This window comes from Mesocricetus auratus, unplaced genomic scaffold (assembly GCF_017639785.1).
Source record: "Mesocricetus auratus isolate SY011 unplaced genomic scaffold, BCM_Maur_2.0 Super-Scaffold_100021, whole genome shotgun sequence".
NCBI classification, from domain to species: Eukaryota; Metazoa; Chordata; class Mammalia; order Rodentia; family Cricetidae; genus Mesocricetus; species Mesocricetus auratus.
Genome location: NW_024429202.1, coordinates 35,050,500 through 35,102,574, shown reverse-complemented (window position 1 = coordinate 35,102,574; position 52,075 = coordinate 35,050,500). Strand labels below are relative to the sequence as shown.

At 45.5% G+C, this 52,075-nt stretch overlaps 1 protein-coding gene across 2 annotated transcripts; it reads left to right on the top strand.

Annotated features, from left to right (window-relative positions):
* Window positions 1–5,807: 5,807 nt before the first annotated feature.
* On the top strand, window positions 5,808–51,271 carry Tgfbrap1 (transforming growth factor beta receptor associated protein 1). 2 transcript variants are annotated; one of them, XM_005075358.4, is made up of 12 exons: window positions 5,808–5,911; window positions 21,004–21,706; window positions 27,619–27,813; window positions 30,002–30,156; window positions 34,626–34,708; window positions 37,250–37,591; window positions 39,082–39,139; window positions 41,576–41,719; window positions 43,987–44,133; window positions 44,913–45,072; window positions 46,494–46,927; window positions 48,716–51,271. In XM_005075358.4, exons 2-12 carry the CDS (start codon window positions 21,019–21,021, stop codon window positions 48,890–48,892), a joined length of 2,583 nt encoding a protein of 860 aa, XP_005075415.1. In that variant the 5' UTR covers window positions 5,808–5,911; window positions 21,004–21,018; the 3' UTR covers window positions 48,893–51,271. The 2 variants fall into 2 exon arrangements, with proteins under 2 accessions (XP_005075415.1, XP_040585086.1); XM_040729152.1 differs by lacking the exon at window positions 5,808–5,911 and adding an exon at window positions 20,905–20,922.
* The last annotated feature ends 804 nt before the right edge of the window (window positions 51,272–52,075 follow it).

The window sequence follows — 52,075 nt, the reverse complement described above, 5'->3', positions numbered from 1 at the left end:
TCTTTACGATGTCCCAGTTGCCTAATCTCCCTTCTTCATAAAGTAAGCCCAGTATGGCCAGGCCATAGAATTAATTCCCTGTAACTCCCGCTCCTCGGACATAATAAGCATCAAGTATTGTTCCCTGTAACAATACTCTAAACCAACCAGCTCACATGTGAAGAATAGCAACCTGCACAGAAAAGTGGTAGCAACACAGTTATTCCTCAGAACAGCCTGATGTCGTACTAGAATGCCTGTTTCTCGGCTGAGGAAAACGAGGCACGGAAAGGATAATTGGAGATCACAGACTGACAGTAGCCAAGAGTCAAGTAATTTGCCTCTGCGCTTACTAATAATTACAATGAAGCAACAGTTTTTACTTTAAACAAGATACTGTAGGCTTCAACTATGGTCTAATAGCTGTGAGAGAAATGTGTTCTCTTTCATCATTCATGGGAAAGAGTTTTGCACATTTAAATGTCACACTTCATACGTGTTTTGAGTGCATATTTTATGTTCTATAATATATCATTTTATTGGAAACCTTTGCATTGTCTCTGAAAAATATGAACAACTGGGAGGCTACCAAAAATTAAAAGAGTACTGTGGAAGAAAGTGAGATGTTAAATTAGGAATGAGATACAGCTGAGAGACATCTTGCAAATATTTCTGTTTGTTTCTGTGATACTTTGGGGGTAGAAACAATTTCAGAGCTGGGAGGAAAAGTTAAAGTTGGCTCCTAAAGCAATATCCAATCCAGTGCTTTTGTTTTTGTGTCTGGGAAGCAGATCTAAAAGAGGTCTAGTGACCTACCCTGAAACTGAGCAGTCCTAAAGCTGGTCTGAATGTTGGAATTAAGTATCTTAGTTTTGGAATATTACTGAGCTACTCTATATTCAAATTAACTTTTCTTTTGTCATATAATGATGAAACCAGCATGGGTGGCATTTCCTTCATCGTAGTGGCTAAAGTAGCTGCTTTGCGGAGAACCTATACTTGAAACCAAACCCAGTTTTCCCTGCTGCACAGTCACTGGGTGATTTGGTCTCTTAGCTCAGTTCCTTCTTCAGAAAACAGGGATAATACATGAGGCATATGTGCTTGCCAGGCACTGGGTGATATCAGAAAGTTACTGGTCATAGACTGCAAACAAGAGGGAAGGGGACCGGTTTGGGGGTGGGCCAGCCATGGAATATAATCCCATTGCCACTTTCACTGAGGACACACATATGTCCTCTCTCTTATAGCTTCTTATCCCCGAGATAAAATTGTAATTGCCTCACAAGGTTGTAAGGATTACACCTAAAGTATGTCAAACGCCTCTCCAGTTTCTCCCACCTGCTGTACCTGTTTGATTGACATCTTGGGAGAGATGTAGCAAGAAGGTGGTGTATGAAGCAGCACGCTTAATAGTCTGGAAATGTGGTCCCAAGCGCTTGCTCTGCGCCTTATCCTTGTGGCTCTCTGGACCCATCACCCAAGCTGAAGCTTCAGACTTTTCATCTGCAAAAAAAAATTGTGACAGGTAAGATCTGTCTTTTCTTTTTAACCCCTCCCAGTACCCAAAGCACTTCCTGGCTTAAAATAAATCCACTAGAACTATTGGTCCAATTAAAGCAGAAACCGCACGGTGGAAGAAGCTATAGTTTGTGACAAAAGAAAAAGATTAAAAGAGAAAGAACTGTAGTGAGTTTCATTACCCATCCTTTTCTACCCCCAAGGGAAAGAGGTTCTTGTTGACAATGTCTGCATATTCCTTCCTAGGCAGAGCCTCTATGGAGTGGAGCTCTGGGGGAATCTACACTTTACCAACTGTGTTTCATCAGAGTTTATCTTAGGTTAGTGAAAAAGCCCCAGAATGGGAATTTTTCAGGGGGGAGGATTTAAAAAATTCTTTGGGAGCATACTTCAGATATTTCCAGGCAGAGGGCTGCTTCAAGAAGATTTCAACACACTACATGACTACCTCAGGCTGTGAGGATGTAATGCCTCTGGCGTCTCCTCTTGACATGTATGATCTTTCCAATCTAGACACAGACAAAAGGAAAATCTACCACGCTGGTGAGAATATTGTCGCTATAACATGGTGGGGGCTTCAAACAGAAATAAGGCTTATTCATTAACATTCCGATTTGATAATTCTAGAGAACAGAGACAAAGCCAAGGGGAACCAGCTAACAGTGGGTCTCACGTTACCTCACTAGACGGTGAATATAGCAAGTTCCCTGTTCCATTCACTACCTCACCAGGTTCACTAGTGTGTATCATGTTGTAATTAGTTGGTGCTCAGTAGGTTTTGGTGGCCAGGATGATGACACATGCCTTTAATCCTAGCACTTGGGATGCTAAGATTGAGGCAAGTGTGGGTTACACAGTGAAACATTGTCTCAAAACAAAAATAATAAATAAAAACGTTTGTGGATGATTTACTCAGGAGAAAAATATCTCTAAGAACTTTGGGTATTGCTTCTGTTTGTAGATAAAGTAATACTTAAGATACTGTGCTATAAACAGTAAAAATTTATTTATGTATTTATTTACTTAGTCTATGGGATTTTTTTGCCTGCATTTATGTTCGTGTACTTTATTTGTACCTGGTGCCCATGGAGGTCAGAAAGGGCACTGGATTTCCTGAAACTGGAATTATTGATGGTTGTAAGCTGCCATGTGGATTATGGGAATGGAGCCTGAATCCTCTGCAAGAATGGCTAGCCTTTTTTAACTGCTGAGTTGTCTTTCTAGCCCATACCAATATGTGCTATTTGTCAAAAATATATCTGAGCTTAAGGCAAGGAGCTTAAAAATGAAGGTAACAGTTAATGAAGTACTTAACATTCTGGACTTGTGGTTTTAGCTCTTAGTGTTTATAACACTATTAATGGTAATATTACTGTTTCTCATTCCTGAGTGTCTCAGTGTGTTCAGACGCATTGATGAGGACTAGGTGGCTTCCAGACACCAGAGACATGTTTCTCACAGCTCTGGAGTGGGGATGATCTAAGGTTCTGGAGAATTTGGCATCTAGTGGGATCATGACGTCTCCCATGGTAGAGGGGTGAAGGGTTCCACTTCTTTGATAATCCCACTCATGGGCTTTATCCTAAAGGCTTTGCCTCTTAATGCTGTTATGCTGCAGGTATTTGGGGGCACATGTACATTTCAGTCAAGGCACTTTTCTCACAGGTTACTTCCTTTTATCTTCAGCCCCCAGCACAGTGCCTGCCCCACAGCAAGAACGAGTAAGTTTGTGCTGGATGGTACCTGAGCGCCATTGTCACCAAGCACATTACTTTTTACTTTATGACTTGACTAGGGACGTTTTTCCTGCACATTATCTCCCCAGTTTAGTGGTTTTCAAAACAGTAAGCTCCCGGAGACAGAGTCTGACTTAGCCTCTGGCCTACCACTTGGCATGAAGGAGCTGCCTAGGAAGTAGTTGATTGAGGAATAACTAAAAATTTTATTTTGCTAGAGCTAAAGTACAAGTATATGGATATGTATAGATATCATTAAATGAGCTAATATTATATAAATAAAAGCTCTCAAAACATAGCATGTTGTAAGTTATGTTTACTTTTAAAATCATAAATGTAACTTTACTTAATATGGTCTTTAAAAGTGATGTCCAAATATGTCAAATGTTAGCTAATCGTCAGCCATGTTAGACACATTCTTAAGAATGAATACAAGTTAGGATAAGAGAATATTAGCATTAAAACCCTCTGGGGTTAGTAATATTGCTGTGGTAAAGAGCATCTTCAACATGAACAGGTCCCCACTTTCATTCAGCATCACTAGTGCCTTTTAAAGATATTTTAGTGCATTAATGATGAGCATTAAATAATCCACTTTTAAAAACCTGACTGAGAAGCCGGGCGGTGGTGGCTCACGCCTTTAATCCCAGGCAGAGGTAGGTGGATCTCTGTGAGTTCAAGGCCAGCCTGGTCTACAGAGTGAGTTCCATGAAAGCCTCCAAAGCTCCAGAGAAACCCTGTCTTGAAAAACCAAACCAAACAAACAAAAAACAAAACTGACTGAGTGCTTTCTATTTCAAGAAGATAGAACAGAGAGCTTGATAGAATTGGGTTACATAGCACAAGATAGAGGATACTAAGTTTTGGAAGTGTTGGCCAACTGTTGAATTGCCCAGTTGTATTTATGAAATGCATCATTTTCCTTAGTCTTCTGTCAGAACACTTCTTTTCACATCCTATAAAATGTCATTATAGTGTTTGACATGGATCCAGGGGTTTCATTTGAGGGGACAGAGATGACTCAGCAGTTAAAAGTGCTTGCTGCTCCTAGAGAGGACCTGAGTTGGGTTCCCAACATCCACCTGGCTCAGCCATCTATAACTCCAGTTCCAGATCTGATGCCTTCTCCTGGCCTCCGTGTGCTCCTGTACTCATGTGATACACATACATGCAAGCAAAACACTCATACATATCAGTGATCTTTAAAACAGTCATTTGAAAGCCATGGCACTAAATTTGCTTTTAAATGGACCCAACAGAAACAACGAGAAGACTTTAATTAGCTTATGAAGATATTGTTTCATAGTCCAGGCATTACCTAAAGGTAGCTGTCATTCGTGATGTAGATGGATCAGTGTGTCCCAAGAACAGATGTGCCAACAATAGAGCTTGCCATAAAAACAAAACAAAACCTGCGGTAAGCCTTCTTGTAAAGAAAATATTTAGTTCTGATTTACTTCTTTGATATATGCATCTTCATTCCTGGATCATCTAGAGTGGAATTAAAGGTTGTTACACGAACTAATCAGTAGAACTTAATTTTTATTTCAGACACACCTTGTTCTCGAAGTCTGAGTTCTTGCTCTGACCCTTACTAGCATGAGATTCAGGACAAGTCATTTACCTCTCTTTGCCTCGGTAAAATGGGGAAATGGACAGCACTCAACTGAGGGTCTATAATCAGTCAGTAGAGGTCCCCTCAGAAGCTAGTCTTTCTAGGCCCTCACCCCTAAGGCTCTTTCTCCTTTGAAACAAGACTACAGAATAGTATGTTATCCACTCTTGGGGTTTGGGATGGTATCTTTCCTACAAAATCTGGGGACAGCGTCGTCGGGGAGGGAGCCCCTAGGCCACCTCAATATCTAGTTCTCAAGTCAGGGGAAATAACTGGAGAAACCCGTCTGGTTTTTGTTTGTTTGTTTGTTTGGTGTTTATAGCACAGATGACTCTGGAGGAGCGTTTTAACCTTTCATAAGGAAACTGGGTTTCGATTCTATGCGGAAGAAGGATTCTAGGATTCCTCACAAGGGCTTGACACAAATGAGTGGCCTTTGATGGACTGCCCTAAAAGAAGTGGGTGGAATCGCCCCGGGACTCCCAGCTAGGAAGGGGTAGCCCGAAAGACGCTCCTCCCCTCCGGGACTTGCATTCCCTTCTGCCTGGACTAGCAGTGGGCCTGGGAACAGACAGACCGTGCCCCCAGTTGGCACACTGCGGTTCAGGAGGCATCCCCACTCTCAAGTCGGGCCCCGGCTCTAAGTCCGTCCACCCGTCTGTCCAGGAGGCATTCCTCCGCGCCTCCACCTGACCGGCGCCGTGTAGCAGGCAGCCATGGGGTGGAAAGCGGAGAAGACGAGGCTGCTCTACCTCCGCGCTTCCCAGGCGGCCGGCCCAGACTCTGCCCTCCCGGGGACGGCGGTCGGGGTCGGCGCCGCCGGCACATTCGCCCGAGCGCGCTCGCCCTCCGTCCGGAGCACTTGGCCCTGACGCGGAGCCCCCCAGCGGGCGCACGGCGGCCTGGGCACCGGCGAGCGCCCGCCCTCCCTCCGCCGGCGCCGGGCGGCGACCCACGTGACGGGAAGCGGCGACGGCGGGGCGGGCAGCCCAGGAGCCGCGGCCGGAGCGGGCGGCGGGGCCCCAGGCCTCGGGCGGCGCGGGACGGCTGCGCTGCGCTGGTAAGGGGCGAGGGGCAGCTTGAGGGAGCCGCGGGTGCGCGAGCGGCCCTGGCGAGCGCCCGCGCAGGTGCACCGGGGCGGGAGCGGGCGGGCGCCTGCATGACTGGGCCAGGTGTGCCGCCGGGGGACGGCGTGCAGGCTGAGGGAACCCGGGGTGTTCACCCGCGCGGGGTCACTGTGTATGCTGTGATCTGGGGGTGTGTCAGTGTAAGGCAGAGGCAAATCCGACGGACCTAGCCCTTGAACTTGCGTTTCTGGGGGTAGAGAGAGAGATGAGGATCCGTCAGGACTGTGCCGTTGCGTCTCCACCCTTGGGGTGGAACGGTTGGGGTGAGTGCTGGAATTGAAGTTTCCCGAGCTCTGTGGATTAGGGATTGAAATTGAGGTCAGGTCTGAACTGGGCGACTGAGAGACTAGGCAGGGGAGTGTTGAGAGGAAAGAGGAGGCCTGTGTTTGATCCCTGGTCCCAGTCTTTACCGCGGGTGCACCAGGTCAGGGAGTTGCACCTCAGTGGGACTTCTCATCGCCTTCTGCCTGACTTCCTGTGCTTTGTGAAGCTGTCCTGTTGCCTCCTGGTGTTGCTTCTGTCAAAGGGTTGCTGGTTGAGTGTCAGAAGCTCCTGCTCTGGGGCTCATACAACTGGGTGCTGAAGTGGAGTTCACCCTGGCTTCTTAGCTGGGGGCTGAAGGCTTGAGCAGAGTCAGGAGGGCAGGCAGGTAACATTGGTGGCTAGGGAAGACACCGAGAAGGGGTGCCCTGTGAGCTGATCTGCCTGCGTGCTGCCGACTGGAGACTATGGCCAGAGACTGGCTGGTGTGATGCCTGCTGCACTCTCCTGCTGGGGGTCATGATTCTTTCTTGGTCAGCAAAGCTGAGGGCTCACAGCTCCAGTGTCAGAAAGGAAGAGACACATGGACAGCTGCTTCCTTTTCTTTTTCCTTTCATTTCTGCTAACCAAGCAACTGCCACCTCGGTGTAAAATAAAAAGCAGTGCCTGATCAGAATCCCCAAGAACCTGGTTCCTCACACTCCATGGCCATGATGAGGGTGAGGCTGTGGGTTTAAATCCCACTTCTGTCACTTTTAACAGCGGCCATTGGATGCTATTTTCCTGATCAAAACGGGATTAATTGTTGGGTGTGGTGGTACCTGCATTCAGGAGATAGAGGCAGAAAGACAGGGAGTTCAAGACCATCATCAGCCATCCATGACTATGTATCATGTTTGAGATCCGCCTAGGTGACACGAGGCCTTGTCCTATCTCCCCTGCTCAACAAGTAGGGCTAATTTTACAAAGGGTGTGTGGATTCTCATACAATTTTCATGGGAGGCATCTATCACAAGACTTGACACTTAACAGAAATACAGTAAATGATTTTTCACCAATGGAAATGAGAGTGTAAGGCCATGCTTCCACTCCGAAAACCCATGATTCTGTGTTCTGAGCAATTGTTGATCCCATGGAGGCGTAACTGTGGAGTTAGACTGTGGGACCCAGGGTTCAGTTCACTGTACATGCCAAGGTGTGCGTCTTTAGCTCATTGGTAAGACTTGGTAGGACTCCTGAACCCACTTTCCTCTGTCATTCTTCCTCCACTCGTATTTGAGCCACAGTCCTTTGGCCCTAGAGGTGGGGACAGAGCTGTTCACTGCTGCAGGCTTGTAGGACTGATTCAGCCTTGGCCTAAACTCTCTAGAGACGAAGGTTGGTTACTGCCCTGTGCTTCACAGAAGCTTCTAGTTATAAATCTGACAAAGCTTAGAGCTTGATGCTTGAAAAGCACCACCTGGGATCTGGAGATGGAGCTCAAGAGTAGACTGGTGTGAAGGAAGGCTTGGGTTCCATCTCTAACCCACATAAAGCCAGGGGTAGTGACACAAGGCTGTACTTCCTCCATGTGGGAGGGAAGCAGAAGGATCGGAGTTCAAGGTCTTCAGCAAGTTAGAAGGGAGCCTGGGCTGCAGAAGTGCTGGGTTTTTGTTTTGTGTGTGTGTGTGTTTTGTTTGTTTGTTTTTTAAATCCTGCCCAAGTGACTAGGGACCTGGCACAAATGCAAAAGAAAGGTTTTGGAAATGAACAAAAAACAATACTTGCATTTTTCTAGACCTGACTTGCAGTTAGCATTTCTGGTTGTTGTTGTTTTTACAGCTATTAATGGCCTTTTATGTTAAGGTTAAAATTTTGATCCTTTATGAAAACCAGCCAATTTCCATGAATGGGTTAAGCATCTCTTCTTGGTCAGGATCCAGTCCTTGTCAGAAAGACATTAAAGTCATCATTTGTGGCAGACAGGTGTTTGGGTTCTGCAGAATAATGTGGCTCAGATCTTACAACTCATCTCCTTTGAGGCAAACCCAACCTGTTTTTAGTATATTAAAAAAGTACATGACTACTAAATGAATGCAGAACTTAACAACTCAGTCTGGGGCCACCCCAAATAAGGTTGAGTGTTTCTTGCAAAATACCCTTAGATGTCTTCCTGAAGACTTGAGACCAAGATGTTTCTTCATAGTCAAGTAGCTGCTGTAGAATAAATTAAAATCGGGACCTCTGGTAGTAGACCAATATTTATCCCTGGCATATGAATAGACTTTGGGAGCCCATTGTACATGGAGGGATGCTCTCTTAGCCTGGACACTTTGGGGAGGGCCTAAGCCCTGCCCTGGATGATATGACAGACTCTGGAGATCCCCCATAGAGGGCCTCACCCTCCCTGGGGAGTGGAGTGGGGATTGGGTTGGGGGTTGGGGAGATAGGTAGGTAGTGAGGGAGAAGGGGAGGGAGAGGGAGCTGGAATTGACATGTAAAACAAGCTTGTTTCTAATTTAAATAAAGAGAATACATTAAAATCCAACAAAAGTAATGTGTATAAGTAAGATAACTGCCTGACGTCTCATAGGCATGGGATAATTTTTTGTTGGTGTCTGAAGATTCTGTGCTGAGGATGGTATTATGTGGTAAATGCCTGAGAGACCCCTTATTACCATCCCTTTCCTTTCCACTTCCCCTGACCCCTCACTTCTTCAGTTGTAACCATTAATGTAACTCATTTAGGATGTAGATGATATATTCATGCCTAGATACACATTAGTCATACATGTGTACATACTCCTACAACAGTCATGCCACTATTACATCAACCAAAATACATTATATTCATGTATGGAAATGTCATAATGAGGACTGAAGAGATGGCTCAGTGGGTCAAAGCACTTGCTACACAAATGTGAGGATCTGAGTTCAAGTCTGCAGAATCCACTGAAGTGAGGCATGGTAGCATATGTCTGTAATGCAGTATACCTATGACAACATGGAAACTATAGAAAGGAGAATTCCTAGGAGTTCATAGGTTAGCTAGCTTAAGAAGTGCCTTCAAGGTGGAAGGTACAGATCAACATCTGAGGTTGTCCTCTCATATCTACATGCATGTCTTGGCACGAACATACCTGTACTCATACATGAGCATGCATATGTGAGTTACACACACATCCCCACAGATGCACACAAAGATTAAAAAAAAACTGTGGTAATGAAACCTATTATATACATAATTAATATAAACCAAAAAAAATCTTAAAAATGTAATGTTTATTAGTAACATGGAGAAAAATACTTATAATCTGTAAAGATACAGCAAATGACGGCAGCAACATTCAGTTTAGGAAACTAAACAGTTTTGAGGTCTTAAAAATCTCTCATCTGGCCGGGCGGTGGTGGCGCACGCCTTTAATCCCAGAACTCGGGAGGCAGAGGCAGGTGGATCTCTGTGAGTTGGAGACCAGCCTGGTCTACCAAGCGAGTTCTAGGACAGGCTCCAAAAACAATACAGAGAAACCCTGCCTCAAAAAACAAAAACAAAAACAAAAACAACAAAAAAATCTGTCATCTGCGCATTCCCAGGCTCATCACCTATGAATTTATTTCTTCTCATGAGATTCCTCATGAGTGGATTCAACCTTGTGTGTAGCTGTAGGTCATTGCATTATGCAATCCTCTATCCTGTGGAGGAACACTGGGGTGTTTCTAGTTTTCCCATCTCAGACCCAATCAGTGATCCTTGCTTGTTCTTGTTTTGTGAACATAAAATAAATTCCATGGGGGGGGGGGAATCATTGGCTTATTCAGAAAATGCTAGAACTCTTCCACAGGCAGTGTAGTTTTCATTGTGTAGTGTTCTTACACGCACATGCAGTTTCCATGTGTTTTGTTAAATTCATGAACATAACCTGAATTTATCTCCTGCAGTGATAATTTGAAGCTTTGTGCTTATTATAGCATTAAACCTTTTGGGGAAAATCTGTGCCAATACTTTGCCTGGGCTGGTGTTTTACTAGTTTCCCATGACATCCAGATACCTTTGGTCAAATATATGAGCCCCTTATTGTTGTTTCAGGCAGGCAGTTTCCCTGTGTGTGTATGTATGTATGTATTTGTTTATTTATTAAGATTACAGGTGTGCCTAGGGGAATGCACATGCCATACAGGTTAATAAATTTTGACAAGTGTGATAGCTTGAATGAGAATGGCCTCTGTAGACTCCTATTTGAATGTTTGGTCCCTAGTTGGTAGAACTATTTGGGATGATTAAGAGGGCTATAACTGGAGTGAACTTTGGGATTTTAAAAGCCCATGCTACTGGGTGATGGTGGTGCAGTAGGGAGGGGATGGTATACTCCTTTAATCCCAGCACTCAGGAGGCAGAGGCAGGCGGATCTCTGTGAGTTCAAGGACAGCCTGGTCTACAGAGCAAGTTCCAGGACAGGCTCCAAAGCTACACAGAGAAACCCTGTTTTGAAAAAACAACAACAACATGCCATTTCCAGTTTGTGCCCTTGTTCTCTCCCTCCATCTTTCTCTCTCTCTCCCCCTCCCTCCTTCCCTCTTCCCATCCCTCCCTTTCTCATGCTTTGCTCCTCACCTTAATGGTCATGGACTCCAACTCTCTAAAACTATAAGCCTTAAATAAACTCTTCAGTAAGTTGCCTTGGTCATGGTGTTTGGTTACAGCAATAGAAAAGTAACTAAGCTGGGTGGTGGTGGCATATGACTTTAAAACTCAGCACTTGGGAGGCAGAGGCAAGCAGATCCCCAAGTTCAAGGCCAGCCTGGTCTACAGGGAGGTCCAGGACAGCCAGCCTACACAGAGAAACCCTGACTTTGGGGAAAAAAAAAGAAAAAGAAAACAGAAGAAAAGGGAAAAGAAAAAGAATGGCCAAGCAAGGTGGTTCATGTCAGTAATTCTAGTTACATATTGAAATTGAGGCCCTGTCCTGAAAAAAAAATCAGTGGGGTACCAGATAATGTTTTAGCTTTGGTAAAAAGAAAAATCACCAAATAGAATCTTCAAATGGACTATACCACCTAAAACTTTATCAGCAAAGCCTAAGATTTCCATTTGATCTGTTTCCATTAACACATGGCATCTATCTTTACTTTCTTGTTTGTTTTCTTTTGTTTAGATAGTGTTAGAATTCAGGCATCTGTTCTGGTCTGTCCTTGGGATTCTGACAGGATACGCCCTCAGCTGCAGCCACTAAGAGCACCACCTGTGCACATTCACTATGTTCCCTTTTAAAAGGGCTCTGCCCACCTCCCATCCCCCGTCTCTTTCTCTTTCTCTCCCTCTCTTGTGTTCCTCTCTCCCTCTTGCTCTTCTGCTGCTCCTGTCCTCGGAGGCTGGTCTCCCTCTTCTCTTTCCCCCTCTTTACGATCCCTTTCCCCTCTGTTTGAACCCTGTTGCATGGCATCCTTCTCTCGAGAACTGCTTTTCTTAAATTACAACAGATAGGCTGGGCGTTGGTGGCCCACGCCTTTAATCCCAGCACTCGGGAGGCAGAGGCTGGCGGATCTCTGTAAGTTCCAGACCAGCCTGGACTACCAAGCTAGTTCCAGGACAGCCTCCAAAGCCACAGAGAAACCCTATCTCGAAAAAACAAAAAAACAAAACAAAAGAAAATTACAACAGATAGTACTAGATTCTGATCCCAGGGCTTTATAAGTCAAGCTCTTTTTTAAAAGACAGACTCTCAATATGCAGCCTTGCTGGTTGTTTTTACCCTTTGCTCTTTGGCTCTTTTGAGGTTGTCCAGCTCCCAAATAATCACTTTTTCTTACTTATAAATCCCTGGCGTTAGCTTGGCTTGTTTCTGGCCAGCTTTTCTTAACTTAAATTATCCCATCTACCTTATGCCTCTGGGCTTTTTACTTTTTTCTATTTCTGTATACTTTCTTTACTTCTTACTCTGTGGCTGGCTGTGTAGCTGGGAGGCTGGCCCCTGGAGTCCTCCTTTCCTCCTTTCTTCCATGCCTCGATCTCTTCCCAGACTTCTATTTATTCTCTCTGCCTGCCAGCCCTACCTATCTTTTCTCCTGCCTTGCTACTGGCTGTTCAGCTCTTTATTAGACCAATCAGGTGTTTTAGACAGGGAAAGTAACACAGCTTCACAGAGTTAAACAAATGCAACATAAAAGAATACAACACATCTTTGCATCATTAAACAAATGTTCCACAGCATAAACAAGCGTGACACTCCTTGAAATACTATTCCACAACAGGAGCTTGCTCTGTATACCATTCTGGAGTCGAACTCATAGATCCACCTGCCTCTGCTTTCCGAGTGTTGGAGTTGGAGGCAAATGCCACTAAGCTCTGCTTGGTGTCAGCCATCTTACTGGATGCTATTCTCATAGGTATGAAGTCAGCTTATGCAGCTTAACCTAAATTTTTCTGCTATCTAATAATGGTGACAGTCTTTTCATGTTCTTTTTAGTCATTGATGTACCTTGTTTTGTGAAGTGTCCTCTTGAATTTTTTCCTCATGTGGAAAATAAGTGTTTCTTGTTTTGACTATTGGCTTGTGGGAGTTTGATATCTTCTCTTGTGATTTGGCAGGTGTATGAACTGCAGTTTTTCCTCCCAGTATGGGGCTTGACATGCTTGTTTATATAAACCCTTATGTGCTTTTTCTCTCCCTCCCTCCTCCCCTCCCTCCCTTTCTTTTCCTTACTGTTTTGAGATAACTATGTTGCCCAGCTAGCCTCTAGCTCTTAGATACAAGTGATCCTTTTGCCTTAGCCTGGCCAAGTAGATGGGACTACATTCAGGCACTGCAGTACTGGGCTAGCCTTATGTCTTAGTTGCATACTGTTGTTTGATAGCAGTTTCTGAACTCTATTAGTCTAGGTCCTGTCATTTCATGCTTCAGTTTCAAGATTGTTTGGACAATTCAAGGTCCTTGGATTTCCGTGTAAAATTTAAAACTAGTATGTCAGTTTCGGCAAGAAAAAAAACCAAACTGCTAAGTTTATAATTTAGGTCTTCCTTAATGTATAGAAATAAGATTTTATTCAAAGATTCTTTTTTTTCCAAGGCAGAGTTTCTCTATGTAGGCTTGACTGTTCTGGATCTCACTCTGTAGACCAGGCTGGTCTCAGACTCACAGAGATTTGCCCGCCTTTGCCTTCCAAGTGCTGGGATTAAAGGCATGTGCCATCACCTCTCAGTTTACAACTTTGTTAGATGATTCTTTTATACGTTAAGATTAAAGTTTATCGTTGTTACGTATGTGTAAACATGCAGATTACTTTGATATAAATATTTTAACTACTTTTAAACTTTTACTAGTTCTAAGAGAATTTTGTAGACCTCCATGTAGACATTTGAGTATTAGTACTTTTATGTCTTTGATTTCAATTCTTTATAACTTCTTGTGTACTATTTGTTGATTTGGGTTTCTCCTTTCATACTGACAAACTCCCAGTACATCTTAGAATAGACACAATGTATCAGTGTGCAAGGACTGCTGTAACAAAGTGGGTGCCTTAAGCAGTAGAAATTTACTGTCTCATATCTCTGGAAGGCCAGAATCTGGAGTCAAGGGTGGGCAGGCCAGTTCCTCTTAGAGCTGGAGAATCCATGGAATTCCTCTTCTGGTACTATCCAGCATTGGTTGGATTATAGCTCCTGATCCTGATCTTCCCCTCCCTTATTAATATCTCCCCCCCTCTGTGCGTGCGTGCGTGTGTCTGCAGCCTGTTTTCTCTAATATGGAACATAGTCATGTTGGTTAGGGCTTGACCTAAAGATTTCATGTCAGTCCAGTCATCTGTAAGATCTTGTGTTACAGAAGGTGGTGCTCACAGGGTTAGGGTTAGGCCTTTAGTGTTTTGAGTAGGACTCCATTCATCCCACTACATATGGTACTAACAGACATCTTTGTCTTCTTTTGAAGGAAGTAGTTGTACATTTTAGCTGTTGAGGCCTAGAGAGATGGCTCAGTGGTTAAGAGAGTATACTGTTCTTACAGAGGGCCTAAGTTTTGTTCCTAGCACCTTTGTCTATAAACACAGCTCAAAAGGGGATCCTGGCATCTGTGAGTACTTGCATGCACACACACACACACACACACACACACACACACACACACACACACACACATTAACAAATAAAGTACATCTTTTAAAATTTTGCTGTTGGGGATTTGTTTGTTTTAGGTAATAGGATAATATGTTTAATTGAGATTTTTTGCATCTATGAAAATAATGACATTTTTCTTTCTTAGTTTGTAAATGTGGAAAACTAAACCAACAGATTTTATCTTTGTGAACTTTCCTGTAAACATACTACCAATATAGTATTCCAGCTTAGCCACGTCTTTCTTAGTATATGTTGATTGATTGACACAGCTGCTAAGGCATGTATGTGTATTTGTAAGAATGACCTAATTTTCCCTTTTGAGAAAAACACTATTGAGCTTTACTATCAGATGTGCTTTATATATTGGTTTCATAAAGGGGGGATATGAACCCTCTATTTTTTAATTCTCAGGGGAGTTTAGTATACAGAACTTGTATTGTGTGATTCTCAGATGTTTAATAGAATGTACATAGAAAACCCTGGGCTTGCTTTGGGGAACACAGTGTCCATGAAATCAGGACATAACTGGTGCTCTGCACAGCTCATAAACTCCCTCATATCTGAGCTGCTGACCTTGGCTGTGTGAGCAAGGCCCTGGAAGCCTGCCTGACTATTGTCTCCAAGTCAAGAGAACAGGCATCTTTAGAAATGCCAAGTGTCAAATTCCCTGGTACCTAACCCATGGAGAGCCTTAAAGAATGAATTCACCATTTGGAAACCTAAAAGTCTAAGGGAAGACACCCAAAGTAGCCAATTCTTATAGCAGCACCTATAGATACTGACTAAACAATACTGCTTTTGTATGAATATTTTTACATTAGAATGTTCTTTTAAGTTTTTTATTTTATTTTGTGCACAGTATGCATGTCGAGATCAGAGGACAGCTTGTGGGAGCTGATTTTTCTCCTTCCACCATGTCAGTTCTGGGGATCCAACTGCCGTCCTCAGGCTTGATAACAAGCATCTTTACCCAGGAGTCATCACTCTGGTCCTACATTGGCATTTTCAAAGGCACATTTAGGTCATTAGTGGCAATATCTTTCAAAGGACAGAGTGTATATCAAGTTGGTAGAGAACAATGATTAAGATTGTTACTTTGTGCCGGGCGTGGTGGCGCACGCCTTTAATGCCAGCACTCTGGGAGGCAGAGGCAGCCGGATCTCTGTGAGTTTGAGACCAGCCTAGTCTACAAGAGCTAGTTAGGACAGCCTCCAAAGCCACAAAGAAACCCTGTATGGAAAAACCAAAAAAAAAAAAAAAGATTGTTACTTTGCATAGTACCTTCCAGCACTATGAAAGCAGCCAGTAGGAATAAAGTTTCCAGGTCAATATCAACATGATATCTTCATATTTTGTGACTCAAGTATGTGTTCTCAGTAATAGGGCCTTACTGTTGAGGTCTGTAGGGTAACCGAGAGCCTTGGCAATAGCCTATAATGTTTGGAATCTGTGAGATCTCACCAGTCAACAACGCTAAAAGTAGAAAACCATTCCTGGCACTGAGCTTGTTTATTTATTTGATATGTTAGCCTGTGATGTCTAGTAGCAGTATTGTTGCCTCCTGATAGGGTCGTTCCAGTGTGTATGTGTGTATAGAAGTTTCTACAGTGGTAGGTACTACACAGTCTGCTGGAAAGCCACACAGCCAAGAATCTGGGACGAGCAAATTGGACTTGATGGTCAAAATAAATAAACAAACAAATAAATACACAAAGTTAAGTGGGTAGAGAGCACATTCTATGAAATTCTTGAAGGACTAGTAAAAAAGTTATGTAAAGAGCAAAATATAACACTGTTATTTTGACTTTTAGGCAGTATTCATCTATTACCCTTGTATTTCTTTCTTTTTTTTTTTTTTTTTTTTTTTTTTTTGGTTTTTCGAGGCAGGGTTTCTCCGTATTGTTTTGGAGGCTTTCCGGGAACTCGCTTTGTAGACCAGGATGGCCTCGAACTCACAGAGATCCGCCTGCCTCTGCCTCCCGAGTGCTGGGATTAAAGGCGTGCGCCACCAACGCCCGGCTTCCCCTTGTATTTCTTAGTCTTAGTTCCATCATGAGGTTGTAAGGCCCTTGGGAAGTGAGTCACCATCTTAGAACTTTTTATTTTATTTACACACGAAGAGGAACTTGCTGCAAGTTGGACTTAATGATAACACAAATATGTGGCCTAATGTTTACCTCTTTAGAAGTCTTATTTCAGCTACATAAATATATCCTTTAACTAGATTATGGAGAGAATGCTGCAACTGCTTGTAAGAATAAGTCATTTTAAGTTATGTGTTCATCTTTCACTTGCCTCCATCCAACTTTGCTTTTTTATATAAACTTATTGTTTGACTACAAGAGCAGGCTCTTATGGTGATATATTATTTATGATTTAGTAGAGCTTGCCTAAGGATTCACAAAGCAAAGTCATCCTCAAGCTATAGGTATAGGCAGTGGTAGTACATACTTTTAACCCCAGGATTTAAGATTAAGAGGTAGACGGGTCTCTGTTAGTTCAAGGCCACCATGGCCTATACAAGAGTGAAGAGTAACAGAGCTCATGCCTTTGATCCCAGCACCTGGGATGACACGCCTTTAATCCCAGCATTAGGAAGGTATATAAGACAGGAGCAGGGTCTCAGAGCTGGCAGTCATTCTCCAGCCACACCGAGGATAGGAAGACATGCAGTCTCAGGATTCTCCAGCCATGCTGAGGAGAGGCAGCAGTCTGAGGTTGGTGGAGCCAGGGCCACCTTTCAGTCTGAGGTAGAGTACAAGCTACTGCCTGGCTGCTTTGCTTTTCTTATCTTCAGCTTGAAGTTTGAACCCTAATATCAGCTTCTGGGTCTTTTATTTTTTGTGTACAGATTCTTAATAGGTGTGGGGAAACATACCTAACAATCGCAGCACTTAGGAGTGGAAGGAGGAGACGGGGGATTCCAGAATAACTTGGTTACAATACACCCTGTCTTACACAGCAACATGGAGAGAAAAGAGTCGACTTTTAATTAAAAAAATACTAGTATTCCTTTGTATATGAGTATTTTGCCTGCATGTGATGCCTAGTGCCCAGGAAGACCAGAAGAGGGCACTGGATTTCCCTGACAATGGAGCTGTAGATAATTATAAGCCATCATTAGGTGCTGGGAATTGAACCTGGGTCCTCTAGAAGAACAGCCAATCGTCTTAACCACTGAGCCATCTCTCCAGTTGTTTTTTTGTTTGTTTGTTTGTTTTTCATTTAAAGACCTCTACTAGGAAATTTGCTGGCAGATGATGAAACAGTACTGCATTTGTTTTTAAGTGCCATAGAATTATAGCTTTTTCATAAGACACATGATCGCCTTCCAGTTCCCCCTCCTTCCCCTCTTCTGCTCACCCCTTCATTAAACTAAACAGGAGGTATTTGGCTCTACATGATATTCTTCACTGCAAGTATGTGTAGTTTATCTCTGTGTTGAGGGAAGACGGAACTAGAATTATGTACAACCTGCTTTCTGAAGTTAAATAAGAGGAGTGTGATTGTAGATGCCCAAAGCTTGTTTCCTTATTCTTTGCCAAAAGCAGGAGGTACAATTCATATTTTAAGTGGCAGGATCGCTTTATCCTGCCATTTTAAAAGACAGCCCTGATTGATCAACCAATGAAGGAAGACATATTTTGTATTATTTCAGCTTTTACTGGCTTAGATGTCTCCAAGCCTACATTTCAATATTTGTGGTTTACTCATTAGCATTTAAATGGAAAAGTTGTCAAGGTGGGTTCTGGTAATTCTATTTGGTCTTGACAAATAGATGGTGCTTGTTTAAGAAAGAGAAAAAGTTTTATGTTCCTGATATTACTTGCAGAGGTCTATATGGGCTCTTCTTCCAGCTGTCTCCTCTGAGAAGTCTGGTCACTTAGGAGGTCTTCCCTCCTTCGCCCCCCTAGGAGCTGCCATTCAGGCTCACATCTCACATGGGGCCAGGAGTAAGAGGTTCTCTCCCCCACCCATTCTCCTCTCCTGCTCCTGCTCTTTGTTTTGTTGTGAGACAGGGTCCTACTGTGTAGCCCTGGCTGGCCTTGAACTTGTGGTAGTTCACCTCTGCCCTGCTGGATGTGTTGGACAGAGGTGTGCACCAGCATCCCCTGTGCCGGCTCTTGTTTGTTTCCCCTGGTCCTTGGTAAAGGTCAGTGAGATAGTCATACCTGAGAACAGAGCATGGTAGTCTTTCTTTCTCGGAGCCCAGATTGGGAGATAAAGCAGATGGGGGGCGGGGCCTGAGAGCAGTGGAGCCCATCAAGAAGGGGGGAGAGTTAGTCTCTGTGCTGGAATAAACAGCTTCGGAGTGCTGTGTGCCAGAGAGTGAACACTACCTAAGCAGATTTATTCTACCTCAGGCTTGTGAAGTAGAGGCTGCTGCTTTTACACTCATTTCACAGATGTGGACCAGACTGGAAAGCTAAGTGCCTTTGTCCTGCTACAGCGTAGTGGCCTGGGTGACCTGTAAGTGATGATACTTTATCGCTCACACCTGTGGAGAATGTGAAGCGCAAAGGACCATCCATCAGTCAGTGTCTGGTTAGGCTCTCTGTTCATAGAGGCACATTGTGCTATGTAATCACACATAGGAGGGACACACAGCTCTCTACCCTCCTTGTGAAGGGCACTAAGCCCATACCTAGGGTCCTCACGCTCAAGCCTTAATTGCAAGTCCATTTCTCCTCCCATTACTACTACAAAGGAGGTGAAGTTTGAACTCATGACCTAGGAAGAGACATTCCAACTTCATTTCAAGTGATGGAGAGCTTAGGTATTTCCGCAGACAGTCCTCCCTCTTGGGCATGTGGGCTCAGGGAAGGGAGTCATAGTCTGATGCAAAATACCTGCTGTTGCCTCATCGGGCAAGGAGTGCCCAAAACTGTGACACTCTAGAGCAGTGCTTCTCAGAAGGTGGGTTGTGACCCCATGACAACCCTCTATCTCCAAAAAAAATGCTTTATGATTCATAACAGTAGCAAAATTATAGTTATGAAGTAGCAACAAAAATAACTTTATGGTTGGGGATCACTACAGCGTGAGGAACTGTATTAAAGGGTCTCAGCATTAGGAAGGTTGAGAACCACACTACTCTAGAACGTTTGAGTGGAAAGGCATTGACACTATGGGGCTCCTCCCTCCCCTGAAGTAGCTCATTTCTGAGTTCTTCTAACCTTCATTGGAATTGTCAAAGAATTGGAATTAATTTCTCAGAAAGTGATCCTATTCCATCCGAGAAGGTTGATGTGACAGAGGCCATTTTCTTTTTTCTTTCTTTCTTTTTTCTTTCTTTCTTTCTTTGCTATAGTAGTTTTTCTTTTTCTTTTAAATCTTTTTTTTAATTTAAATTAGAAACGAGCATACTTCACATGTCAATCCCAGCTTCCTCCCCCTTCCCTCCTCCCCCACCTCCCACCAAACCCCCAGCCCTCCAATCCCCACACTGTTCCCTAGGGAGGGTGAGGCCCTCCATGGGGGATCTTCAGAGTCTGTCATTTCATCCAGGGCAGGGTCTAGGCCCTTCCCCATGTGTCCAGGCTGAGAGAGCATCCCTCCATGTGGAATGGACTCCCAAAGTCTATTTGTGTGCCAGGGATAAATACTGATCTACTACCCAAGGCCCCATAGATTGCAGAGGCCTCCTCACTGACACCCACGTTCAGGGGGTCTGGATCTGTCCCATGCTGGCCTCCTAGCCATTAGTCTGGTGTCCATGAACTTCCCCTTGTTCAGGTCAGCTGTTTCTGTGGGTTTCACCAGCCCAGTCTTGACCCCTTTGCTCATCACTCTTCCCTCTCTGCACCTGGGTTCCAGGAGTTCAGTTCAGTGTTTAACTGTGGGTGTCTGAGAGGCCGCTTTCTTATGTTGGCCTGATGATGGCCTCTGTCACTTCTCTCAGCCTCGTAGTCCCTCTAAATCTGTGGGTCCCCTGCCTCACAGGAGTTAGGGTTTGTCCTTGGGAGCTGCCTTTCTACCACTGAGAAACCAAGGAAGGCTGTTTTGCAGCTTCTGACTTTGTGAAGTGTAAAACCAGAAGCTGTGTTGGAGACCTTTGGAAGCCCAGAGTGCTTTTCTTCCAAGAAGGCTATCCCATGATGGCCATACCAGTAACCCGCTCAGACCTACTGAGGCAGCTCATCTCACCGCCTGCAAGATGGGAAACTGGAGGCTTATCTTTGCTACTCAGTGGGAGCGTGTTTACTCCTAGAGACTAGTGTGGAGCTGAAGCTGACAAGCTTGCCCCGTGGAGAGCACAAAGGGATTCAGAACATAGCTCCCACTGCTCTGTTAGACACACATGCAAGTACCTATAGACATCAGAGGAGCTTGATGAGGTCTCTTACAGCTTTTTTCAGAAGTGTATCTCTCATGTTGTCTGTGGGTGTGTGAATAGGTGTTCTATCTGCACTGTGTCTCCCAGGAACTGTGGAGAAAATTCTGTGGAGCTTTCAGCTCTGTTGGGAATGAGCGGAAGGGGAAGTCATCCTAAGCACATGTATGTGTATTCTTTCCCAGGTTCCCCAGCCTCCGAGGGAGGCAAGCCATGGGAACGCTTTTCTTTCTGTCTTCTTTCTGCTGAAACGGTGAATGGTGAGTCGGTGCATCTTTATTGGAGCGTGGTGTTCCTGCGTCTTCCTCCAAGATTGATATTTTCCATCCATCTTCCCACAGGATCACCCAGTAGACATGATGAACATCAAGGCCTTCACCTTGGTCTCTGCAGTGGAGCGGGAGCTGCTGACAGGTGACAAGGAGCACATCAGCATCGAGTGTGTGGAGTGCTGTGGCAGGAATCTCTACGTCGGTACCAATGACTGCTTCATTTACCACTTCCTGTTGGAGGAGAAGGCCATGCCTACCGGGACGACCTCGTTCACTGCCACCAAGCAGCTGCACAGACACCTGGGCTTCAAGAAGCCAGTGAACGAGTTGTGTGCGGCCTCAGCTCTCAATAGGCTTCTGGTGCTCTGCGACAACTCCATAACCCTGGTTAACATGCTGAACCTGGAGCCAGTCCCCTCGGGAGCCCGCATCAAGGGGGCTACAACATTTGCAGTGAACGAGAACCCTGTGAATGGGGACCCTTTCTGCGTGGAAGTGTGCATCATCTCTGTGAAGCGCCGGACCGTCCAAATGTTTCTGGTGTATGAGGACCGAGTACAGATTGTCAAGGAAGTATCTACTCCAGAGCAGCCTCTTGCTGTGGCTGTGGATGGCTACTTCTTGTGCCTGGCCCTGACCACCCAGTACATCATCCTGAACTACAGCACAGGCCTTTCCCAGGACCTGTTTCCCTACTGCAGTGAGGAGAAGCCACCCATTGTCAAGAGGATAGGCAGACAGGAGTTCCTGCTGGCTGGCCCCGGAGGCCTGGGTGAGGAGGGGCTGCAGTGTTACTGTTCGGGGCACCGACATCCTGCCTGCTGTCGCAGGGTTTCTGGATATACCTTGCAGTGGGAGAATAATGAGGGTTCCACAGTGAAATGTGTCACTCGATGACATGGTTCTAAGAAACATATTAGGTGATTGTGTCATTGTACAAAATCTGTTGGTCATTAAGATGGCTACAGTGTCACTAGGTGGCATAGTGATCACATGCAGTGCACTGTGGAGCAGATGGCATGTGGTACATGACTGTACTCACAAGTGCTTGGCCGCACCGGAAATGCGTGACCAGGTCACAGCAGATCTGCACGACTGACGAGTGCTGGAAGTCCATCAGATTGTGAAAGGGGAGTGGTGTGACCATTTTCCACCAGAGTGTATTTTAGGTGTAGCCAGTGAGCATGATTAACACCTCATTGATAAACAGAGTTCAAATTCACAGTAGGGTTCATGCTTGTTGGTGTACACTTGACAGGTTTGCACAAATGAATGGGGACTACTCCTGTGGAATCATACAGCATGCTTTCACTGCCTTAAAAATCCCCAGGCTTGACCTAGTCCTCCTGAACCCCTACCCCTCCTCCTGGCAACTACTAACCTTGCACTGCCTTCACTGTTGGCATGGATATATAGTTAGAATCATATGACATGTGGCCTTTGAAAGTAGCTTTTACTTGACTGTGTATTCAAGATTCTTCCATGTCTGTTCATGGCTTGATAGAAGAAGAAAATACTTGGGCCCAATATCCTTTGCTCTAGAAAACATGAATTTTTATTATAGAAAGTATATATATATATCTATATATACTTAATTATATATTTATATTATGTTAATTATATATTCATGTACTATAGTATAATATAATAAATATTATAAATTATATATCTACACATAATTTACATATAATATAAATTATTAAATTATATATGTGTATTTATATTATAAACCAAATGTATTAAAAAAATTTTTTTACATTCCAATTCCAGTTCATCCTCCCGCTACTCCCTCTACTCCCCTCTCCTCCCATCCGCTCCACAGAGAGGGTAAGGCCTCCCACAGGAAGTCTACTAAATCTGTCCCATTATCTAGTTGAGGCAGGACCAAGGCACCCATATATGTTTTTAATTTATATACTATGTAAATTATTATATATCATTTATAATTAAATATATAATTATCTTTATATAATATATAATTATATATTATATGTAATTATGTGTGTTTATATATAATTATATATTATATATTAAAATATTGTTGAATAAAATAATTAAAAGTAGATGATAAACATAATTATATATGTAGTTACTCTATAAGTATATATTATATAACACTCATACACAGATATATGCATGTGAGCATGACTTAAAGAGACCAGTGTGTCTTTTCTCTGTCCCTTTGTATACACGTCCTCTCCCTTTTTGTTATTTTGAAGTAGCTCTAGACAACATAGCACCTCATCTGTAATTATTTAATATGGCTCAAAGTTATAGACACGTGTATGCCAATGAAAAACTGCAATGATCTTAAAATACTATCAAATACATGTAGACACGCTATATTCCTCCTATTTTATCATATGTCTTAGACACACACAAAAATGTAATGTGTGCTTATGTTTAAATACCTATGTAGTTTTCTTTTTTGTTTTTGTTGTGTTTTCAGTTTTCTTGTCTCAGTACCATCCAAGACTCATACATTGTAATTGACTGATAGACTTGTTAAATTGTATTTTTATTTTTTTCTTTTCTCCCTTGTTGAAGAAGTTGGATGGTTTCCTAAACTTTGGGATTTTGATAGTTTTAACCCCACAGAGTAGTTTAACATGCCACTCTGACCCCTCAGAACTCTGTTCATTGCAATTAGATAATTAGGAGATTTAAGGTCTTTTGTGCTTGCAAGAAACATAGTGTGGGTACCTCTATGGGGAATTTGCATGGCTTTCTGCCCTCTTGTGGTGATAATGGCAGTTGCTGACCACTGCTGGGTCCATGCCATCTTTAGGCCTGACAATAGGCAGCTTTGTGTTTCTGTCTATCCTTCCCTTCATGTATCACTGGGAATGCCTCTGTGGAGCAAACTTCCCCATCCTTACCCACTTGGCATCTCCCAGGCACTATGTATGAAGTTGGGGTGAGACTCTATCAGGTCCCTTCTATCAACTAGGGATATGTTTCAATGATCCTGATTGTAAACTCATGGATCCTGTTAGAAATCTGTGGTTCGTGAACCACTTTTCTATGTCTCTAGAGATCCGAGAGCTTCACGTTTCATATGTTCTTGCTCCTCACCTGGTGTCAAGTCACTCCTCCCCAGAGCCCTGCTGCTTACAGACCATGGTCTGGGCGCAGGAGCTCTTGTTCAATGGACAGTGCTGGGAATTCTACCCTGTTAGAATAACTGCATCATAAGGTTATGTGAGGATCCATCCTTCTGTACCTTAGTGTCACCTTTCCACTACACCAAGGTTTCCTTTCCATCGTCCTGCAAGTACTCCTGTGATGTAGATCCCCACAAAGGGTCTAGCCTGTATCCTGCCCACATCTAGCCTCCCCACTTAGGTAATCTATTTATTTGTTTATCATTATTACTGTTACTATTAGTTTTGTTTCCTGTTTCAGCAGATTTACACTGAGTGAGAGCGTGAATATATGTGAACTGAGCTGGGTGTTGCCATGTCTCCTTTGGTAAGGGTTCTTTTATATTCTCCCTGGTGACATGGCAGTGCTTTTCTACCAAGCGTGGCCAACAGAGAATACTGCCAAGCTTTTGTGTCTTTGGGAGCATAGCACATTTCTCTGTGAGCAACGCTGAATTTCTTATGTTTAGGAGTCTATTATGCTTCTTTAGGTTAATAGGGATTACCTATTTTGTCATCTATTTTTAATTGTGTGTGTGTGTGTGTGTGCGCGCGCGCGCACGCACGTGCACTCGAGACTAAACTCAGGGCCTCATTCATGCCAAGCCCATGTCCTACCATTTATTGAATCCCGCCCCAAACCCTTTATTATCACTAACATTTGAAATACCAACATGTCTGCCACTTAGTTTTTAGGTATTTGTTTCTAATTTTTGCCTTGCACAAATCTCTTTTTACAAAGTTCTGTATAATCCAGTGTATCGTCTTTTTAAGTTATTACTTTATGATTTTGAATTGTAATTAGGAGTCTTCTCTGTCTTCCACTTTATAGACAAAGTCGTCTGTGTTTTCTGATATTACCTATATGGTCTCATGTCTTACCTTGTAAAGAAGCAATTCAATTGCTTTGTTTTTAAATGACTGTCCACTATGCCCATACGCTGTTGGCAGAGCCCTTTTCTTTGTTGATTTCAGTGGCCGCCTTTAGTAGACCCTAACTTCCTCATACCTTGGGTCTGTATCTGGAATTCCCATTTCACCGCACCTGTCCTCTAGCGTAGCCCTGTCTGCTCTGGTTCTGAAGGCTTCACAGGGACCTGTTAGGGTCCTATGCTCGCTCCTTTCTTGGTGATAGTGTTAGATTAAAGGAAAGGAGAATCATCTTTTGGGTGCATCTCCCCCCCCCGTGCTTTCTATGCCTCATCTACATGGGCATCATGCTAAATGAACCAAGTTACTCAATTGCCATTCTGCTTGTAGTGAATATAGTTATAAGCACATAGAAAGATTATTTGTAAGGTTTCTTACACATACCTTCTGTAACTATAGTTTCTACAAATAGCCTCATTACTAAGAATCCAAACAAATTACTGTCAAGATTGTACATGCACCTTTCAGCATGCCACCTATATTTATTTTTTCTTCTGCCTTTCTCCCCAAGTGTAATTTACAACCATTCTTGTCATAAGAGATTATGCTTGCCCTTTTGTAAGGCAAGTTTATCAGACTTTTTATAGTACTGTAACTACACTCCTTGATGGCACTTCTAGACAGGGAAATAATCCAGTTGCTCTTCATATTATGTGAGCTCTTCTCCAGCTTGGCCTTAGATCACAGGTGGGCTTGAACCTAGAAGGGGCATAGCCAAAAAGAGTGGTTTTAAAAGTTGGTGTGCCCTTTCCAGATCTCTCACATTGCATTCCGGCAACACTTGGGCTCCTATAGTAGTATAAAAGCCACAGACTTCATCGCCTGCTTGGCCAGAAGAGAGCTAGCTGGGGCACTTTAGTAATAGTCTGGTTAGTATTGTCTTGCTTAGGGGGTACTTTTCTGGCTTGACTGGCTCTTCTCATTCGCCAGTAAGGGCTCTGATCCTTCACTCCAGTGAGACCGCAGAAGCCGTAGCTCTTGGCATCTGACTTCTGCCCTCTTTCTGTCAGAAACACTAGCCAGGGCCTCGTGTGATTTTCTTAAGAGAGTAAGTATAGTGACCCTGACTGGCAGTGTTGAGAGCCTCTGTGTTATACTCAGAGTATGACTTTTTCATCCAGAATTTAGCAGAAACTCTGGGACATTCATGGCCATCCCTTTGTCCGTTTGTATTTACCTCATGTCTTGGTGAAGGTGGCATCATATTACCAGCCATGCTGTTCATTTCTTCTTCTCCTTTTTGGCCTCTTAGGCTGACTTCCAATCATAGCACCAACATCCCCATCTTAGTCTCCATTCATCTCCGTGCTTCATTCCCTCAGTGTTTTCTGAAGCTGTTTTTGTACACTTGGGCATTACTGTTTGCTATGGTCAGGATGTGTGCCCCCCCTGAGGATCCCTGTGTTAGAGTCTTGGTCTCTATGGTAACAATGGAAAATGGTGGGTCCTCTCGGACAGTGGTTCTCAACTTTCCTAATGCTGTGACCCTTTAGTACAGTTCTTCAAAATGTGATGACCCCCAACCATACAGTTATTTTGTTGCTACTTCATAGCTGTAATTTTGTTACTGTTATGAATCGTAATGTAAATGTCTGTTTTCTGAAGGTCTTAGGCAACCCCTGTGAAAGGGTCATTCATCCAGACTCCAAGGGGTCACACATGACTGGTTAAGAACCACTTTCTAGGAGGTGGAATCTTAGGGTGGGTCTTGAGAAGGACTGGAGGAGGGCCTGGGTTCTTCCCTTCCCACTTTTCTGGGTTTGCTCCCTGGCTCATGAGGTCCTGCTAGCATGTGCAGCCTCAGCAGAAACCCAAAGCAATGGCCTTCGGCCCCTCCTCTTATACCTGCTTCGTCTCCAAGCCCCTGTTGTAGCAATAGCTGCTTGATTGCTTCAGTGGTGTCTAATCATTTGGAAGCAACTCTGTGATGCTTTTGAAAGTTAAAGTGGATTGACACCTCTTGGTCAAAATATTCACCTCAGTGATGCCTTATGTACAGTATAGATAAACTGTCACAAGTTTACTATGGGCAAAGGCTTTACAGCAGTCTACCTTGAATAGAATAAAACAGGTTTTATTTGTGTTATAGCATATGTGTTCTTATAGCATATATACATTCTCAGTGATAAAGGGGTAAAACCAATTAATTACCTGCTCAGACCTCAACTCCAAGCACAGCCAGCTTCTGAAAGGACTCTTAGAGTGCCTGGCACATAGTAGGTGCTTAGTAAATATGTTGACCCAATGCGTGACAAGGAGCTAGAAGCATAGAGGCAAGCTAGGTGGGGGAGTGGAAGAAAGCTTGCCACGCTTCCTGAGCACTTTCTCTCCCGTGTGGGGAACATGCCATTTATAAATGGGCACGTGAGTTCAAAGAAATATTTTAAAATCTCATTTGTAATTACAAGCAGACATGATATGCATTCTGAATAAGTTCTCTTCATGGTGATGAAGTCATACACAGTTCTTCGCACACGAGTATATTCTATTATTGTTTTTGAAATGCAAGGCTGTGGAAGAATTGAGTGAGTGAGTTACTTTTCACCCCGCCATTTCTATGACAAAGAATGCCTCATAGCTATTTGAAGACACCTCCTTTCTATTTTCCTAGGCATGTTTGCCACTGTGGCCGGGATTTCCCAGCGTGCTCCTGTGCACTGGTCAGAGAATGTGATTGGGGCAGCTGTTTGCTTCCCCTATGTCATAGCACTGGATGACGAATTCATCACGGTTCACAGCATGCTGGATCAGCAGCAGAAACAGACCCTGCCCTTTAAGGAAGGTCACATCCTGCAGGACTTTGAAGGTACCTGTTGTAGTAATCTCAACAGCATTTTTATTCCACACTTTCTGTAGTCTTTCTACCGTAAATGATACCCGGGACACACTAGGAGCTGAGCCTTATGCTGAGAGAAGATACACAAACAGCTGGAGAAATGGCTGTGGGTAAGCACACCCGCTGCTTCTCAGTACCGTGTCAGACTGCTCACAGTTGTATGTGTGCACCTGTGTGTGTGTCACGACACACACACATACACACAAAGAAATAAAACTTTAAAAAGAAAAGAAGGCAGTCACTGTAATGCAGTTGCTGTGTTTGAGGGACAACAAGGTTAAGGGTGTGGCAGGCATGTCAGTTTTGGCTGGAGATGGAGTAGGTTCCCTGGGGAGTGCAAAGGGAGAGCTGGTTCCTGGAGCAGTCAGAGAGGGCTTCCCACGGGTGATGTTTAAGGATGAATAGGAGTCAGCCAAGCAGGTGTATGCAGAAGCTTCTATCAGAGAAAAGGGTGTGTCTGAACAAGAGGGCCCTCAAGTGAGTCCTCAGTGAGTCCGCTGGGCACAGTTGACAAGTGGCCTAAGTGCCATGGACATCAGTTTCACTTTCCCTCTGTTCCATTCTGAACGTTTTCAAACGTTCAGAGAAACAGAATGAGAGACAGGGTGAACCACCATAGTCTCTTTACCTCGACCCGAAGCTTGTTTGTGTTTCTCAGCTTTGTTCATAAGTAAATGGAAGACACTGACGAGCCTCTGCACAAGCCTCCTAAGAACACTGGCCACCGACAATGTCGACTTTGGTTCTATAGTACCATCTACTAGCCCGCCCATATTCATATCAGCTCTGAGCATTTTTAATCTAGATTCATACCTTGTACTTGCCATTTGAAGATCTTTTTGCTTTTTAAACATCACCTTCCTGGTGTCTGAGATGTTGGGATATAACCTTAGTGAGAAGTATACCCCCACCACAAAGGGGGTCAGGTCCAAGTAAACACTGACACATGAATTGGAGTAACATGTACTGTCATCTCTCGGGACTCACGTAGACAGGTTGCACGAATAGTGAAACACATGGATGTTTGGTCCTTTCCATGACACGACTTAGCATTAGCCTAGAACCTACCCACACACTCTTGTTGACTTTGAATCATCTCTAGATGACTCTCCTACTTGAAGTCATGCAAATGCTATTTAAACAGTTGTTAACTTACTTATTGTTTGGGGGCAAAGGACAAAATATCTACTCATGTTCGGCTACAGACACAATCATTGTTTCCCAATTATTTTCAACTCTTGGTGGGTTGAACCTACAGTCTCAGAAGCTGTGGATGTGTAATATGCAGACACAGGGGGCTGACTATTTATTCAGGTTGTGGGACTTTGTATATTGAGTGGTGCTGACCTGCATGGGGTTTATTGACATAGAGGAGGGCAGGGCAGCCTACCTTATATGGGAGCAAAGAGGCTCCTGGGAAGAGTGGTTTCAAGCAGACGGCCAGGAAACAAGGAAAAGCACTTTGATAGGGGTACAGGAGACAGAAGAAATCAGTTAACTACTTCCAGTGAACAGGGACTTCTGAGTTAGGAGAAGAATGGGAGTTCACTTTGAAAATCCAGTGGAAGGAACTAGCCTGGACTACAGTCCTGATCTTCCACAGCCTTCCTGTAGAGCATTTTGGGTCCAAGGGTTACAGTGATGGGCAAGGAGAGCTGGCAGGATGGTAGGGAAATCACCAAGTGAATAGAAAGACTTGGTGGTGTATGGATGGACGGGAAGCATGAAATAGTATCCCATAGTTGAAAATATTACATTAAAATCTTAGGTTATGTAAACCAACTTTGGAAGGAAGAGGTTTTTGGTGAGTTTTTGGTGGTGTTCCATGATGGAACTCTACAGCTCTGTTGGACTCTGTATCATGTGTTTCCTCACGGGCTTCTAAATCAATGGGCACTTTCATGTAGAAAAGGGATAAAGAACACATTTTATTCTTTAGCACTGTGACACTAAAGTAGGCCTTTCCCAACAGTTGTCAGTGTGGGTGGGAGAAAAGGGAGGCATCATACCATAATTTCGTTTGGAGTGGTATTGGAAAAGCTGGTGGGAGTGATTAGCAGATCAGATAAAGGCCGAGTTTGAGGAAGGCAGTAATGCATTGCGGGAGGCAATCCTTTTCCCTTTCCACAGCGTTAATGTTTTTCTTCTCTTCCCTCAGGAAGAGTGATTGTTGCCACAAGTAAAGGAGTTTACATCTTGGTTCCATTACCTCTGGAAAAACAAATACAGGATCTGTTAGCAAGCCGGAGAGTGGAGGAGGCTTTGGTTTTAGCAAAAGGAGCCCGGAGGAACATTCCAAAAGAGAAATTTCAGGTTGGTGATTAACTGGTCACAAGAAAGCGTGCCTGCAAGCCACAAGTTAGATTTAACCACATGCATCGGGCTCACTCTACATAAGACCATGTGCGGGGGTTTTGTGCCTGTCATGTAGTAGTTTCTACAACACATCTCGCCTGCCATAGGTAAGGAAGTAGGTTGCAGAGCACCGAACAGTTCTCCTGCGACTGCACAGCTAAGCACGGGATGGTCAGCTTGTCAGTTTCTCCCTTGATAGACTAGACTACATTTGAAATCAGCACCCTCCTTCAGTCGCCTCCTGAGAACAGTTAGGATCTGACAGAGTGAGGTCAGGCCACTGGTCTCTGATTCTAGAGTTTGTATCTGTTGGGGGCTTCAATTAATTGTGTGTCCTCCCTGTGGACTATGTGTGTCGGGGGGGGACACATGCATCCAGGAAACATCAATCCAATGCATTAGTAGACCACACATTATCATGTCACAATGTGAAAAGATTGGCCCCCCTGAGCAGTCTGTCTTTTATCATCTGTAGGCAATTGCTTTGTCCACTCTGTGGTTAAAGTGCTCCCCATTACAGCCGGGTGGTGGTGGCGCACACCTTTAATCCCAGCACTCGGGAGGCAGAGGCAGACGGATCTCTGTGAGTTTGGACTGATAGCCTCCAAACCAATACAGAGAAACCCTATCTCGTAAAAACAAACAAACAAACAAAAAGTGCTCCCCATTACAGGAACCCAGCCTTTTCCTTAGAAAAAATCTCAGTCTTCCCAGTACAAGAATTACAGGCACACACCACTATATGTGGCCAGGAGAAAACAGGCAGTGCACTGAAGAAATGTTAACTTTAAATGTTACTGGTATAAATACAACCAGTATCAAACCCACTCCTTCAAATCCCTACCTGACCAAATGTGTCATTCGAGGCACTCTACATATTTGAGAGTGCTAAAACATGGGAGCTGAACCTGGAGGCATAGACCTGGAAAGCCAGCTATTTGGAAGCCTAAGGTAAGGGGCCCTCAAGTTCAAGGCTTGTCTGAGGTACAAAGTAAGTTCAAGGCCAGCCTGGGAATTTAGGGAAATCCTGTCTCAAAGTAAAAAGTGACATCACATTCCTAGCATGGGTGAGACTTTAGGTTCAATCCCTACTGCAAAAAGAGCAACAACAAAACTACAAACACCAAAACCATGGTGCTGTATAAACATCTGCTATTATCAGCCGAATCCATCACTAACAGTTCTTAGAAACTAAAGCCAGTGACATTTTACCCATGATTGATTGCTGTGGCAGGAAAGATGTGTTTGGATGTAAGTTACCTCACAGAGCAAAGGTGGCTTCTGCCAATGAATGGGAAAAGCATGTGTCACACAGAAGGTTGAGACATTCTCGTCCCTGCTCCTGACTTGCCGAAGTGGCACTCACATACTGGCGTTCAGCAGGGGGCAGCAAACGCAAAGGCACCAGGCTCTGACTGCTGCTACTTCCATTACCACGCCTGTCCACACAGTATAGGCAGGCAGGGGTGCGGCAGAGTGAAGAGGAGCTGCAGGGGCAGTGTGCAGCCGTGGCATTGTGTCACAGTTGCTGTTGAAGGGGTGTCCCATCCTTGTTCAAACACCTTGTGTACTGTGCTCAAATTATGTAGCATCTTCTTATGGAAGTTTTCAATATTCTGTGTCTGAATTTTGCTTTACCCCCCCCCCCCCCCGCCGCCCTTTTTGACAAGAGCAAAGTGTGTACCAATACCTGGTGAAATCACATGAGTTCTCTTGCTCTCCAGCCTGCTATGTGGAGGGTTCTGTGTTTTTGCATCTGATCCCTGCCTTCTCCCTGTAATCCTGCAAATTCAACTCTCTTGTTATGTGGGTATTATTTTCCCTGAGCTGTGCAAACAGCCGTGTGTGTGTGTGTGTGTGTGTGTGTGTGTGTGTGTGTGTGTGTGTGTATGTAGGGAGACTGGATGTGACTAGGATTTTCCTCATTCCTGATAGGTCCTTTTAACCTTTTTTGCTACAAGGATGGCTCATATTATCTCTAGTTCCAGAACCAGAACTGGATAGTGGGCAGCAGGACTCTTTTCTACGTATTGCTGTTATAAGGTAGCATAGTAAATCCAGTTGTTAGGTCAGAAATGGCTGTTTTCGGAGAAGAAAGATAAAGGCAGATGGAGAGTGCTGTGTAAGCTGTTAAGCCTGTCGGCACTTTAAACAGTGTGCTGATCTCAGTGCCTGAAGGAACTGTTGCTATGCTTGCGGAGCTCTTTAAAACCATAGTGAGCTGGGGTGTTCTCAGCAGCAGAACCCATGACCAACACACACAAGAACTTCAGTTTGACCCCTAGTAATCTAAAAGAATTCACAGTTCTCTCTCTCTCTCTCTCTCTCTCTCTCTCTCTCTCTCTCTCTCTCTCTCTCTCTCTCTCTGTCTCTCTCTCTGTCTCTCTCTCTGTCTCTCTCTCTGTCTCTGTCTCTGTCTCTGTCTCTCTCTCTCTCTCACACACACACACCCCACTAAAAAACCTTTTAAAGTTGATTTGAGAGAACAAGATTGTTCTAAAAAACATTAGAATGTGTTGATGAGTTCTGGCTTTAGATCATGTCTCAATTATTTATCACTTTAGCCACTTTGAAGCTACTTATCTTTAAACAGAATTTCTCATATTTAAAATGAGGGGAGGGCAATGAGTGATAATGATTTGTTCAATGAAAATGGGCCAGGGAATCCTTCAGAGCAATAATTCCCAATTGGGAGACAATTGATAAGCTGGTGATGAGGTAAGTAGTGGGCATAGCTGACATTCAGGGATCTCTTGGCATTCCAGGTTAGAAGAAGATTTGGTGCCAAAGAGAACGATGAAAACCATCCTCAGTTGGGAGACAGAGTGCTAGGATGATGCTGGCATACTTGAGAGCAAGCAACCAGATGTGTCCAGAAGCCATTTCAGACAAGCCTTAGTAGAGTTCAGACATGGGCAGTGAGAGAAGAGAGGAAGGAACTGACTCTCCTGGAGTATGCTCATGTGATGTGTTTGTTTGCTTTTTGAGACAGGCTTTCTCTGTGTAGCCCCGGCTGCCCTGGAACTCACTCTGTAGACCAGCCTGGCCTCAAACCCAGAGATCCTCCTTCTTTGCCTCCCGAGTGCTGGGATTAAAGGTGTGTGTCACCACTGCCCAGCTTTTAATTAGTTAATCATTTTTAATGATTTCTTTTATTTTTTTATCTTATGTACATTGGTGTTCTGCCTGAGTGTATGTCTTATGAAGGTGTCAGATCCCCCTGGAACAGGAGTTATGGACAGTTGGGAGCTGTCATGTGAGTGCTGGGAATCGAACCTGGGTCCTCTGGAAGAACAGTTAGTGCTCTTAACCACTGAGCCATCTCTCTAGACCAGGGTGTGTGTGTGTGTGTGTGTGTGTGTGTGTGTGTGTGTGTGTGTGTGTGCGTGCGTGCGTGCGTGCGTGCGTGCGCATGCGTGTGTGTGTGTGTGTGTGTGTCTGTCTATCTGTCTGTCTGTGTGTTAATTGTTAATTGTTGATGTTATAAGGATAGATGAGTCTTACAGATGAGTTAAATTGGGTTGCATGGTCCATGTCCAGGTGAGCTGGGAGTTCCACTGCAGGAACTTTATGCAGTCTGTTAGTAATGTGATTGGAGTACCTTCAAGACATGGTGCACATGCACTTCCTCAGCTTTACCTAAGAGGCCCGTGTCTGTGTAGTACTTAAGTCGGCCCCCCTTGTGTCGTGGGATGCCATGAGAAATACTTCTGCAAAGTCACTTTCAGAAGAGTAGAAGAACATGCCAGAACCCCTGAGGTTGTTGATTTCCACGTGAGCAACCAGAGGCTGAAACAGTGACAGAAGCCTAGTGGATTGAGGAGAAGGGTGAAGCAGTACCTTGGGGGTTCATGGAATCAACTCTATGAAGATGTGTGTGTGTGTGTGTGTGTGTGTGTGTGTGTGTGTGTGTGTGTGTGCGTGCGTGCGTGCGTGCATGTGTGTGTTTGTTTGTGTGTTCGGCTCCTCAGCTCAGTAGAGTACTATTTCCCTGTATGCATGAGAATTTGGGCTCCACCATCAAGCATCACAAGTAGAAGATTTGCATTTGTACTGAAGATGTACAGCCTGTTTTCTTGGACATTATAAGAACTGATTGTATTGGTCTTACAACTTGCTAGGTATTACAGATAATCTAGACATGACTTAAAGCATATAGGACAGTGTACATATATTCTATGGGGTGCAATGCTGCTCTGTCTAAGGGACTTGAACATATGTTGGTATCTCTGGGGCCCTGGGGAACCCAGCGCCTTCTCCCTACTGTGGCATAAATACACATATTCAAGTACATTTTTTCTGTAACTAGTAGCTTGTTACCACTGTGGAGTAAGGTAAATTGGGTTGTGGATAGTGAATGCAGCCTTCCCCTGTGGTGATGGTTTTAAGGCATCTTCAGGAGATAACTGATCCGTGCTTCTTTACAGGTAATGTACAGGCGGATTCTGCAGCAGGCAGGCTTTATACAGTTTGCACAACTCCAGTTCCTGGAAGCCAAAGAGCTCTTCAGGTAATTTGAAGTGTTGGTAGCAGAACTGTCACTCAGTGTTCCCTGTGCTGGGAGCCTCCATCATCTGTGTGATTTCAAGGGGTGACTGTGGCATGGCCAGATGGAGATGCAGGTAGGAATGGTAAGGGCTTTTCAAGGTGGTTCCTGGGCTTAGTATGTCCACTGTCCCGTTTCCTGAGTTGGCAGGCTGAGGAGAGTCCACAAAGGTAGCAGGTTTCCTGAGCCAGGACAGCAGGGTTCTGGAGTGAGATTGCTACTGTGTCGATTCTGAGGTGCATTTATTCTTGCCTCCTTTTTTTAGAGATTTCACTGGAAACTGAGTTTAAAGAAAGCAAGGGCTTCTGGGAAAAACTATGAAAACTTTTTTTGTTGTTGTTTTTTGAGACAGGGCTTCTCTGTATAACAGTCCCGGCCGTCTTGGAACTTGCTCTGTAGGCCAGCCTGGCCTCGAACTCACTGTCTCTACCTCCTGTGTGCTGGGATTAAAGGTGTGTGCTGCTACTGCCCAGCTTGTAAAAACTTTCTAATCATCTTGTAGACTTTCAAGATGGCTTATGCCCGGTCAGGAAGTGAGCTTGTCTTTAGGAGGACAACCATTGGTCCTTATGAGTGGTCCTGTCCCTGGGGGACTTCCCTGTGGGTCCTCACGGGCATTCGTTTTCTCTCTTTTGTCTTCTCCCGTTTCTCTTGCTGGTTTGCTTCTCACAGTCTCTGTTGCTCTTCCTCTGCCTTACCCATGCGTGTGCAGGAAGATCAGCTTTGTCGCCCTTTGTCCTGCCCTTTGTCTGTCCTGTGCCCTCACTGGTGTGTTCCCGAGACCATGGCTACTCACGGACCTGCTCAGCACCCTCCAGGGAAATGCAGTGGCACCTGCTATGATTTTAGTCTCTAAGCATCCTAAAGAGCAGTGCTTCACGGGAACATTCTGTGGTCTAGAGTTTCCTAGCAAACAGCATATGTAAGAAACTGTGTAGACCCTGTACATCCCAGGGGACTTAGCAGGCCCCTCTCTGGTAGGCTTCCTCTGCCCTTCCTCAAGGGTGATTGCTCATGCCCGAGCGTGCACTCATGTGCACAGCACGTTGATGTCGTCCTCTGTCAAAGAGTGGCAGGCTTCTGAGGGAAGGTGTCGCTTCTTGAGGAGTGGCTCCCACAGGAGCACTTTCATCTCTGCCGGTCCAGACGCTGCCGCCACCTGCTCCTATGGAGACTGGCGGTTTCAGTTTAACCTGACCCCTTCCTCATTTGCACCTCAGCTCCCATATTGTAGTGCCCTGGCAGTGCCAGCGCCCTTGACTTTCTCATCGTAGGTACATCCCCATACCTCGTCTCGTGGGTCAGCCTAAGATACCAGGTGAACAGACGTGAGCACATGTCTGGAAAAGTCCCCTGCTTTGGTGAGAGAGCAGAAGCTGGGCCTGTCTGCCTTTAGGACCAGGCTCTTATGCCTCTGTCTCAGTCTCTCTGCAGCACGGCATCAGGCTGGTGGCTGCTCACCTTGTCAGTGTCACTGAGAAGTGACATTTGGGTAAGAAGCTTCTCAGACAGAAGGCATTGTTATTGTCCTTCTTGTGCTCGGAAGGAGTTCCTCGCTATACCAGGCCTTGTCCTCAGACTCTACCCCAGAGCTGTGCCCAAGACCATACTGGAAGTTCATCCAGGTTGGCCCTTTGAGAAAACCCACATGGTGTTCATGCAGGGGGCCCATACTGTATGTCTTCCTCTGGAGGTACTTAGCCTGCCTCCATATCCTTTAGCAAACTTGGCCTAAGTGTTAGAATGGAGAACACAAGGGCATGAGAGAGCCCGTGCTTTTGAAGAGCCATCGAGGTTGGAAAGAGACCTCTCCCATCTAGTGTGGGATCTAGCCTGGCCAGTAAGTACTGCCTGATTCATGTTCGCCAGGAGGGGAATCTTCCTTCACCAGTTCACCCTGGATCTGAAGCAGTGGGCAGACGTTTCCTGTATCAGGAACCCTCCTGTAGGCCTCAGTGTGACAGTGCTGGTTCTTAGGCCTGACGGTTCTTCATTGTGGGTGTGTTGGGCAGGGCTGTCTGGTAAAATGTGGGGGTGCTCAGCCCTGGATTCTAGCTACTAGATAATTGTAGTAGCACAGAACAGATTAGGATAAAGTCCCTTATGTAAGTACCACTGAGCAACCTGTTTGGGATTTAGTATCAGGAAAATGCTGGCTTCGGAAGGGCCATGGCCCAGTCTTGGCTCAGATTGATGCCGCATTGTTTTTAGATGGATCTTTCTTACTCAAGGAATCCCGGGGCTCATTGGGTTTTCCTCAAAGCTCAGATCTTGATGTTGCACTCCCCAGTCATCTGTGTATGTCCCTCACCCTTGTTTCCTCTGCTGTTTTTGGAACCATGTTTGGTACTGTTTCATTGGCGCTAGCAAGTTAGGATGATCACTTGGACACACTTACCCCCGTTAATGTGTGCCTGCAGGCACTGCCCTCCAGTGTTGTTTGTGTGCCTACGTGGACTCTCTCTCTCTCTCTCTGCTTCATTTAGTTTGACCCTGTAATTGCAGAAGCAGCCAGCTGGATGTCCGGGAGCTGATCTCTCTCTACCCCTTCCTGTTGCCCACCTCCTCCTCCTTCACCCGGTGCCACCCTCCTCTTCACGAGTATGCAGACCTGAACCAACTGACCCAAGGCGATCAGGAGAAGATGGCCAAGTGCAAGCGCTTCCTCATGAGCTACCTGAATGAAGTCCGCAGCACAGAGGTAGCAAATGGCTACAAGGAAGACATCGACACGGCCCTGCTCAAGCTGTATGCAGAGGCTGACCACGACAGCCTACTGGACCTCTTGGTCACTGAGAACTTCTGCCTGCTGACCGACAGTGCTGCCTGGCTGGAGAAGCACAAAAAGTGAGTGTTCTCAGCCCGTGTGGTGCGGCTTCCTGTCCAGCCCTCTTGCATTCCATGAGGTCCCTCAAGGGGACGCTATGAGACTGACACAGCCAGCATTGTGTTTGACTTTCAAGGGTCTAGGCATCAACCACCAAGAAGTCATTGTGACAACAGGCATGAAAAGTCCTCAGATGACAATGCTCTCCAGGTCTAGGGACCTTGGAGGAATTCACTCTTGTGCTTGTTCATGTTGGAGTGTACAGTGTGAATTACCATGGGCTTTGTTAGTAAATGCAGCCGTTCAAACCATCCTGTTTCAGACTAGGACTCACTCCTAGGAGATGCTGCGTACTTGGTAGTCATAGTGCAGCTGAGTCACTAGCAACCAAATTGGTTAGATAGGCATCTAAATAGATAGCTGAGCCTTCTTGATCTTACTGACCATGGTTTGATCTGCCTTCATTATGTGTAGCAGTCCATGGGCAGTAAAAACACAGTAACCAGCTTGCTTAGGACTGGCAACTCCTTGGGTCCTCTGCTTAAAAGCCTAGCCATCTCCCCAGCCCTCATGTGATTGTTGTTTAGAATTGGAGATGAAAAGGAACTCAGGTAGTACGCCTAAGGTAGTATGGGATTCCTTGGCAGTTGTTAGCTCTTTCCATAGCTTGCAGTGAGCACATTATGGAATGCTGGTGTAAGTTGCATATCTCTTAATCAAAATGCCTGGATAGGAGAATTTCCTAATCTGGAACTCTAAAATCTGATATGCTTTAAGACCTGAAACAGGCTCAGGGAAGGGCTCAGTGCCTCTACAAGCATGAGGACTGGACCTTAGACTCCAGAACCCACAGGAAAGCTGGGCACACGTGGCAGCCCTCATGGGGCCTGCTGCCTCCTAGACTACACAACCAATGGACTCCAGGCTCAGTGAGAGACCCGGCTTCACTCAACAGAGTGGAGAGTGATGGAGGAAGATGGCTGAAGGCCAGTGTTGGCCTCCACAGGAACATGCCCCAAACACATGCAGACTACACTGGGGACTACACATGCGCGCGCGCACACACACACACACACACACACACACACATACACACACACACACACACACAGAGAGAGAGAGAGAGAGAGAGAGAGAGAGAGAGAGAGAGAGAGAGAGAGAGAGAGAGAGAGAGACCCTAAGTTTTTTGATCATCTAGTTTGTCCTTGAAGTTTCATGTTTTGACATGTTTCAGATTTCAGGTTTTATATTAGTCTACTCAGCCTGTTGGTTTCAGATCCAGAATGCACACTGACACCTGGTGATAGTGACTCAGGATGTTGTATCTACAGAAAGTCATATAATGGCCCCAGAGATTTAAAAGAGAAGGTTCCAGCTGACACTTGAGATGTGGCCCTGACCTCTCTGGGGGTCACCTGCTGAGTGGGAAGAAGACCATGGGCAGAGCATGAGCTATGCCTGTCCCAGACAGTGTGCTGTGTCTGCTTATCCTTTTCCTCCTTTTCCCTAGGTATTTTGCACTAGGACTGCTCTATCATTACAATAAACAAGATGCCTCTGCAGTTCAGGTGAGTTCGAAAAGCTTTTAGTGGGCTAGCAAGGTGACTTGGCAGGTAAGAGCACCTGCTATGCACTGCTCAACACCCCGAGTCTGAGCCTCACAACCCATGGTGACAGAAAAACCAACTTTTGAAAGTTGTTCTCAGACCTCCACATGCGTACTGAGGCACACAGGCTTCCACATTTATACATACACCACACACCCACACACACCCCTCTCCCCCGAAACACACGAGTATGCGTGTACACACACACAGAATTTTTAAGAAAGCATTTTAGTATTGTTAAAAGACCATGACCTTTAATTTTGTGTTACTCCCATCAATCAATAGAAAGTGCTTTTGTCTGATCTGGCCTTCTCTACAGAGAGCAAGCCTAACACTGCTCAAAAGTGGGAAAGTGGGAAGTGTTGGCTTCAAGTCTCTTCCTGATAAAAAGGCCAGGAGGTGATGAAGTGATGTCTTTAAATTTCTTTAAAGAACATTATGAAGCTTGAGTTTGGGAAAATTGAAGAAATGAAAAAAGGCTGATTTCCTTTTTAAAAATGAAAAGGGGTCTGGAGCGATGGCTCAGTGGCTAAGAGGCCATACCAGCACCTGAGTTGATGGCTCACAACCTTATAACTCCAGATCCTAGTGATTGGCCCCCTCTTCTGGCCTCTGTGGACACTGCACACATAGACACATACATACATACATACACATCAATATGTATTTAGAAATTTGTCACATAGTAATGTACACATTTCTTGGATTCAGTGTACCACTTGACACGAGCTTACAGTGGAAGGTGGTGTAGTCATGGTCACTGGTGTCCCCACCTTCTTAACTGCTCACCCTCTCTCTGCACTGGGAAACTTGGAGCTCCTCTGTTTTAGTTCTTTTATTTACCCCGGTGAGCGCAGAACACTAAGGATTATTTCTCTAACTGTATTTGGTAACTCATATCTAACTTTCCCCTGCCCATCCCCTCCCTGCCCTTCCTAACTGCTAATATCCACTGCTTTTCATGACTTCTGTGACATTAGCTTAAAAATGTACTCTTTTTGCTGAGCCAGCAGGCATATGACATCACCTTTAAAAAATTAGGGCAGCAGGTAACAGTTGCATTGATAATTTCCCGTTAGTAACAGCAGCCATTGCCAGTGAGCTAGGCAGTTGCTTCCCTTACAGCACCAATGCAGAACCACAGTGATGAAGTTCATGCCCTGCTCTGTGGAGGAGCTGTGATGTAAAGGCCAGCAGGGATGCTGGGCCTGAATTCAATGGCATCGATTTGTTAGCCTTGTCTCTTGGCTTGCACCTTACACTTTCCATTGATCTTTACAGAGCATCTTCTCACGCCCTGGGGAGAGGCACTCCTGTCTGCCCTGTTACAGCAGCGCAGATCGCATTGGGTGCTAGTTCCCTCGAGAGCCTTTTGTGTAACATCGGCTCCCTGGCTTTGCTCATGCGTTCGTGAGTTTAGTCTGCAGCTACTTTGCTAAAGCATCACAATGACATAATTGCGGAGCGAAGAGAACAGGAAAATGAGTTCCTGCCTCAAGGCCAAGAGCAGATTTGGATATTACAGACAGAAAGTGTATTTTTAAGACATGGTAGCAGCATCTTTAGAATTACTGCACGTGTGCTATGATGATGTTAGCCCAGCTATAGAGAAAGATTTGCATACTTGGATAATATGGAGTAAATATTCCTAAGTGCCAAAGTTTCATTTAAAAAAATCAATACTTTTTAGTGGACCTTTGATTCAGTTATTTAATAACTGAATCAGGACTGAATTCAGGACTAAAAAATTCATATGCATTAAGCATCGTAAACACTTTTAATTGAGGGGATCACCACCATTTTAAATTGCAACTTATTTTAGATTTTGTAGTATTTGCGTGAACAAAATGAAATGTCTTGGACATAAGACCTGAGCCTAAACTAAATTTCACTCATGTCTTACACAAATAGCATGAAAGTAATTTATACAATACTTTTTATAAGTCTGTGCTCAAAAGACTTATGGTGTGGAATTTTCCACTTTTAGCATCATCTCACATTGTAAAGAAAATTTAGCACCTTTGGATTTTCAGATTTGTTTCTCAAAACAAAACAAAACAAAACTGGTCTAGGAATTTACAGCATTCTGTAGAGCACCTTTTGTTCAAAATTCTGGGGACCAGAATTGTTTAAAATGTCAAGAGTTTTTCAGATTTTGAAGTGATTCATGGGCAGTGAGAGCCACCCCAGCCAGCCATCCAGTCTGCAACCCTGAAATCCAGGCTGCACCGTCAACATGTTTGCCAGTGTTCGGATTCTAGATTCACATGTGAGGGATGCTTCATCCCTGTGTTTTTAGAAGTCTTAAGAGAGTTAGAAAACAAGGGCTTTGTAAGATAATTCTACAGACATACAACATTCTGGATTTAAAGTTTCTTGGTTTTCATTTCTTTTCAGTTGTGGGTGAACATTGTGAATGGGGACATCCAGGACTCCACACGCTCAGACCTGTATGAATACATCGTTGATTTTCTTACCTACTGCTTAGACCAAGAGCTGGTGTGGGCCCATGCTGACTGGCTGTTGCAGAAAAGTGAGGAGGTTTGTGTTTCATAATGCATTCTCTTCAGAATGGCTGGTAAAAGACACCAAAGCACGCTCAACTGTAGGTGGAAGGGGAAAAAAGCTGCACTCATTCTCCCCATTTTCTTTGCACTGTTTTGAATCCCTTCCTTTGAGCAAATGCCACAGTGTGCTGCTGCTGAGGTCCTGCAGAGCCCCCCTGCAGAGCCTCTCTAGAAATACAGACAGTCTAGTGTGCGCATGCTCCCGCTGTTCTGCAAACACACTACAGTTCCCTCTGCACTTGCCGGGGGACACAAGTCTGCATTTTGTTTTCTGGGATGGGAACAGGTTGTTACCCTGCACAGCCTGGTCCTTTGGAAGAAGGACCACTGGGACACATCAGGAAGGCCACCATCCTTCCTCTTCTGTTTCTGCCTCTCCTACTTAGAGGCCATGGACATGGAGGTGTGAAGTTGCCTGACCATGACCAGGCTCCTCTTGGAGGCTGAAACAGTACAATAGTGAAAAAACAACCGTTGACTCTTGGCTGTAGAGCCGTGGTTCTCAACCTTCCTAATGTCGAGACCCTTTAATAGAGTTCTTCATATTGTGGTGCCTCCCCAACCATAAAATTCATAACTGTAATTTTGCTGTTACGAATCGTAATGTGAATATCTGACATGTGACCCCACAGGTTGAGAGCCAGTGCTCTAGAGCCAGGCAGCATGCTTAGGATAGAAAGACGCAGACTCTAGTGAGACCCCACAGGCCACCCTCACAAGCATAAGGGACCCATTTCCTTGCCCCCCCCACCTTGGAGAGACAAGATCAGACAAGCTCAAGGCAGGACAGGGCAGGGCAGACTCCCCTGCTGTGCATTGTACTTCCTGAGCCAGATCAGAGCCCTTATGCTTTCCATATTGAAACATTTTCAAATTACATTTATTTATTTGTGTGTATTTGTGCACATACATGTACATACATGTACCATACTGTATGTGTGATTATCAGAGGGCAGCTGAGGTTCTCACCTTCCTCCAAGCACTTCCCAGGGATTGAACTCAAATATCCAAGCTTGGCAGCAAGAACTCTACCTGCTGAGCCAGCTCAGGGGCCTCACCTTGTATATTTTATTTGTATATTAAAATATATTTATTCCATCCTCCTTTACCCCTACACGTGTCTACAGGACACACCAGCACATGTTCCTGTGGTGTGGATAGAGTCATTGAAAGGGTTAGGTCCTTTCCGCTCACTGGGCAATCATAGGCAAACACACAGATTCTGTGTGCACATTGTGGCCACCCGTTGACCTTTGTTGTCTCTTGAAGGGCATGGTTCACAGATGGGGTTAACAGTCCTTTCATCCCAACACTCAGAACGCAGAGGCATGTGTATTTCTGTGAGTTCAAGGCCAGCCTGGTCTACAGAGTGAGTTCCAGGACAACCATGGCTAAACAGAGAAAGCCTGTCTTGGAAAACTAACCACCACCAACAACAACAACAAAACTAAAAAAAAAAAAAAAAAAAAAAGACTGAAAACAAAAGGAAAAAACAAACAAATAGCAGAGCTTTTCAAGGTCATGTAGGCAGGCAGAGCTGAGACACAAATCCATACCTGGAGCTGGGTCATGTCTCTGGTGTTTGGGGTTCAGAGGATATGTGGAATGTGTACATGCAAAGCTGTGGGCACGCAATATTACTTGCACATGTACGTGTACGGTGAACCCAGCAAGGTGTAATGGCCTTCTTAGGATTTTCTCAGAAGGCAGAATTGGTCTAGAGTGCTCCTCATGGCTGACATGGGAAGGCAGCCTGGAAGCTGTTCAGGGACCACAGGCTCAGATGGTGGACTAGCCAAACACAGGAAATAATCTGCTAGCCAGACATTGTATTCAGACAGCCAAGAGCACACTGCCTTTTCATTCTTTCTAAATTTTTCTCGCTTAAACTTTGCAAGGCACAGTCTCTATTTAGGATAATCTTAATAGCACTAGTGTTTGTTGCATGGCTGTCAAAGCCTATTACCATTGACTGCTCCATTCATCGGTTGCCAACCATTCTAGGAGAAACCCCAGCAGCATGTGGGGATTGTTTCGAAACGCCAGCCTTGTTCCTGTCTGCACCATGCCCTTTGTTTGGTCTTTCTCCCGCATTCTTACTAGATGTTTTCTTCCATATTTTTGAGATAAGTGTGGCATCTGCTTAATACATCAGCATAGTCTGCATGGTGTTAGCCAAACGGTAAACATTAAGTGACTAAAGGAAAGATGAAGAAAACTGAATTGATGCTCTTTCTGCAGATTGGAGTTCAAGTTTTCACCAAGAGACCCCTGGATGAGCAGCAACAAACTAGTTTTAATCCAGATGACATTATTCGTTGCCTTAAGAAATACCCTAAAGCCCTGGTTAAATATCTGGAGCATCTTGTCATCGACAGGAGACTGCAGGTGAGCACTCAGAGGCTGGACCAAGGTCCCTGGCTGCAAAGTCACTCACAACTTAGGGAAACGAATCTGACTGTCACTTTGGGGGCTGGTCATGTCCCCAGCTTGTTGATGTGCTTGTTGATTATCTGAGGGAGTATGCGCCTTTGCGGAAACATTCCGGAGGGAAGAGTTAGATGTTTTTATCTCCAGTCTCACAGCCACTATACTTCTCTTTGTTACTATCCTCAAAGGAAATGGGAGAAGCTGCGCCATTTATAGAATACCAGAGTGAAGATAACCCTTCCTGTGTCCCCCACCCGTGTTAGTCTTCTTTCCATCGTTATGACAAAATTCTCCAGGCAATTAACTTAAGAAGGGCAGGGGTTTGTTTTGCCCACAAACCTGGAGCTTTTGATCTGTGACAGGTTGTCCCATTCTTTTTGATGATGCATCTTGGCAGAAGAGGGCAGTGCCATCGTCAGAAAGTCAAGAGGGCAGAGCAGGGCAGGTCAGGGCAAGGCATTTGCTGAAGTTCCATTGTCCCTGCTGTGGGCCCACTCCTTCCTATTGGCTCCATCTCTTCCAAGTCCCATCCCCACCCCCCAGTAGCATCCCATGGACTTTGAGGGTACATTCAGCATCCACACTATAGCAGCATGACTGTAACCCCTTCCTCTGTGTTGGGGTTCCTGGGGACTTTCCAGTGCCCTGATGGTGTCCTGCCTACCTACCATGTTTAAGACTCCAGCACAGCCTCCCTCAGGTAAACACTGTGTCTGGCGCATCCCTGATTTCCACAGAAAGAGGAGTACCACACCCACCTCGCCACCCTCTACCTGGAAGAAGTGCTGCGGCAGAGGGTAGCCACTGACAGCAAGGACATAGAAGCCACTGAGACACAGGTCAAACTCCGGAGGCTGCTCCAGAAGTCTGACTCATACCGTGTCCACTTGTTGAAAGGTGAGGATAAGCTTTGAATCCCAGTGAGAGACTTCTTTGGGGCTGGGACTGGGAGCCATTGCCCTGTAGGGTGCTTCCTTGAGCCTCAAGGCCCTTTTCCTTAGAGCTGTCCTGATGAGTTTTGAATTGAGCTTTAAAACACCACGATTCAGGTCTTTCCAATGATTTCAGTACCTTCATCACTCAGTATCCCTGGAGGTGTCATGTGGACCCCCAAGGACTCCCCAGATCTGCGATGCTCATGCCCTTAGGAAATGTCATAGTCTGAGCATGGAAACTGAGTAGCTCCCGTTTCCTTACCTCTGTCTGTGCCTTAAATATGGCAGCCTCCTAGTAGTTAATTCCTGATGCTTCACTGTGGGGACGATGCCAATGCATGTGTGCCGTGGCATCTGGCTGCCGCTGTACCTGTACAGCCAGGCCTTTACCCCCAGGCTGGTAATATCTGCCTTGGGCATCAGGCCTGAGCAGCAGCCCATAGTGGCCAAGCGACAGATGCCAATGCCTGTCATTTACTCTCTTGGCCCTCAACTGAGAATCGTCCTGGGAATATCTTGTGTTGCCCCCTTTTTCATAGCCCACAGGGGAGCAAAGTGACCTTGGTAGTGAGACTTAGCCCATCAGCCCACTGAGGGGAAGCCTTGATGAGGACTGACACACCTCTGGGCTGTGTCATTTCTAGAAGCTTAACTGCAGGGGGAACAGAGGAAAAGTTTTTATTTCTGCAGACACTCGTGGGATAATACAGATAGGATTTTTTAAAATACCTTGAACCCATGTTCCTTTCAGCAAAGCGTATGTCAAATTGGAATAAAGGGTATTGGACATGGCTTTTTAATAAAATGGATATTTGGAATTTATCTGTAGGTTCTGCATCTGCAGAGTCAACCAACTGTGATTAAAAAATATTTCCCCCTAAATATCACAGCCTTATAGTCAGCCACATTTACACTGTGTCATAAGTCCTTCAAGTCCTTAAGACTATAGTGTTAGGTACTTAAACACTGCAGGGAATTTGGGGCTCTTTCTTAGAGAGTCTTGACTCTAGTTCCCCTGAAGACATGGAGGGGGAGACAGCTGTTCCCCCTGTGTGTTAGTCATAAGATTCCATACTGGAAGACAGAGTGATGCTATGGTAACCGCAGACCAGGAGCTAGGGTTCCAGCGATGCTTAGGGGCCTTTTGAGACCAGACTCACCCATTGGTTCATAGCAGTGGAGTCTGTCTTCAGTTTTTCTGTGACTCAAGAGTCACCAGGGGAAAAAAATCCAAGGAGCCACCACCTCCCTCAACCAGCTAGGTGGCAGTATTTAGCAATGTCTAGGTAGCCAGATAGCCTGCTCTTTCTGAGGCTGCAGGAACAAGCAGGTGAGCTCAGCCAGCCAGCTCAGTGTTACTGAGTGCCAATTTTTATCTGACAGAGAAGATCCAGGACGCTGGCCTGCCCATGGAGAGCGCCATCCTCCACGGGAAGCTGGGCGAGCACGAGAAGGCCCTGCATATCCTGGTGCATGAGATGGGGGACTTCTCTGCAGCTGAGGACTACTGCCTCTGGGGCTCTGAGGGTCAGGACACAGCCTGCCGTCAGCACCTTTTCCACACACTGCTCGCCATGTACCTCCGCGCAGGCCCCTCTGCCCACGAGCTGACTGTGGCTGCTGTGGACTTGCTGAACCATCACGCCAGGGAATTTGATGCCACCCAGGTCCTGCAGCTGCTGCCTGACACCTGGTCAGTGCAGCTTCTCTGCCCGTTCCTCACAGGGGCTATGAGGGACAGCATCCATGCCAGGAGGACCACACAGGTGGCTCTTGGCCTGGCCAAGTCAGAAAACCTGATTTACATGTATGATAAGGTGAGTGCCTGGCCTTTGTGCCAGCTTGCTTCTCTGCAAGACCATGTTGCACGAGAAGTGAGTTTTTAGCCTATGAAAATACTAGTCTTGGTTAGTTCTTCTTTCTGTTCTACATGTATCGAGTGTTCCCATCAAGAGACAGAGATCTATGTGAGCAGAGGCAGAGGCTGCTCTGGCAACATCAGTGAGACCTTTTCCATTTGGACACTGGTAATCACGCAAGTGTAGAGCTGGATGTGGTCACTCACTGTCATCCCAGCACTTGGGGGGTGGGCCAGGAAAATGGTCAGGACCTCAAGGTCAGCCTGGGGTGCATAGTAAGTTCCAGACCAGTGTGGGCTTCAGTGCAAGACCCTGTCTCAAACAAACAAAACTAGGCAGACTGTGAAGGGAAGGTGAGTAGTCTATGAATAGTGACACTCCCCAGATACATTCTTTATGCCTTTTGGAGCACTTCATAGCATCATGGTGGTGTCTTTTGGTGTCCTCTCTAGTGCACAGAGGACAAAACTGAGCCTTGTGACAGTCACATGGAAGAGCCCAGAAGGAAGTACCTCCTAGGCCAGTTCAGAAACCAACATGGTTGACTGAAAGAGAGGAATCATTTATTGTCCCACACATAGGCCTTCCTTAAGACCCGTGTGGCCTGGAAGATTCAGTGTCACCTCTTGTCTTTCTAATTCCTTCTCGCTTCCCAGCACATGTCCTGGCCTTAGCTGCCTGGCCATGTGGCCTGCTGCCTTACCTCCTGCCCTTGGTACCTGCTGAGCCCACCACCTGCAGTATTTTCCCTTTCTCTTTGTGAACACCCAGTCAGCATTTGGCCTGCCTCTTTTTCTCCACCTTAAAGCCTTAAGCTTTAAGTCTTTTGCCGACCCACACCCTTGTGTGTGCACTGACAACTTCCTCTCTTACTTTCAGATAGTGAGGACAGGGGCCTTTATTTATGCTTTCCTAGTGCCAACCCCTGCACGCTTCAGGGCTGCATGTTGAGGGCACTAGTCCATGCAGGAGAATTCCCTGAGTTGCTGCTTGCCCCGTCAGGGGACTGACTTGCCCAGACTGTTGGAGAGATTGTATAGAAAAATCTTAAGTTATGCAACTCAAGTCTTAATTATCAGACAAGGGCCAATAGTGACAGGTACCGTTTCTTACTAACTTTCAAAAAATGAAATTGTGATGTGAGAATGATGTGCCACTAATTAACTGAGTGACTGTGACCAAATCCCTGATTTGGGTCCTGCTTTTTATATGCAAATGAGGGTCTTACTTGGTCCCACTCAACTCCAATAGCCATGCTTTTCTGTCAGCCTGGGGTTAAGACAGTGAGTGCTTTGAGAACGCTGAAGGGAAGAGTTTGTATAGAGATTTCCAGACACACAGTGGTTACTTTAAGAAAACTAACTCCTGGGACTGGAGAGATAGATGGCTCAGAGTTGAAGAGTGCTCAGTGCTCTTGCAGAGGACCTGGGTTCAGTCCCCAGCACCCACATGGTGGCTCACTTCAGTTCTAGGGGTCCGATGACCTTTTCTGGCTTCTGCAGGCACCTAAACTCATACAGGCACACACAGATACATATAAAAATGACTAAATCAATCTTTAAAAATAAAAGGAAAGCAACTCTGCCGCTTCCTCTGTCTGCTCTCTAAGGATGGTTCTGTTTGTTTCCATTTGTTGTACCCTATGTCAAGAAGTTGATGGGGCGCACTCCTGGCGGCATAGTCCACGGCAGAATGTACATCCACCCCGACTCAGCCTCCTCACTGTTTATTGCTTTCTGTTTGCAGATGAAGCTAAAGGGAAGTGCAGTCCGGCTCTCAGAAAAAAAGCTTTGCCAGCTCTGCCAGAACCCTTTCGGTGAGCCTGTGTTTGTCAGATACCCAAATGGAGGGCTCGTGCACACCCACTGTGCTGCCAGCAGACACACGACCCCCAGCTCACCCAGCCCTGGCACTCGGACTTGAGAAGCGCGGTTCCAGGCTGCAATGGGGATTCTGAGTTCTTTTCCAAATCTGCTTTGTGCCAGCCAGCCAGAACAAAGGGAAGGAAGGCATCTGGGTGCCAGGGGAGTGGTATCCTTGGGAAATGAGGGCACCTCACCACTGATTGTTCTTTGTGTGAATGTAAACAGAAGAGGCCTGAAACCCCAAGAATAGTGACAGGCCAGAGACTACCCGTCCAGGAGGTTACCGTCATCCAAAGCACAAGCCAACTTTGAAAAGCAGGCAGTGTAACCTGGGTGATCCGGACACAGGTGGGGCCCAGAAATGAGACTCAGGCAAGTGTCCAGGGTGCAGAGTCCTGAGGTGGGCACCTTGCCTTCTGAGGAGGTGTGCTCTTCACAGAGTCTCTGCATCTGCCGCGAAAGTGGGCATAGTTTCTGTTCTCCCCATCCAGCTGTCAACCTCCAAAACCCTTTGCCTTGTTCACTTAAGCACTCAGTTGGTGTAAGGTCCTATGCATCGGACTGCCTAGCACATGGAGATCTATTTAGAAACAGATAAAGCTTGAAGCAGGCGGGATGGTGAAATGGTTTGGTGGGCAGAGGCACTTGCCACCAAGCCTGACAACCTGAATTCAATCCCCGGATCCTATATGTGGGAGGAGAGAACTCCCATAGGCTGTCCTTACACACACACACACACACACACACACACACACACACACACACACACACACACACACACACACACACAGGGAAAAGAAAAAGAGATCTAAGTGGGAAGCTGCTTTGCCCGTCCTGAAGACTGCAACAGAGAGGGGACCCAGGCTGTATGATGGCCAGTAACAGGTTGGTTTCCATCCACTTGATTGGAAACCTCTTGATGGGCATACACAGCTAAATATTATCATTTGAATTCACATTATCTGTGTAGTTTTCTCTCGTTTGGAATTTCCTCAGCCATTTTCATTACAGATATTCCTTTCCTCACTGAAGTGTACCTCCTAATGACTACTTGGGAACATCAAAGGGAAAGAGTAAACCGATGAGCCTTCCAGGGGAGGCTGGCATCGGCCTCCGCCCTATAGCCGTCCCTGTTTCCCGACGGTGTTTCCGAGGGGCCTCAGGAGGCATTCTGGCCGGGCCACCTGCTCTGCCGGCACTTTCTGTGCCTGCCGAGCTTTCCTGAACGCTCAAAGGAAAGGCCTCATCCACGACCAACCGGACTTGGTGATTCTGTGTCGTGTCACAGAAGCTGCAGCTCTTGCCATTTCACTGCCCTCCTTCAAGTCATCCAGCCGTCGTCAGGATGCTGGTTCTGAGAGCCTCAGGGCAGACAGCACACCCTCTTCTGTGATCGGTGGGCTGACAGGTCACACCCTCCCTCCACGCCAGCCTCCCCTCGGTGCCCACTCTCCACACGATGCTCCCTGTACTTACAATGATCAGTGTGTTCCTTTCCTCTTGGGATTCTGAGTAAGCCAGGAAGTAAAAGCGTCTATTACCCCGTTCAAGGGACTGACACCCTGTTGAGTGTCTAAGAATAAATGAAGTCTCCTTGCAGCTCCCCTGTGTCCCAAGGATGACTGAGAACACTCTCCTCACTGCATAATATTACAACCTATGAATTGGCATCTTAATTCCCAAAGAACAAGTTACCCCGTGAGCAGTGTCAAACCTAAAAGCGCTGTTCTCCCTGCACAAAATGGTTCAGTCTCAGAAAGGGCGCATGACTGCTCACTCCTAACATGGGGACACTAGTCTCTTCTCTGAGTATTGAGCGACAAAGTTGAACAGTCCAACCCCCGCCAAATCCTTTAATGCAAACAGTTCTACAAGGCGAAGAATCACCTCATATGTTGCGAATCATATCTCCTCAACTCTCCCAAGGGCCGTTTCTCAAATCCCATTTTAAAGATGAACACATGGTCCCATCACAGCCCTGCTCACAGCCGGTGACTGTCCATTGAGCGGTGCCATGACAACCGGCCTTTTTCCTCCCTTTAGGCTCTGTGCAAGCTTCCTACTTAGAGCAGCATGGGCTGAGATTGGTTCACATTCATAACTGACGGGCGGGACTGTTTAATTCGGGGGAACTGTTTACCTGCTGCTGCCTACCAGGTGTTAACGGAGGCCCGTCACCTGGTGTGTGGGCACCGGGTGTGGGCACAGAGCTGAGAGGTCTCATGAGCCATGCTTGACACTCTGGAGCACAGAGCAGTGAGTGCTCGGTCACACTGTCACTTGTCACCTGTTGCACAACTGGGGCAGCCCTTGCTGTCTGCTTGCTCTCCCACAGGAACCTCTGTCCTCATAGCTTCCTTTGCCTCTTAATGGGTCCCAAATCCCCAAGGTGTACAAATGTAAACTTGTTGATTTTATTAAAATTCTTCTAATTCTTTGTTCTTTTGGTCATTTTTTAAGATAGAAATTACCCTGCTAAAGTGCTGTTTTCTACATATACTGCCCCCCTGTAAGGCGTTCTAGAATAAAGCTGCACTCTGACTTTCCCCTGTGTCCATGGAAGTCCCCGCAACAGCTGCAGATGCCCCCTAGGCCTGCTATGACTTGGCTGGGTTTTAACCTCTTCCCCTCTGTTTATCTCCTGCATGTTCCTAGGGCACTCTTGTACACTCATTGCCTTCAGGTGAGCGATGCACTCAACAGTTGTGCACCAAGATTTCTAATGACTTGACTCATTCTCCTTCAAGTGGAATGCTCTTAAGCCCCAGGCTCCTGCATTCCTGACCCTGAACACATTCCAGGGGTATAAACAAACCTCACCTTTGATTCTCTACTTTCATGGGTGAAGAGATGCCTCAGTGGGTGAGAGTGCTTGTTGCAAACACGAGAACCTGATCTGTGTTCCTGGAAGGCAGGAGCAGATAGCCTGTAAGCCCAGGGGTATGGAAGGTCAGGGACAGCATTGCTCCAGGTTCAATAAGACCCTTGCTGTGTTCAGGGAATGAAGAAGAGTGGCAGAGCAGGACACCTAAGACAGCCCTCTTGCCTCCATATGGCCCTCCTCCCTGAAATGGTACACAGGCGTGTACCAAGTGTTTTCACATCAACCCTGGTCCCTGAAGTGGTCACAGCAGATCATTGAGCAATCCTGTTGAATGTCAGTCCTGTCTCATTGGCTTGCTTCCTGGGTACTGCTCCATCTCTTGAGCATAGGGGACTATAAGTGACTTTCTGACTCTTA

Excerpts from the sequence above, each read along its gene's own strand:
- Tgfbrap1 (XM_040729152.1), top strand. Across the intron at positions 34,709-37,249 it reads GAAGCCAAAGAGCTCTTCAG|AAGCAGCCAGCTGGATGTCC; the intron begins GTAATTTGAAGT and ends CTGTAATTGCAG. Across the intron at positions 45,073-46,493 it reads CCGTGTCCACTTGTTGAAAG|AGAAGATCCAGGACGCTGGC; the intron begins GTGAGGATAAGC and ends TTTATCTGACAG.